This window comes from Carcharhinus amblyrhynchos, unplaced genomic scaffold, assembly GCF_965287045.1.
Source record: "Carcharhinus amblyrhynchos unplaced genomic scaffold, sCarAmb.v2.hapA scaffold_663, whole genome shotgun sequence".
NCBI lineage: Eukaryota > Metazoa > Chordata > Chondrichthyes > Carcharhiniformes > Carcharhinidae > Carcharhinus > Carcharhinus amblyrhynchos.
This window is the reverse complement of record NW_027650403.1, coordinates 1-70,352: the sequence shown is the minus strand read 5'-3', so window position 1 is coordinate 70,352 and position 70,352 is coordinate 1. Positions and strand designations below refer to the sequence as shown.

The following is a 70,352-nucleotide window of genomic DNA, read 5'->3' as shown; positions in this document are numbered from 1 at the left end:
GAAACGTATTTATTTCCATTATTTATTGAATTAGTGGTGATTGAATCCATTTATATTTTAGTAAAATGGTCACAGGAACATATTCTGTCACAGCAAAAGATTCACATTTAGGAGGATCATCAATTTGGCACATAGCATCAGCCGGGAAAATAATCTAATCATTAAAAGGAGCATGTCCATTTTCAGAGATGGTCCAGTAACATGTGTGACCACCAGATGGGGGTGTCGCTGCATCAGAGTAAAGCTCCCTCTACACTGTCCCCCATCAAACACTCCCAGGACAGGTACAGCACAGGGTTAGATACAGAGTAAAGCTCCCTCTACACTGTCCCCCCATCAAACACTCCCAGGACAGGTACAGCACAGGGTTAGATACAGAGTAAAGCTCCCTCTACACTGTCCCCATCAAACACTCCCAGGACAGGGACAGCACAGGGTTAGATACAGAGTAAAGCTCCCTCTACACTGTCCCCCATCAAACACTCCCAGGACAGGTACAGCACAGGGTTAGATACAGAGTAAAGCTCCCTCTACACTGTCCCCATCAAACACTCCCAGGACAGGGACAGCACAGGGTTAGATACAGAGTAAAGCTCCCTCTACACTGTCCCCCCATCAAACACTCCCAGGACAGGGACAGCACGGGGTTAGATACAGAGTAAAGCTCCCTCTACACTGTCCCCCCATCAAACACTCCCAGGACAGGTACAGCACGGGGTTAGATACAGAGTAAAGTGGGGGTTCGATGGGGGAATAGGGAGTTGGGGTCTGAATGGTTAGTGAAGGGTTGAGAATGAAGAGGTTCTCAGTGTGGGTTGCTGTTGAATGGACGGTCAGTCAGACCCTCACTCGCTGGCGTTGCTCTGAGTGACAGATGGAGGGGGGGTCCAGCCTGTCCCCTCACCCTCAGGTGCTGAGTTGTGGCTCTGTGGATTCCGCAGGGTCCCGCTGCCCCTCTCCCAGCACTCTGCGTAACTCCTGGAGCCTGTGCTGCATCTTGGGAACTCCGGCCAGCTGACACTCCAGTCTCTGCTTCTCCTCGGACAGAGTCAGTCTGGTCGCCGTGTCCAACCTCTCAAAACACCAACCCCCCTCACCATCAAACTGCAACAAGTGTGTGTGATACTTCCTACAGAGGGACGGGGGGGGGGGGGAGAGACAGAGGGAGGTGGGGGGGGAGAGACAGAGGGAGGTGGGGGGGGAGAGACAGAGGGAGTGGGGGGGGAGAGACAGAGGGAGGTGGGGGGGGAGAGACAGAGGGAGAGCATGTTTAGTACAATCATTCATACTAGCGTGGGACAGTATGGGGAGGGGGGGGGACGGGGAGGGGGATGGGGAGGTGGGGGGAAGAGGCTGAGGCGGAGGGGCCGAGGGGGACAGCAGGGAGGGTGTGGCGGAGAAAGGTGACAGAGAGTGTGCCCTCCAGATGGAAGCCCCTTCCCTTCCCTCCCGCACTCACCACAGCGACGGGCGGTGGGTTATTGACAGCAGCGAGATACCACGATCCTTGGCCGCTTGGAAAATCTTGCCCTCGATATCAATACTCACAGCGCTGGTACACTCATCCAGCAGGGCGTACTGTGGACTGGACCACAACAACACACATTACACAGCTCCCTCAGCACCGACCCTCCCACAGTGCGGCGCTCCCTCAGCACCGACCCTCCCACAGTGCGGCGCTCCCTCAGCACTGACCCTCCCACAGTGCGGCGCTCCCTCGGCACTGACCCTCCCACAGTGCGGCGCTCCCTCAGCACCGACCCTCCCACAGTGCGGCGCTCCCTCAGCACCGACCCTCCCACAGTGCGGCGCTCCCTCAGCACCGACCCTCCCACAGTGCGGCGCTCCCTCAGCACCGACCCTCCCACAGTGCGGCGCTCCCTCAGCACCGACCCTCCCACAGTGCGGCGCTCCCTCAGCACCGACCCTCCCACAGTGCGGCGCTCCCTCAGCACCGACCCTCCCACAGTGCGGCGCTCCCTCAGCACCGACCCTCCCACAGTGCGGCGCTCCCTCAGCACCGACCCTCCCACAGTGCGGCGCTCCCTCAGCACCGACCCTCCCACAGTGCGGCGCTCCCTCAGCACCGACCCTCCCACAGTGCGGCACTCCCTCGGCACTGACCCTCCCACAGTGCGGCGCTCCCTCAGCACCGACCCTCCCACAGTGCGGCGCTCCCTCGGCACTGACCCTCCCACAGTGCGGCGCTCCCTCAGCACTGACCCTCCCACAGTGCGGCGCTCCCTCGGCACTGACCCTCCCACAGTGCGGCGCTCCCTCAGCACTGACCCTCCCACAGTGCGGCGCTCCCTCAGCCTACCAGTGATAAAACATTCTGGCCATTCCTATACGCTGCTTCTCGCCTCCCGAGAGAACATCCTGCCAATCATTGCGAGCGTCCCAGCCTGAAAAAAAGGTAAAAAATATCATCACCTCATCAGAGCCCCATCAGCTGTGTAGAGGGAGCTTTACTCTGTATCTAACCCCGTGCTGTACCTGTCCTGGGAGTGTTTGATGGGGACAGTGTAGAGGGAGCTTTACTCTGTATCTAACCCTGTGCTGTACCTGTCCTGGGAGTGTTTGATGGGGACAGTGTAGAGGGAGCTTTACTCTGTATCTAACCCCGTGCTGTACCTGTCCTGGGAGTGTTTGATGGGGACAGTGTAGAGGGAGCTTTACTCTGTATCTAACCCCGTGCTGTACCTGTCCTGGGAGTGTTTGATGGGGACAGTGTAGAGGGAGCTTTACTCTGTATCTAACCCTGTGCTGTACCTGTCCTGGGAGTGTTTGATGGGGGACAGTGTAGAGGGAGCTTTACTCTGTATCTAACCCTGTGCTGTACCTGTCCTGGGAGTGTTTGATGGGGACAGTGTAGAGGGAGCTTTACTCTGTATCTAACCCTGTGCTGTACCTGTCCTGGGAGTGTTTGATGTGGGACAGTGTAGAGGGAGCTTTACTCTGTATCTAACCCTGTGCTGTACCTGTCCTGGGAGTGTTTGATGGGGACAGTGTAGAGGGAGCTTTACTCTGTATCTAACCCCGTGCTGTACCTGTCCTGGGAGTGTTTGATGGGGGGACAGTGTAGAGGGAGCTTTACTCTGTATCTAACCCCGTGCTGTACCTGTCCTGGGAGTGTTTGATGGGGGGACAGTGTAGAGGGAGCTTTACTCTGTATCTAACCCCGTGCTGTACCTGTCCTGGGAGTGTTTGATGGGGACAGTGTAGAGGGAGCTTTACTCTGTATCTAACCCTGTGCTGTACCTGTCCTGGGAGTGTTTGATGGGGACAGTGTAGAGGGAGCTTTACTCTGTATCTAACCCCGTGCTGTACCTGTCCTGGGAGTGTTTGATGGGGACAGTGTAGAGGGAGCTTTACTCTGTATCTAACCCTGTGCTGTACCTGTCCTGGGAGTGTTTGATGGGGGACAGTGTAGAGGGAGCTTTACTCTGTATCTAACCCTGTGCTGTACCTGTCCTGGGAGTGTTTGATGGGGACAGTGTAGAGGGAGCTTTACTCTGTATCTAACCCTGTGCTGTACCTGTCCTGGGAGTGTTTGATGTGGGACAGTGTAGAGGGAGCTTTACTCTGTATCTAACCCCGTGCTGTACCTGTCCTGGGAGTGTTTGATGGGGGACAGTGTAGAGGGAGCTTTACTCTGTATCTAACCCTGTGCTGTACCTGTCCTGGGAGTGTTTGATGGGGGACAGTGTAGAGGAAGCTTTACTCTGTATCTAACCCCGTGCTGTACCTGTCCTGGGAGTGTTTGATGGGGGGACAGTGTAGAGGGAGCTTTACTCTGTATCTAACCCCGTGCTGTACCTGTCCTGGGAGTGTTTGATGGGGGGACAGTGTAGAGGGAGCTTTACTCTGTATCTAACCCCGTGCTGTACCTGTCCTGGGAGTGTTTGATGGGGACAGTGTAGAGGGAGCTTTACTCTGTATCTAACCCCGTGCTGTACCTGTCCTGGGAGTGTTTGATGGGGACAGTGTAGAGGGAGCTTTACTCTGTATCTAACCCCGTGCTGTACCTGTCCTGGGAGTGTTTGATGGGGGACAGTGTAGAGGGAGCTTTACTCTGTATCTAACCCCGTGCTGTACCTGTCCTGGGAGTGTTTGATGGGGACAGTGTAGAGGGAGGTCACTCTCACTCACCTCCTTCTCGCTGCACGATGTAATTTAAGTTCACCAGCTCCAGGATTGACTCCAGCTCCTGTTCTGTGATCCCTTTCCTCCGTGTGTCTTCAACTAGGTCCGGGTAGATCACCTGATCCCGCAGCGATCCCTCAGACATGTACGGTCTGGGGAGAAAACCACCCAGACAAAAATAATGTGAACATTCAGAGTGTTACAGTGAGGGGTGTGGGATATATCAGAGTGTTACAGTGAGGGGTGTGGGATGTATCAGAGTGTTACAGTGAGGGGTGTGGGATATATCAGAGTGTTACAGTGAGGGGTGTGGGGTATATCAGAGTGTTACAGTGAGGGGTGTGGGAGATATCAGAGTGTTACAGTGAGGGGTGTGGGATATATCAGAGTGTTACAGTGAGGGGTGTGGGATGTATCAGAGTGTTACAGTGAGGGGTGTGGGATGTATCAGAGTGTTACAGTGAGGGGTGTGGGATATATCAGAGTGTTACAGTGAGGGGTGTGGGGTATATCAGAGTGTTACAGTGAGGGGTGTGGGATATATCAGAGTGTTACAGTGAGGGGGTGTGGGGTATATCAGAGTGTTACAGTGAGGGGGTGTGGGGTATATCAGAGTGTTACAGTGAGGGGTGTGGGGTATATCAGAGTGTTACAGTGAGGGGTGTGGGGGTATATCAGAGTGTTACAGTGAGGGGTGTGGGGTATATCAGAGTGTTACAGTGAGGGGTGTGGGATATATCAGAGTGTTACAGTGAGGGGTGTGGGGGTATATCAGAGTGTTACAGTGAGGGGTGTGGGGTATATCAGAGTGTTACAGTGAGGGGTGTGGGGGTATATCAGAGTGTTACAGTGAGGGGTGTGGGGGTATATCAGAATGTTACAGTGAGGGGTGTGGGGGTATATCAGAGTGTTACAGTGAGGGGTGTGGGGGTATATCAGAATGTTACAGTGAGGGGTGTGGGGTATATCAGAGTGTTACAGTGAGGGGTGTGGGGGTATATCAGAATGTTACAGTGAGGGGTGTGGGGTATATCAGAGTGTTACAGTGAGGGGTGTGGGATATATCAGAGTGTTACAGTGAGGGGTGTGGGATATATCAGAGTGTTACAGTGAGGGGTGTGGGGTATATCAGAGTGTTACAGTGAGGGGTGTGGGGGTATATCAGAATGTTACAGTGAGGGGTGTGGGGTATATCAGAGTGTTACAGTGAGGGGTGTGGGATATATCAGAGTGTTACAGTGAGGGGTGTGGGATATATCAGAGTGTTACAGTGAGGGGTGTGGGGTATATCAGAGTGTTACAGTGAGGGGTGTGGGGTATATCAGAGTGTTACAGTGAGGGGTGTGGGGTATATCAGAGTGTTACAGTGAGGGGTGTGGGATATATCAGAGTGTTACAGTGAGGGGTGTGGGGTATATCAGAGTGTTACAGTGAGGGGTGTGGGGTATATCAGAGTGTTACAGTGAGGGGTGTGGGATATATCAGAGTGTTACAGTGAGGGGTGTGGGATATATCAGAGTGTTACAGTGAGGGGTGTGGGATATATCAGAGTGTTACAGTGAGGGGTGTGGGATGTATCAGAGTGTTACAGTGAGGGGTGTGGGATATATCAGAGTGTTACAGTGAGGGGTGTGGGGTATATCAGAGTGTTACAGTGAGGGGTGTGGGGTATATCAGAGTGTTACAGTGAGGGGTGTGGGATATATCAGAGTGTTACAGTGAGGGGTGTGGGGTATATCAGAGTGTTACAGTGAGGGGTGTGGGGTATATCAGAGTGTTACAGTGAGGGGTGTGGGATATATCAGAGTGTTACAGTGAGGGGTGTGGGGTATATCAGAGTGTTACAGTGAGGGGTGTGGGATATATCAGAGTGTTACAGTGAGGGGTGTGGGATATATCAGAGTGTTACCGTGAGGGGTGTGGGATATATCAGAGTGTTACAGTGAGGGGTGTGGGATGTATCAGAGTGTTACAGTGAGGGGTGTGGGATATATCAGAGTGTTACAGTGAGGGGTGTGGGGTATATCAGAGTGTTACAGTGAGGGGTGTGGGATATATCAGAGTGTTACAGTGAGGGGTGTGGGGTATATCAGAGTGTTACAGTGAGGGGTGTGGGATATATCAGAGTGTTACAGTGAGGGGTGTGGGATATATCAGAGTGTTACAGTGAGGGGTGTGGGATATATCAGAGTGTTACAGTGAGGGGTGTGGGATATATCAGAGTGTTACAGTGAGGGGTGTGGGGTATATCAGAGTGTTACAGTGAGGGGGTGTGGGGTATATCAGAGTGTTACAGCGAGGGACTGCCCCAGTGATGGGCGAGGGGTGCCTCTGTGAGGTGATTCTCAGCGAGGGTACAGTACCTACCTCTGGGGAATATAGAACATGTGTTGTGGTGGAGGTTTATATAGAATTCCACTGTAAACGGGCCAGAGTCCGCTCAGAATCCTGAACAGGGAACTTTTCCCACATCCATTGGGTCCGGTAATCAGAAGATGCATCCCGTTTTCTACCTGGAAAAATTAGTAACCGGGGAGACAGGGTCAGAGTGAAGGGGCTGAGGGGAGGAGTAGAGGGTTCCAGCCTCACGCAGGGGCGCTCCGTCCTGCACACGGCACAGCTCGATCCCACTCCCCATTCCTCAGAAGCCAGGGTCAACCTCAATACCTCATTGGGCACGGGTATCACTGGCTGGGCCATGATTTATTGCCCATCCCTAACTGCCCCTTGGAGGGCAGTTGAGAGTCACCCACATTGCTGTGTCTCTGGAGTCACATGTAGGCCAGACCGGGGTAAGGACGGCAGATTTCCTTCCCTAAAGGAACCAGATGGGTTTTTCCCACAATGGGACATCAGTAGATTCTTAATTCCAGATATTTTTTATTGAATTCAAATTCCACCATCTGCCGTGGTGGGATTCGAACCCGGGTCCCCCAGAGCATTAGCTGAGTTTCTGGGTTAATAGTCTAGCAATAATACACCAGACCATCGCCTCCCCTTCCAGAGACCAAGGGCTGGGAGGTCTGTGGGTGCCTCTCAACTCAATGAACAAGGGATGGTACAGCCCAGGAACAGCCCCTTCGGCCCACAAAGGCTGTGCTCATCCACACTTACTATCCCTCCATTCCCTCCCTATCCATGTCCCCATCCAGATGCCTCTTAAATGTTGCTAATGTTCCTGCTTCCACCCCTCCTCTGGCAGCGCGTTCCAGGCACCCACCACTCTCTGTGTGAAAAACTTCCCCCCGCACATCTCCCTTAAACTTTCCCCCTCTCACCTTGAACCTGTGCCCCTGCCTGTATAACTGACACTTCCACCCTGGGGGAAAAGCCTCTGACTATCCACCCTGTCTGTGCCTCTCATCATTTTATAGACCAGGTCCCCCCTCAGCCTCCGTCTTTCCAGTGGAAACAATCCGAGTTTATCTAACCTCTCCTCATAGCCAACACCCTCGAGATCAGGCAACATCCTGGTGAACCTTCTTTACCTTCTCTCCAAAGCTACCATGTCCTTCTGGGAGACCAGAACTGCACGCAATGCTCCAAATGCAGCCTAACCAAGGTTTTATATAGCTGCAACATGATTTCTCAACTCTTGTACCCAATGCCCCAGCTGATGAAGGCTGGCGTGTCGTATGCCTCAGCTGTGATGCCTTCCAAAGTTGAATATCACATACTGACTGTTGTCCCTTTTCGAATGGGGACTGCCCACATGCAGAAGGCAGCCAGTGCCTGGAGAACCCCTGGCCACCGGCCAACCAATCCCCACAAGCCAGAGACACTGACCGACTGGCCATTAGCGCACAGGAGGATCCCATTGCCAGTCCCAATTCACATCCTTACCCGGATATTCAGGCTGGTAACAACCACATCTCCTGTCGGGGTGATTATGGGGAGATTCTCGCAAATAATCCCATGTTCCACATCTATCACCTTTCCTGGGAGAGAGAGAGAGGCAGAGAGGTTAGATACAGAGTAAAGCTCCGTCTACACTGTCCCCCCATCAAACACTCCCAGGACAGGTACAGCACGGGGTTAGATACAGAGTAAAGCTCCGTCTACACTGTCCCCCATCAAACACTCCCAGGACAGGTACAGCACAGGGTTAGATACAGAGTAAAGCTCCCTCTACACTGTCCCCCCATCAAACACTCCCAGGACAGGTACAGCACGGGGTTAGATACAGAGTAAAGCTCCCTCTACACTGTCCCCCCCATCAAACACTCCCAGGACAGGTACAGCACGGGGTTAGATACAGAGTAAAGCTCCCTCTACACTGTCCCCCCCATCAAACACTCCCAGGACAGGTACAGCACAGGGTTAGATACAGAGTAAAGCTCCCTTTACACTGTCCCCCCATCAAACACTCCCAGGACAGGTACAGCACGGGGTTAGATACAGAGTAAAGCTCCCTCTACACTGTCCCCCCCATCAAACACTCCCAGGACAGGTACAGCACGGGGTTAGATACAGAGTAAAGCTCCCTCTACACTGTCCCCCCCCATCAAACACTCCCAGGACAGGTACAGCACAGGGTTAGATACAGAGTAAAGCTCCCTTTACACTGTCCCCCCATCAAACACTCCCAGGACAGGTACAGCACGGGGTTAGATACAGAGTAAAGCTCCCTCTACACTGTCCCCCCCATCAAACACTCCCAGGACAGGTACAGCACGGAGTTAGATACAGAGTAAAGCTCCCTTTACACTGTCCCCATCAAACACTCCCCCTACCTTTAATCTCCAGAGGTCCCTCTATGCGAACCCCTCGAACTATCTGCAGCTGCTTCCCCTGGTCTGTGGCCTCGGTTTCTGTGGAGCGTTTGTAGATTCCGGATCGTACCTCCTGGAACACCTGGAACATCTCATGGACCCGAGCGGTGTAGCCGGCTAACTCCGTTACCTGTGTGGGAATTAAAACCACAACATCCGGTTTGTCTATCGACAGAGCAATTGCCCTCACCCACATTTCAGGTGTGACGGCACTCAGGAAAACCTCAGGAATTACCCCCCACCCTGCCCTCCCCCCTCCTCACACTCACTCCCTGCTCGGACAATCACCTCAGAATCCGTCGTGGAGCAATTAATCTCTAACTGACCTCGGTAGCCAGCATGCAGGAAGTTCCAGACCGCGTGCTGCTCAGGAAGTGAACATGTGTGTTTAACGGGGTGGGACATCCATCCAGATTAGATCAACAGAGTTAAATAAACCCCTGTTGTCGCTATATTGAGCAAACAGCAATTCCTCACCTCTGAGCAATGCCACGGGTGACTCCATTGTGGAATCAATGGCTGTGCGCTGGGGTGGGTTACGGTTATAGTTGCGGACCGGGCTGGAGGAGTCGGGTGGCAGGAGGAGGGGACGGGTTAAATCCGGGCTCATTTCTGAGCTTGGGTCCATAAAGCAATTACACTCTAACTGACCCGTCACTGACAGCTGTGCTTTAACCCCAGCCAGTCTCACCCAATCAAAACCACCTCATCCAGGGTTCGCTTCCCCGAGAGGTCTCACCTCCCCCCACCCCCCTGCTCCGCACCTCCCCCACCCCGCACACCCTCCTGCTCTGCACCCCTCCCCCCACACACTCCCCCACTCTGCACCCTGCCCCCCCCCACAGACCCCCCCCCGCTCCGCACACCCCTACACAACCCCCTGCCCCCCCCACTCTGCCCCCATCCACGACCCTCCCTCCCTCCCTCCTCCCCGCTCCATCTCCCCCCTCCACACCCCACTCCCCCCGCCACCCCCTCCCTACCTCCTTGTACGAGGACATGATGCGTTCAGTGGCATCGGCGCTGGCAACCAGCAGATTACGCGCGGTGGTGAAAGCCTCCGTCCTCTCGCTCACCAGCTCGTCCTCCTTCCTCTCCATCGCCGCCTGCTTCAGTTCCTCCGAGTCTGTGGGAGGGGCAGAATTCAACTCTTCCTCATCGCACTGGGATCGCACTGTGCCTGTCAGCTTCCGAGTATCTGCACTCCCTCTGCCTCTCCCCCCATCCCTCTGTCACACTCCCCCCATCTCTCTCTCTCTAGCCCCCGTCTCTCTCCACCCCCACCCCCAGTCTCTCTCTCTCTCTCTCTCCCCCCACCCCCATGTCAGTGCTTTGGGTGAAGATATTGGTTGTTAAGGTGTCGGTGTTGGTGTGGACAGGGTTGGGGGGGGTGGTGGTTAAGTTGTGGGAGAGGCACAGAGACACGACCAAGATATAGAGGGAGGTGCAGCAAGACAGCGGGCAGGGTGACGGGGGCGGTTTGAGGAAGTGTGGGGTCATTCGCTTTGACTATAGAATGGAAAAGCAGATTATTTTCCAACGGAGGCGAAACCGGTAAACTGGAGAGAGTCAGAGGAGGAAGGGAGAAGGTTAGCGTGCAGATACAGCAGGAGAATCCAAAAGCAAATTGTCCTTTATCCCAATGGGATCGGAGGGCGAGTGGGGCCCGTACTCATTGGAGGCGATCCAGAGAAGGTTCACTCGATCAATCCTGGGTAGGGAGGGATTTTCTCATGAGGAGAGGTTGAGGTTGAGTAGGTTGGGCCTGTACTTACTGGAGTTTAGAAGAATGAGAGGTGACCTCATTGAGACACATCAGACTCTCGGGGGGGTGGTGGGGGGTGACAGGGTGGGTGCTGAGAGGCTGTTTCCCCTTGTGGGAGACTCTGGGACCAGAGGGAATAATCTCAGAGTGAGGGGGTCGCCCACTGGAGACACAGATAGGGAGGAATTTCTTCTCTCGGGGAGTGTGTGTGTGGAATTCTTTCCACAGAGGCCTGTAGAGGCTGGGTCACTGAGTGAGTTCAAGGCTCAGACAGACAGATCTTTCATCAGGAAGGGAATGGAGGGGTTACGGGGATAAGGCGGGAAAGTGGGAGCTGGTGATTATCACATCAGATCAGTCCAGACCCATCCCATTCACTGCACTGTCCTGAGAGAGACAGAAAGCTGGTTAGCAAATAGGGAGCAAAGAGTTGGCATAAATGGGTCCTTTTCTGATTGGCAGGCAGTGACTTTTTTTAATTCATCCCTGGGACCTGGGTATCACTGTCTGGGTCAGTATTTATTACCCATCCCTAGTTACCCCTTGGAGGGCAGTTGAGAGTCACCCACATTACTGTGGCTCTGGAGTCACATGTAGGCCAGACCGGGGTAAGGACGGCAGATTTCCTTCCCTAAAGGAACCAGATGGGTTTTTCCGACAATGGGCCATCAGTAGATTCTTAATTCCAGATATTTTTTATTGAATTCAAATTCCACCATCTGCCGTGGTGGGATTGGAACCCGGGTCCCCAGAACATTAGCTGAGTTTCTGGGTTAATAGTCTAGTGATAATACAACAGACCATCATTGCCTCGCCCATGGGATGCCGCAGGGATCTGTGCTGGGACCCTAACTGTTCACATTGTATAATGAATGATTTGAAAGAGGGAACTGAATGTTTTATCTCCAAATTTGCAGTTGATACAAAGTTGGGTGGGAGGGTGAGCTGTGAGGGGGATACAGAGATGTTTCAGTGTGATTTGGACAGGTTGAGTGTGTGGGTATCTGCATGGCAGATGCAGTATAATGTGGATAAATGTGAGGTTATCCACTTTGGGAGCAATAATAGGAAGACAGATTATTATTTGGTGTAAATTGAGAGAGGCGGATACTCAGCGAGACCTTGGAGTCCTCGTGTATCAGTCTCTGAGAGTAAGCGTGCAGGTACAGCAGGCAGTAAAGAAGGGAAATGGTATGTTGGCCTTCATAGTGAGAGGATTTGAGTACAGGGATAGGGATGTTTTACTGCAATTGTACAGAGCCTTGGTGAGGCCATACCTGGAGTATTGTGTACAGTTTTGGTCTCCTTATCTGAGGAAGGATGTCCTTGCTATAGAGGGAGCACAGCGAAGGTTTACCAGGCTGATTCCTGGGATGGCAGGTCTGTCATATGAGGAGAGACTGAGTCGGTTAGGATTATATTCACTGGAGTTTAGAAGAGTGAGAGGGGATCTGATAGAAACTTATAAAATTCTAACAGGGTTAGCCAGGGTAGATTCAGAAAGAATGTTCCCGATGGTGGGGGGAGCCCAGAACTAGGGGTCAGAGTTTGAGGATAAGGGGGAAACCTTTTAGAACTGAGGTGAGGAGAAATTTCTTCACCCAGAGGGTGGGGAATGTGTGGAATTCACTCCCACAGAAAGTAGTTGAGGCCAAAACGTTGTGTGATTTCAGGAAGAAATTAGATATCGTTCTTGGGGCTAAAGGGATCGAGGGATATGGGGGGGGATCAGGATATTGAATTTGATGATCAGCCAGGATCAAAACGAATGGGGGAGCAGCTCGAAGGGCTGAATGGCCTCCTCCTGTTTCTAGTTTCTAGGGTGGCACAGTGGGTTAGCACCGCTGCCTCACAGCACCAGGGACCCGGGTTCAATTCCTGGCTTGGGTCACTGTCTGTGTGGAGTCTGCACATTCTCCCCATGTCTGCGTGGGTTTCCTCCAGTTTCCTCCCACAGTCTGAAAGACGTGCGGGTTAGGGAGCATTGGCTGTGCTAAATTCTCCCTCAGTGTAACCCGGAGAGGAGTGTGGCGACTGGGGGGATTTTCACAGTAACTTCATTGCGGTCCAGGCTGAGACAGACAGATCTTTAATCAGTTGGGGAATAGTGGGTTACATCAACTTTTCTATGGAGGGTGGAGCAGATGTGATGGGCCGAATGGCCTACTTTATGTCTTGCCTTGACCTCTCTCTCTGTCCATGTCCCAACGTCAAGATTCTCCCCACTCCCCCGGACTCTGGGCTCACACTGTGCCGTAGACTGTGGGTGGAGGTCCCACACCCCCGCCTCCCCGTCCTTACCAGTCTCTGAGTAACCGGTGGCAGTAATGATGGGCACGGCCACCATGACCAGACCCGAGGCGCTCCACACGTACTTCATCAGGAACTGCTCCAACATCACGTACCAGAGTCGCTTCATCAGCAGCTTGTCAATCTGGGAGGCCAGCGCCTGGTAACACCTCCTCAATATCGACAACTCCACCTAACAGGGCCAAGGAAAGCAACACAACAGGAATCAAACGAGGGAGAGGGGTTACTGAGTGACAGTGAGAGGGAGCTGGATTAACATCAGTACAGATACAGTCAGTAACACAGGGTGCTGGGGGGAGAGGGGTTACTGAGTGACAGTGTGAGGGAGCTGGATTAACATCAGTACAGATACAGTCAGTAACACAGGGTGCTGGGGGGGAAAGAGGGGTTACTGAGTGACAGTGTGAGGGAGCTGGATTAACATCAGTACAGATACAGTCAGTAACACAGGGTGCTGGGGGGAGAGGGGCTACTGAGTGACAGTGTGAGGGAGCTGGATTAACATCAGTACAGATACAGTCAGTAACACAGGGTGCTGGGGGGGAAAGAGGGGTTACTGAGTGACAGTGTGAGGGAGCTGGATTAACATCAGTACAGATACAGTCAGTAACAAAGGGTGCTGGGGGGAGAGAGGGGTTACTGAGTGACAGTGTGAGGGAGCTGGATTAACATCAGTACAGATACAGTCAGTAACACAGGGTGCTGGGGGGAGAGGGGTTACTGAGTGACAGTGTGAGGGAGCTGGATTAACATCAGTACAGATACGGTCGGTAACACAGGGTGCTGGGGGAAAGAGGGGTTACTGAGTGACAGTGTGAGGGAGCTGGATTAACATCAGTACAGATACAGTCAGTAACACAGGGTGCTGGGGGGAGAGGGGTTACTGAGTGACAGTGTGAGGGAGCTGGATTAACATCAGTACAGATACAGTCAGTAACACAGGGTGCTGGGGGGGAAAGAGGGGTTACTGAGTGACAGTGTGAGGGAGCTGGATTAACATCAGTAGAGATACAGTCAGTAACACAGGGTGCTGGGGGAGAGAGGGGTTACTGAGTGACAGTGTGAGGGAGCTGGATTAACATCAGTACAGATACAGTCAGTAACACAGGGTGCTGGGGGGAGAGAGGGGTTACTGAGTGACAGTGTGAGGGAGCTGGATTAACATCAGTACAGATACAGTCAGTAACACAGGGTGCTGGGGAGAGGGGGCCTGTGCTGTGATGCTGATGCAGTTGAATAGCTGTGCCGATACTGGATGTCGGTGGAATTGACGGATTGCGACAGGTGGGGGTGGAGGGAAAGTATTACGCGAGTGTGTGCAGACCTGTACACGCACGCACATGCACGCCTGCGCCCTCATGCGCACACACCCGGCTTTCTACCCACCTTGTGCCCGCCGTAGAAGGCGATCTCCTCCGAGTTGGCGATGACCCGGGAGTGAGCGTGGCGGAGCTGGCCTTTCCTCCGCGCCTCCTCCGCCACCAGGCGCCCGAAGCGGGGCGAGCAGGCTCTCAGGACGGCTGCGGTCAGCAGGACGACCAGGCCGGCGATGGCGGTGGAGCCTGAGGTGGCCGCCCCTTTGGCCTTGGCCGCCTTGAGGAGCGTGTAGCTGTTGACCAGCACGTCCAGGATGGGCTTGGTCAGGTTGGAGTACAGGTGGGCCACCGAGGTGGCGAACATGAGGATATCCTCGGTGAGCGACTGGTCTGCGTTGTGCAATCGACTGTCCATGGTGCTGACCTTGTAGTAGGTCTGGCGGTCAAAGTACAGCTGGTAGGCCCGGCTGACCAGCCGGGAGCGGAACGCCAAGGCCAGCTTGCCCTCCAGGTACCGAATGGCGCTGTTGATGAAGGTGGCGGGAATGGCAACGACAATCCACTTGGCCAGTTCCCAGGCAAATCGTCGCGGCGTTTTCTGGACGATGCACTTGACAATTTTGCCGTCCAGCTGAGCCACGTAAATGGACAGGAAGGTCCGAGACACCAGGGCTGCAGAGTGTAACCCCAGCAAACCCAGTTCCCGGCTCAGTAACCGGGGAAACAGCAGTTTCAGCAACCCCCACAGCTGGGACAGGAACTCCTTGTTCAGGGCCGGGGAGCCCCCCCGAGCCCGTGGCGACCCCCGCCGCTGCGCGGGGACCACCCGGGACCCCCTGACCCCCTGCAGCCTCCTGAGGAGCAGAGGGATCAGCCTCTTGCCCCCGTACGCAGCCAGGGCCAATAGCAGAGCTCCGCGCACACAGCTGCCCCTCCGCACGGGAGTGGGCAGCCGGGGGTCTCGGAGCAGGGACATGGTCACCCCCTCCCCGTCCTCCGCCCCCTCCCCCAGACCCTCCCACTCCCTGTCCAAAAACAGCAACAGGGAGGGAGCTCAATACAAACTGTCCCAAAGAGATTCCACCATTCTTATCACTCTCTCCGTCTGCCTGTCCGTCACTCTCCCTCACTCTCTCTCTGTCACACTCTCTCCTTCTGTGTCCGTCTCCCTCACACTCTCTCTCTGTCACACTCTCTCCTTCTGTGTCCGTCTCCCTCACACTCTCTCTCTCTGTCACACTCTCTCCTTCTGTGTCCGTCTCCCTCACACTCTCTCTGTCACACTCTCTCCTTCTGTGTCCGTCTCCCTCACACTCTCTCTGTCACACTCTCTCCTTCTGTGTCCGTCTCCCTCACACTCTCTCTGTCACACTCTCTCCTCTGTGTCCGTCTCCCTCACACACTCTCTCTCTGTCACACTCTCTCCTTCTGTGTCCGTCTCCCTCACACTCTCTCTGTCACACTCTCTCCTTCTGTGTCCGTCTCCCTCACACTCTCTCTGTCACACTCTCTCCTTCTGTGTCCGTCTCCCTCACACTCTCTCTGTCACACTCTCTCCTTCTGTGTCCGTCTCCCTCACACTCTCTCTCTGTCACACTCTCTCCTCTGTGTCCGTCTCCCTCACACACTCTCTCTCTGTCACACTCTCTCCTTCTGTGTCCGTCTCCCTCACACTCTCTCTCTGTCACACTCTCTCCTCTGTGTCCGTCTCCCTCACACTCTCTCTCTGTCACACTCTCTCCTTCTGTGTCCGTCTCCCTCACACTCTCTCTCTGTCACACTCTCTCCTTCTGTGTCCGTCTCCCTCACACTCTCTCTCTGTCCGTCCCTCTGTTTGGCTCTCTCTCCCCCTCACTTTCTCTCTCTGTTTCTTTCTCACTCTGCCTCACTCACTCTCTTTCTCTCTTCTGTCCATCTGTCTGTCTCACTCCCTATCTCTATTCTCTCACTCTCTGTGTCTATTTTATCTCCTTATCTGTTTGTATCACACTCTCTCTCTCTCTGTCTATCCCTCTCACACTCTCTCTCTCTGTCTATCCCTCTCACACTCTCTCTCTCTATCCCTCTCACACTCTCTCTCTCTGTCTATCCCTCTCACACTCTCTCTCTCTCTGTCTATCCCTCTCACACTCTCTCTCTCTGTCTATCCCTCTCACACTCTCTCTCTCTGTCTATCCCTCTCACACTCTCTCTCTCTGTCTATCCCTCTCACACTCTCTCTCTCTGTCTATCCCTCTCACACTCTCTCTCTCTGTCTATCCCTCTCACACTCTCTCTCTCTGTCTATCCCTCTCACACTCTCTCTCTCTGTCTATCCCTCTCACACTCTCTCTCTCTGTCTATCCCTCTCACACTCTCTCTCTCTGTCTATCCCTCTCACTCTCTCTCTCTCTCTGTCTCTCACTGTCTCTGTGTCTCTCTCTCTCTCTATTCACACACTCTCTCTCTGTCTCTGTCTCTCTCAGTGTCTCTCTATTCACTCACTCTCTCTCTCTCTGTGTCTCTCTCTCTTTCTCTCTATTCACACTCTCTCTCTGTGTGTCTCTGCCTCTCACTCTCTCTCTCTCAGTGTCTCTCTATTCACTCTCTCTCTGTCTCTCTCTGTGTTTCTCTCTCTCTCTCTATTCACTCTCTCTCTGTGTCTCTCTCTCTTTCTCTCTATTCACTCTCACTCTCTCTGAGTCAGTTCCAGCCTCTCGGAAGTTGGGCGCCTTGCGGAAGTCCTCCTCTTTCCCACAATGCAAACTCCAGCAAACACACTGAAACTTCAGCCCAAACTCCCTCTTAAAGGGGCAGCGGCCGGTCGGAGGTCAGAAAACAACTTCCAGAACTTTAATAAAGGAAGAGTGAAGGAGTTTCTCATTGAGGACAGAAACTTTCCCAATCAGACAGAAATGTTCCAGTTAAACCTTTCTGATACTCATTCCTCCAAATTAGTGAAACCTGAGACTGTAGGTAAACTTTCAATATTCCTAAACATCTCTGAGAAACACACCTCCTGTCTGGATCTGATTTATTATTGTCACTGGGATACAGTGAAAAGTATTGTTTTTAATGCGCTATACTGACAAAGCATACCATTCATAGAGAAGGAAGGGAGAAGGTGCAGAATGTAGTGTTACAGTCACAGCGAGGGTGGAGAGAAAGGGTTCTGGAGAAATTATAAAGATGCCCACTTGGATTATAAGTTTTGCATTTTGAATTTGTCTCAGAGAAGCACGAGATATTTTACTCCAGGTTTGATTCAAATGCCCCACAAGGGAGCTTTTATCAAAGAAAGTTTATTTAAGAGTATAGTTAACATGTATAGTAAGGAAATTAGCAATAACTTTTATCAATTGTAAACAAGAAATATAACAACCATTATAATGTTTAACCTTCAACAAAGATATCTAATGTGTTCCAATCAAACCAAAACCTACCATAGACAAAACCCCTCCAACACATTCAATACAGCAAAGACTGCTGCTCACGTGACACTGGAAACTGAGTCCTTTGGTTGAAGTCTGCAGTTCTCTGGATTCACTCAGAATGAGTTGAAGTTCAAAACAGCTTCACAGAACCCCAGGGAGAGACTCTCTGATCACTCTGCCAACTCTTTACTGCAAAAGGTAAGGCCATTCTTTCAGATCACCAGCAAAACAACTGTCGCAAAATTGAGTTTGTAGAGGTGTAAAGGGTGTAAAAATGCTGGAGGGAAAAACATGGTGTGGTCCCTTTAAAAGCTGGTGTTTGTATCAACACAGGAGGTTTAAAATGCAAAGTACTCACAGAGTCCCAGACTGAAACATCTGGATCAAAAGCCAGGCAGCAGGGTTGCCTTGGTAGCAGGCTTCAGGCATTTGAATGTTTTTGAATTTAGCCCAATCAATTCAAAGCAGACACTCAAGCTTCCAAGAACCTATAAGATTTGAATTTGATGGTATTGACAATAGCAGACCAATCCTTTTGTAGGAAAATTGATAGATCATCACAGGTGTAAAAGTGAGTGCTGGGGGCAAAACAGGAGTTAGCAACTGCCACCTCTCGAGAGGGAGAGAGAGCAGCTCTCCACCTTGCCAGCTTTATATATCTCTGAGTAGAATGCTCCATCTAACCAGCGAAAGGTACCAAATCAGAAAGAACTCACAGATGGAGAAATCAACTGAGAAACTCCAGAAGGTTCCAAAAGACACAAAACCTGGTTGTTTTTTTTGAGTGTGATTAAATTTTGCTATTTTTTGGTTTCTGAATGGATATTGTATTTATTTGAACACTATTCCAGTAGAATCTTATTTTATTTAATGTGTTACTTGTTTAGTTAAAGTTCCCAGTTAGTTAAATAAATAACTTGTTAAGTGTTTATTTTGCAGTGAGTGTGGGGTATTTCTGTTAGTTAGCCACTAAATGTTAATGAAGGACAATTCACATCTTCCCACACACTTTGAACAGATAATGAGGCGAGGAATTTGGTGTCCTGTCTCAAAAGGGGGATCACTTCAACATTGTAACACAACAGGGAGAGAGAGAGAGAGAGAAAGCATTTCTTTTTAGCTTGCTGCCCCTTCTAAAATGAAACTGTAGCTCAGAACTGAAAGTGAAAGAACCTCTGTCACCTGACCTGAGAGCTGTGAGAGCTGCAGAGATCATGATTTTAAAAAAATTCTTAAAGATAGACTAATGATCAGTTTAATGTAAGATAAGTTCATTCAAAAGTCTGACAGCAGCAGGGAAGAAGCTGTTCTTGAGTCGGTCGGTACGTGACCTCAGACTTTTGTATCTTTTTCCCGATGGAAGAAGGTGGAAGAGAGAATGTCCGGGGTGTGGGGGGTCCTTAATTATGCTGGCTGCTTTTCCGAGACAGTGGGAAGTGTAGACAGAGTCAATGGATGGGAGGTTGGTTTGTGTGATGGATTGGGGGCTACATTCACCACCCTTTTGTAGTTCCTTGCGGTCTTGGGCAGAGCAGGAGCCCAGACCGAGCTGTGATACAACCAGAAAGAATGCTTTCTATGGGGCATCTGTAAAAGTTGGTGAGAGTCGTAGCTGACATGCCAAATTTCCTTAGTCTTCTGAGAAAATACCCAACACAAACTGAGAATCATTTAACAATTCAGAGAGAAATTGGGAGCTTGGTGATGTAATATTTTCACCAATCCTCAGCATCTATTGATTACAAACTGAACTGGACCCAGCCAGTTAGAGAGACATCCTGGGGGTTACCATCACTGAATCCCCCCCACTATCAACATCCTGGGGGTTACCATCACTGAATCCCCCCCCACTATCAACATCCTGGGGGTTACCATCACTGAATCCCCCCCACTATCAACATCCTGGGGGTTACCATCACTGAATCCCCCCACTATCAACATCCTGGGGGTTACCATTGACCAGAAACTGAACTGGGACCCAGCCAAATAAATACTGTGGCTCCCAGACCAGGTCAGAGGCTGGGAATCCTGTGGAGAGTAACTCACCTCCTGACTCCCCCCAAAGCCTGTCCACCATCTACAAGGACACAAGTCAGGAGTGTGATGGGATACTCCCCACTTGCCTGGATGGGTGCGGCTCCAACAACACTTGAGAAGCTCGACACCATCCAGGACAAAGCAGCCCCGCTCGATCGAGACACTAACCACAAACACTCACTCCCTCCACCCCCGACACACAGTGACAGCCGTGTGTACCATCTACAAGATGCACTGCAGCGACTCACCGAGGCTCCTTAGGCAGCACCTTCCAAACCCACCACCTCTACCATCTAGAAGGACAAGGGCAGCAGATACCTGGGAACACCCCCCACCTGGAGGTTCCCCTCCGAGTCACTCACCATCCCGACTGGGAAATATATCGGCCGTTCCTTCACTGTGCCTGGGGTCAAAATCCTGGAACTCCCTCCCTAACAGCGCCGTGGGTGTACCTACACCACGCGGGGACTGCAGTGGGTTTGAGATGGCAGCAGGTAGGGTAGTTAGAGATGGGGGATGAATGGCAGCCGATGTGAGGAGCAGTGTGTGTGTGTGTGTGTGTGTGTGTTAGCCTGACCAGTTTAACAGGACTTTCCTGTTGAACGGGTTTGAGGAAGGGAGATGCCTGTGAGGATCAGGGCACAGGCAGTCCCTGCCCACACTCGGCTGGTGTCAGTGGTCCAGGAGGGGGAGGCACGGGAGGGTGGAGGTGGAGGAACAATAAACTCCGGACTCAGACCCTCGCTGCAAACCCCTCCCCGAGAGCAGAGAGAGCGGCGGGAATCCCTGGGATCGATGGAACTCATGATGTGGAGATGCCGGGGTTGGACTGGGGTAAACACAGTAAAAAGTCTGACAACACCAGGTTTAAGTCCAACCGATTTATTTGATAGTAAACTCACTAGCTTTCGAGGTTTCCCTCTTCGTCAGGTGAATGGAGAGTCCTGGCCTCAGACAGAGCATATAAAGCACAGACAGTTTACAGATTACTGATTAGAATGTGAATCTTTACACCTAACCTGCTGTTCAAGTCTTAAAGAGGCTGATAATGTGAGTGGAAGGAGCACTGATCACAGGTTAAAGAGATGTGTATTGTCTCCAGACAGTACAGTAAGTGAGGTTTCGCAAACCCAGGCAAGTCACGGGGGTTACAGATAGTGTGACATGAACCCAAGATCCCTGTTGAGACCGTCCTCATGTGTGCGGAACTTGGCTATCAGTCTCTGCTCAGCGACTCTGCGCTGTCGTGTGTCGTGAAGGCCGCCTTGGAGAACGCTTACCCAAAGGTCAGAGGCTGAATGCCCGTGACCACTGAAGTGTTTGTCAACAGGAAGGGAACAGTCTTGCCTGGTGATTGTCGAGCGATGTTCATTCATCCGTTGTCGTAGCGTCTGCATGGTCTCCCCAATGGTCTCAACTGGGACCTTGGGTTCATGTCACACTATCTGTAACCCCCGTGACTTGCCTGGGTTTGCGAAACCTCACTTGCTGTCCTGTCTGGAGACAATACACATCTCTTTAACCTGTGATCAGTGCCCCTTCCACTCACATTGTCAGCCACTTTAAGACTTGAACAGCAGGTTAGGTGTAAAGATTCACATTCTAATCAGTAATCTGTAAACTGTCTGTGCTTTATATGCTCTGTCTGAGGCCAGAACTCTCCATTCACCTGACGAAGAGGGAAACCTCGAAAGCTAGTGAGTTTCCTATCAAATAAATCGGTTGGACTTAAACCTGGTGTTGTCAGACTTCTTACATCGATGGAACTGCCAGACGCCCATCTCCTGTGGGTGGACAGGGAGCCGGGACGAGGGAGTGTGAGTGCTGAGGCTTTGAAATGGACCCCACTGGGGCAGAGAGGGGACCCCGGTGAGTGACCCCAGCCCCTGTCCCGGATTTACACACAGCTAGGAACGTAACTGAGAGCGGGAGGGGGTTTCGAGTCCACTGCACTTTCTCTCAGACATTTCTGTATCGAATTATCAGCTCCAACTATTCAACTGGGGTGGCCGTCACTAGCCAGGAAGAAACCACAACCCTCCCCTCCTTCCCCTGTCTCCGCTCGCCTCAGGTTATAGGGTCCATACCAGCTGCTCCAGCAGGATGGCTAAAACCAGGAAGCTTTTAGAATGGATGCTCCTTCGATCTCATTCCGTACCCACCTGCAAGTCCCATCCTGTACCTGTCCTGGGAGTGTTTGATGGGGACAGTGTAGAGGGAGCTTTACTCTGTATCTAACCCTGTGCTGTACCTGTCCTGGGAGTGTTTGATGGGGGGACAGTGTAGAGGGAGCTTTACTCTGTATCTAACCCCGTGCTGTCCCTATCCTGGGAGTGTTTGATGGGGGGACAGTGTAGAGGGAGCTTTACTCTGTATCTAACCCCGTGCTGTACCTGTCCTGGGAGTGTTTGATGGGGAGACAGTGTAGAGGGAGCTTTACTCTGTATCTAACCCCGTGCTGTACCTGTCCTGGGAGTGTTTGATGGGGGGACAGTGTAGAGGGAGCTTTACTCTGTATCTAACCCCGTGCTGTACCTGTCCTGGGAGTGTTTGATGGGGGGACAGTGTAGAGGGAGCTTTACTCTGTATCTAACCCCGTGCTGTACCTGTCCTGGGAGTGTTTGATGGGGACAGTGTAGAGGGAGCTTTACTCTGTATCTAACCCCGTGCTATACCTGTCCTGGGAGTGTTTGATGGGGGGACAGTGTAGAGGGAGCTTTACTCTGTATCTAACCCCGTGCTGTACCTGTCCTGGGAGTGTTTGATGGGGACAGTGTAGAGGGAGCTTTACTCTGTATCTAATCCCGTGCTGTACCTGTCCTGGGAGTGTTTGATGGGGGGACAGTGTAGAGGGAGCTTTACTCTGTATCTAACCCCGTGCTGTACCTGTCCTGGGAGTGTTTGATGGGGGACAGTGTAGAGGGAGCTTTACTCTGTATCTAACCCCGTGCTGTACCTGTCCTGGGAGTGTTTGATGGGGGACAGTGTAGAGGGAGCTTTACTCTGTATCAAACCCTGTGCTGTACCTGTCCTGGGAGTGTTTGATGGGGACAGTGTAGAGGGAGCTTTACTCTGTATCTAACCCCGTGCTGTACCTGTCCTGGGAGTGTTTGATGGGGGACAGTGTAGAGGGAGCTTTACTCTGTATCTAACCCTGTGCTGTACCTGTCCTGGGAGTGTTTGATGGGGACAGTGTAGAGGGAGCTTTACTCTGTATCTAACCCCGTGCTGTACCTGTCCTGGGAGTGTTTGATGGGGGGACAGTGTAGAGGGAGCTTTACTCTGTATCTAACCCCGTGCTGTACCTGTCCTGGGAGTGTTTGATGGGGGGACAGTGTAGAGAGAGCTTTACTCTGTATCTAACACCGTGCTGTACCTGTCCTGGGAGTGTTTGATGGGGGGACAGTGTAGAGGGAGCTTTACTCTGTATCTAACCCCGTTTGTCTCAATGCTGACTCAGATTTGCTGCCCTGTTTTTCTGGCAGCTTTTGTTTGTGAGACAGATTATCCCTGAGTAATTCTCATGCTAATCCGTCAACTGTTGCCAAGGTTACACAGTGGTGTCGCTATGGAGACCAATCACTGGCAGCAGGCAGGGAATATTTTCCTGGCCTATCCGGGCCTACGGGAAATGGATTGGGAGTTGCAGCAATCCCTCAGGGGGAGCTTGTGGCTGGGGGGTGTGGGGGTGGGGGTGGGGGTGAGGGTGGAAGGAGTGTTGTTACTGTGAGCTCGGGGCATGATTAGGGAGCCCTGGAACCACACGCGGCAGGCTGGGCTGGGCCTAGCGCCAACAAGGCCCAGCCTGGAGCCTGAGGCCTTCCAGAAGATAGAGGGCGGCTGGGGACAGCTGAGACCCCCCCCTCCCCAGTCCCCTCTCGCATTTCCAACACCCCATCCCACCCCTGGGAATTCAGAATAGACAACTTGTTGTCACATGGACCGATAAGACAATGGGACATAGGAGCAGAATGAGGCCACTCGGCCCATCGACTCTGCTCCCCCATTCAATCATGGCTGATATTTTTCTCATCCCCCATTCTCCTGCCTTTTCCCCATAACCCCTGATCCCCTTATTAATCAGGAACCGATCTATCTCTGTCTTAAAGACACTCAGTGACCCGGTCTCCTCTGCGGCAAAGAGTTCCACACATTCCCCACTCTCTGGGTGAAGAAATTCCTCCCCATCTCTGTTTTAAAGGATCGTCCCTTTACCCTGAGGTTGTTCCCTCTCTGGTTCTAGTTTTTCCTACTAGTGGAAACATCCTCTCCACGTCCACTCTATCCAGGGCCTCACAGTATCCTGTAAGTTTCAATAAGATCCCCCCCCTCATCCTTCTAAACTCCCAACGAGTACAGACCCAGAATCCTCAACCCGTTCCTCATACAACAAGCTCTTTATTCCAGGGATCATTCCTGTGAACCTCCTCTGGACCCTGGATCCTGACCGAATTGTGTTTGTGTTTGTGGGAGAGACACATTACACAGAAACTAGAAACAGGAGGAGGCCATTCGGCCCTTCGAGCTGCTCCCCCATTCATTTTGATCAGGGCTGATCATCAAATTTAATATCCTGATCCCCCCCCCTCCATATCCCTCGATCCCTTTAGCCCCAAGAGCGATATCTAATTTCTTCCTGAAATCACACAACATTTTGGCCTCAACTATTTTCTGTGGGAGTGAATTCCACACATTCCCCACCCTCTGGGTGAAGAAATTTCTCCTCACCTCAGTTCTAAAAGGTTTCCCCCTTATCCTCAAACTCTGACCCCTAGTTCTGGACTCCCCCCACCATCGGGAACATTCTTTCTGAATCTACCCTGTCTAACCCTGTTAGAATTTTATAAGTTTCTATCAGATCCCCTCTCACTCTTCTAAACTCCAGTGAATATAATCTTAACCGACTCAGTCTCTCCTCATGTGACAGACCTGCCATCCCAGGAATCAGCCTGGTAAACCTTCGCTGTGCTCCCTCTATAGCAAGGACATCCTTCCTCAGATAAGGAGACCAAAACTGTACACAATACTCCAGGTGTGGCCTCACCAACACCCTGTACAATTGCAGTAAAACATCCCTATCCCTATACTCCAATCCTCTCACTATGAGGCCAACATACCATTTCCCTTCTTTACTGCCTGCTGTACCTGCACGCTTACTTTCCCTCGGCACTGACCCTCCCACAGTGCGGCGCTCCCTCGGCACCGACCCTCCCACAGTGCGGCGCTCCCTCGGCACCGACCCTCCCACAGTGCGGCGCTCCCTCGGCACCGACCCTCCCACAGTGCGGCGCTCCCTCGGCACCGACCCTCCCACAGTGCGGCGCTCCCTCGGCACCGACCCTCCCACAGTGCGGCGCTCCCTCGGCACCGACCCTCCCACAGTGCGGCGCTCCCTCGGCACCGACCCTCCCACAGTGCGGCGCTCCCTCGGCACCGACCCTCCCACAGTGTGGCGCTCCCTCAGCACCGACCCTCCCACAGTGCGGCGCTCCCTCAGCACTGACCCTCCCACAGTGCGGCGCTCCCTCGGCACCGACCCTCCCACAGTGCGGCGCTCCCTCAGCACCGACCCTCCCACAGTGCGGCGCTCCCTCGGCACCGACCCTCCCACAGTGCGGCGCTACCTCAAAGAACAAAGAACAAAATCAGCCCGGGGAAACAGGCCCTTCGGCCCAACGAGCCCGCGCTGCCATCTCAACACCACCAGTCCCCCTCTCCACCCACAGCCCCTGTCCAATGTTTTATGGCCATCCAGATTGAGGGAAACTGATTTAGGGACAATTTATTCCTGTCAATCAGCCTAACAGCACATCCCCGGGGTGTGGGAGGAAACCGGAACACCCGGAGAAAACCCACGCAAGCACGGGGAGAATGCGCAAACTCCCACAGACACCGACCCAAATCCATGTGTCTGCACAGCAAACAGCGATAGTCACTGAGCTGTCGTCTTGCCCAGTATCTGGTCCAGTTTAGGCACACACTAACGACATGAAGCACTAGGATCATTCAGGATCTCTCCATTCCCTCTGCCTCTCAGCACAATTCCCCACGTCTGTCCCTGAGGGGACCAATTTTACCCCTAGCCACCCTTTTGCTCTTAAGATAGGAGTAAAACGCCTTTGGATTCTCCTTAACCCTACCTGCCAAAGCCATCTCATGCCCCCTCTTTGCTCTCCTAACTCCCCGTTTGAGATCCCTCCTACTCTCAACACTGACCCTCCCAAGTGCGGCACCCCCTCAGCACTGACCCACCCCCAGTGCGGCACTCCCTCCATTTACCCGTTTGCCTGCCGTTCTAGATAACAGATCACTGGGCAGAGGGATGAATATCTCTGAGTCAAAGGGCAGCCGATGTTCCATTTCTTTGTGACGTTGAATTAGTCAAAATGTTAAAGAATTCTGAGAACTGTTGTGGGGACAACAGTGCGTGGTCCCTTTAATAGCTGGCTTAGGGTTCAATGCTGAGATGTTTAAAATGTAGCGGCATACAGAATACACAGAGGGCAACATTTATTGCAGAGACCAAAACATCATGGTTGCCTTGGTAACAGGCTCTGTGGGTTTTGCATTCTGACAGCCTCTGAGTTTAAAGAAGACATTCAGCTAACAGGAACCTATCAAATTTGAATTTGCTGTTGTTGTCAACCTCCAGCCAATCCGGGTATAGGGAACGGATAGGTGATCAGGAGTACAAACAGGAACTCAGCTGCCTGATCGCAGTTCAGTTCAGTTAAACTGAGAGCCCGCCACAACAGAAGGCCATCTCTGGAGTGGTTCTCCACCCCGCCAGCTAAAGAACTCTCTTCCGAGGAGAATTCTCCATGTATCTAACAACAGGATATCAAATCAGAATCATAGAATCCATAGACAGAGAAATCACCAGGAAAACAATCTCCAAAGCTTCCGAGGCAGCAGAGCTGGTTGTATACAGCTTTCCTGAGAGTGATTAAGCTTCTGTTTTTACTGTTTCGGTACTCAATGCTCCTAATCTTTATTTGAACTGCATTCCAAAGTAGAACCATCCTTTAATTAAAATGTTACTTGTTTAGTTAAAGCTCCCGGTCGATGAATTAAAATAACTTGTTAATTATTCAATTAAAGTGAGTGTCAGGTATTTTGCTTACTGAACCTCTAAACGTTACTGAAGAACAGTTCACACCTTCCCAAACACTTTTAACAGATTACGCAGTGAGGGAGAGGGGATTAATTCCACGTTGGAACAATTGTGTTCCAGCTCAGTGTTCATATTCACTCTGGCAGCATCTCCGAGTGCCAGGGTGAGTTCTCTCACTGTTGGTATCTCCCTGTTGCAACCAATCCCCTGAATGGCACAGTGGCACAGTGGGTTAGCGCTGCTGCCTCATAGTGCCAGGAACATGGGTTCGATTCCCGGCTCAGGTCACTGTCTGTGTGGAGACTGAATGTTCTCCCCATGTCTGCGTGGGTTTCCTCTGGGTGCTCCGGTTTCCTCTCAGTCTGAAAGACGTGCTGGTTAGGGTGCATTGGGTGTGCTAAATTCTCCCTCAGTGTAACCCGAACAGGCACCAGAGTGTGGCAACTGGGGGATTTTCACAGTAACTTCACTGTAGTGTTAATGTAAACATTACTTGTGACACTAATAAATAAAATTTAACCTTTAAGATTCCAACCTACAGGTAGACAAAACTCAGTGAGATAAACACTTCCTCCCTCTCTCCCTCTGTCTCTCCCTTTCTCCACAGATCATCAGTTCACACTCCCCTTTTCCGAGGTAATCTGGGTCAAGGCAGGAAACCTCCGGAACGTCGGGAAGAACTGCAGCCAGGAAACCGGTCGGGAATTCACAGGTTAAACATGAATTGGCCGGGAGAGAAGGAGCTTTAACCCCGTGCTGTACCTGTCCTGGGAGTGTTTGAAGGGGGGACAGTGTAGAGGGAGCTTTACTCTGTATCTAACCCCGTGCTGTACCTGTCCTGGGAGTGTTTGATGGGGGACAGTGTAGAGGGAGCTTTACTCTGTATCTAACCCCGTGCTGTACCTGTCCTGGGAGTGTTTGATGGGGGGACAGTGTAGAGGGAGCTTTACTCTGTATCTAACTCCGTGCTGTACCTGTCCTGGGAGTGTTTGATGGGGGGGACAGTGTAGAGGGAGCTTTACTCTGTATCTAACTCCGTGCTGTCCCTGTCCTGGGAGTGTTTGATGGGGGGACAGTGTAGAGGGAGCTTTACTCTGTATCTAACCCCGTGCTGTACCTGTCCTGGGAGTGTTTGATGGGGACAGTGTAGAGGGAGCTTTACTCTGTATCTAACCCCATGCTGTACCCGTCCTGGGAGTGTTTGATGGGGGACAGTGTAGAGGGAGCTTTACTCTGTATCTAACCCCGTGCTGTACCTGTCCTGGGAGTGTTTGATGGGGACAGTGTAGAGGGTGCTTTACTCTGTATCTAACCCCGTGCTGTACCTGTCCTGGGAGTGTTTGATGGGGGACAGTGTAGAGGGAGCTTTACTCTGTATCTAACCCCGTGCTGTACCTGTCCTGGGAGTGTTTGATGGGGACAGTGTAGAGGGAGCTTTACTCTGTATCTAACCCCATGCTGTACCCGTCCTGGGAGTGTTTGATGGGGGACAGTGTAGAGGGAGCTTTACTCTGTATCTAACCCCGTGCTGTACCTGTCCTGGGAGTGTTTGATGGGGACAGTGTAGAGGGAGCTTTACTCTGTATCTAACCCCGTGCTGTACCTGTCCTGGGAGTGTTTGATGGGGACAGTGTAGAGGGAGCTTTACTCTGTATCTAACCCTGTGCTGTACCTGTCCTGGGAGTGTTTGATGGGGACAGTGTAGAGGGAGCTTTACTCTGTATCTAACCCCGTGCTGTACCCGTCCTGGGAGTGTTTGATGGGGACAGTGTAGAGGGAGCTTTACTCTGTATCTAACCCCGTGCTGTACCCGTCCTGGGAGTGTTTGATGGGGGACAGTGTAGAGGGAGCTTTACTCTGTATCTAACCCCGTGCTGTACCTGTCCTGGGAGTGTTTGATGGGGGACAGTGTAGAGGGAGCTTTACTCTGTATCTAACCCCGTGCTGTACCTGTCCTGGGAGTGTTTGATGGGGGACAGTGTAGAGGGAGCTTTACTCTGTATCTAACCCCGTGCTGTACCTGTTGTCAGTTGGATATTTTTTATTCAGTTGTTTAATATCTGAGGCATTTTCTGTGTATGAAGTGATTTCACTTTGTGCAGTTTCTGTGTGTCTTTGTGTGTGTGGGAGTGCATGTGGGGTTGAGGGTGGAGTTGTGTGTGGGAGTGTGTTTGGGGTTGCGGGTGGGAGTGTGTGTGGGGTTACGGGTGGGGATGTGTATGGGTGTGTGTGTGGGGTTGCGGGTGTGGGTTTGTGTGGGGTTGCAGATGGGAGTGTGTGGGGTCGTGGGTGGGGGTGTGTGGGGGGGTTGAGGGTGAGGGTGTGTGTGTGGGGTTGTGGGTGGGAGTGTGTGTCAGAGTGTGCGTGGGGTTGTGGGTGGGGATGTGTGTGTGATTGCGGGTGGGGCTGTGTGTGGGTGTGTGTGTGGGGTTTCAGTAGGGATGTAGGTGGGGTTGTGTAAGGGAATGTGTGTGTGGGGTTTACGGGTGGGGTTGTGTGTGGGGTTGCTGGTGGGTTTGCGGGTGGGGTTGTGTGTGTGTGTGGGGGTTACGGGTGGGGTTGTGTGGGATTTGTGGGTGGGGTTTGTGTGGGTGGGGTTTGTGTGGGTGGGGTTTGTGTGGGTGGGGTTTGTGTGGGTGGGGTTTGCGGGTGGGGTTTGCGGGTGGGGTTTGCGGGTGGGGGTGTGTGTGGGGTTTGCGGGTGGGGGTGTGTGTGGGGTTTGCGGGTGGGGGTGTGTGTGGGGTTTGCGGGTGGGGGTGTGTGTGGGGTTTGCGGGTGGGGGTGTGTGTGGGGTTTGCGGGTGGGGGTGTGTGTGGGGTTTGCGGGTGGGGGTGTGTGTGGGGTTTGCGGGTGGGGGTGTGTGTGGGGTTTGTGGGTGGGGGTGTGTGTGGGGTTTGCGGGTGGGGGTGTGTGTGGGGGTGTGTGTGGGGTTTGTGGGTGGGGGTGTGTGTGGGGGTGTGTGTGGGGTTTGCGGGTGGGGGTGTGTGTGGGGTTTGCGGGTGGGGGTGTGTGTGGGGTTTGCGGGTGGGGGTGTGTGTGGGGTTTGCGGGTGGGGGTGTGTGTGGGGTTTGCGGGTGGGGGTGTGTGTGGGGGTGTGTGTGGGGTTGCGGGTGGGGGTGTGTGTGGGGGTGTGTGTGGGGTTTGTGGGTGGGGGTGTGTGTGGGGTTTGTGGGTGGGGGTTAATTTGTTCCCGGTTTAAACAGTCTGTTTCTCCCCTCGCTGTTCTCCATGTTGTCCGGGGGCCGGGCTGCCTCTGGGCTGATCCCTGTTCACCGCCCCCAGCCTCTGGCTCTGGGATTACTGGATCCACATCCTGGGGAAACAGCTCCAACCGTACGGTCAGTGTGACCCCCAACAACCTGACCCCTGACCTCCGAACCCCACCGGCCAACCTTCCCAAACTCTACATGGACCAGAGAGGTTTGTCTGACCGCAGACACTGACCGAACTCCAGACACTGTCCCAGACACAGACCCAGACAGTGACCCCAAACACCGGACACCCTGCTGGGACAGTGACCCAGACGCCAGACACCCTGCTGGGACAGTGACCCAGACAGTGGACACCCTGCCCAGACAGTGACCCAGACACCGGACACCCTGCCAGACAGTTGGCTAGGTGCTGGTTATGATTGGCACTGACGTGGGGTTATTGTGTCTCTCAGAGAGGGGAAGCGAGCGGCCCAGCTGGAGATTATTATAAACCCCTGCAGGGGGCAGCACCGAGGCCGGGGGAGGGGTTCACCAGGACTCAGTGGCACCTCTCTTCCGGGAAGCTGGCATCACTACCCAGGTATTCGGTGAGCGAGTTACCCCCCTCCCACCCCTTACCCAAGACCCCGCATCCACTGTCGCCCCATCACTGTGCAAAGCCCACCCCGCGGCAGGGCAGATATTCAGCTACATGCAGCATCACAGTTGAACAAAAACCAGCTCCACAAGCTGGGCTCCCAGGTAGACCCAAAAATGTGAACGTTCAGCCCCTCTCTCTACAGCCTGTTACACAGGAACAGGAGGAGGCCATTCAGCCCCTCTCTCTCCAGCCTGTTACACAGGAACAGGAGGAGGCCATTCAGCCCCTCTCTCTCCAGCCTGTTACACAGGAACAGGAGGAGGCCATTCAGCCCCTCTCTCTCCAGCCTGTTACACAGGAACAGGAGGAGGCCATTCAGCCCCTCTCTCTCCAGCCTGTTACACAGGAACAGGAGGAGGCCATTCAGCCCCTCTCTCTCCAGCCTGTTACACAGGAACAGGAGGAGGCCATTCAGCCCCTCTCTCTCCAGCCTGTTACACAGGAACAGGAGGAGGCCATTCAGCCCCTCTCGAGCCTGTTGTACAGGAACAATAGGCCATAGCTGATTTGCGAATAACTCACTTTTTTATCCCTCAATAAATTGAAAGATCTTAAAATTAACGCTGTGATAGAGAGAATTACCAATTACAAACTAATACCCTCTTTCCCTCCCTCTGTCCCTCCTTCTCACCCTCCCTCCCTCTCTACCTCAAAATAACCCTCTCCTTCTCTGTCTCTCTCTCTCTCCCCCTCCCTCTCTCCCTCCTTTTCACCCTCCCTCTCCTCTCCCTCTCCCCCCTTCCCTCCCTCTCTCTCTCCCCTTCCCTCTCTCTCCCTCCCTCCCTCTTTCCCTCCAAATAACCCTCTCCTCTCTCTCTCTGTCTCTCTCTCCCCCCTCCTTCCCTCTCTCCCTCCCTCCCGCACCCTCCCTCCCTCCCTCCCTCCCTCCCTCTCTCCCTCCCTCCCTCCCTCTCTCCCTGATGTCTCCTTGCTGTTCTCAGTCTCCCAGCGAGTGGGACAGCTGAGGGACTGGATGCTGACGGCAGATCTCAGTCACTGTGATGGGTGAGACCTCAAAACACATCATCAAATCCAATAGAGACCGGGCAGGGAGAGAGAGAGGAATCAGCCAGGGTTCCTGCTCCTGATCACTGTCCCAGAGATCCCTGGGTTAGAGAGAGAGAGAGAGGGGGAAATCAGCCAGGGTTCCTGCTCCTGATCACTGTCCAGTGATCCTGGGTTAGAGTGAGAGAGGGGGGAAATCAGCCAGGGTTCCTGCTCCTGATCACTGTCCAGTGATCCCTGGGTTAGAGAGAGAGAGAGGGGGAAATCAGCCAGGGTTCCTGCTCCTGATCACTGTCCAGTGATCCCTGGGTTAGAGAGAGGGGAATCAGCCAGGGTTCCTGTTCCTGATCACTGTCCAGTGATCCTGGGTTAGAGAGAGAGAGAGGGGACTGAGAGACAGCAGTCAGTGTGTGGTAATGTTTTGCAGGTTCTGGTTTGTGTTTGACACATTCCTGCTTTCCTCATTCCCTCACCAGTTCGCTCTGCCGTCCGTCCGGGTCCACTGCATCACAGCGATGAGATTCACACCGGAAGGTGCAGAGGAAGATCCCATCAGTGAGAGCGAGAAGCTGATGGATGCCCAGCGTCACGGAGTCTGGAACTGATGGAGAAGTGATGGCGAACACTCCAGTGGGCGGCTGAGGGGACCAGACAGCACAGTGGGTTAACACTGCTGTCTCACAGCGCCAGGGACGCGGGTTCGATTCCCCGGGGGGGGGGGGGCACGGTGACACAGTGGGGTTTAACACTGCTGTCTCACAGCGCCAGGGACCCGGGTTGATCCCGGGGGGGCACGGTGACACAGTGGGTTAACACTGCTGTCTCACAGCGCCAGGGACCCGGGTTCGATTCCCGGGGTCACGGTGACACAGTGGGTTAAGCACTGCTGTCTCACAGCGCCAGGGACCCGGGTTCGATTCCCGGGGGGCACGGTGACACAGTGGTTAGCACTGCTGCCTCACAGAGCCAGGGACCCGGGTTCGATTCCCTGGGGGGCACGGTGACACAGTGGGTTAGCACCGCTGTCTCACAGCGCCAGGGACCCGGGTTCTATTCCCGGGGGGGCACGGTGACACAGTGGTTAGCACTGCTGCCTACAGAGCCAGGGACCCGGGTTCGATTCCCTGGGGGGCACGGTGACACAGTGGGTTAGCACTGCTGCCTCACAGCGCCAGGGACCCGGGTTCTATTCCCGGGGGGCACGGTGACACAGTGGGTTAGCACTGCCCCCTCACAGCGCCAGGGACCCGGGTTCTATTCCCGGGGGCACGGTGACACAGTGGGTTAGCACTGCTGCCTCACAGAGCCAGGGACCCGGGTTCGATTCCCTGGGGGGCACGGTGACACAGTGGGTTAGCACTGCCCCCTCACAGCGCCAGGGACCCGGGTTCTATTCCCGGGGACACGGTGACACAGTGGGTTAGCACTGCTGCCTCACAGAGCCAGGGACCCGGGTTCGATTCCCTGGGGGGCACGGTGACACAGTGGGTTAGCACTGCTGCCTCACAGCGCCAGGGACCCGGGTTCTATTCCGGGGGGCACGGTGACACAGTGGGTTAGCACTGCCCCCTCACAGCGCCAGGGGACCCGGGTTCGATTCCCGGGGGCACGGTGACACAGTGGGTTAGCACTGCTGTCTCACAGCGCCAGGGACCCGGGTTTGATTCCCGGGGGGGCACGGTGACACAGTGGGTTAACACTGCTGTCTCACAGCGCCAGGGACCCGGGTTCGATCCCGGGGTCACGGTGACACAGTGGGTTAAGCACTGCTGTCTCACAGCGCCAGGGACCCAGGTTCGATTCCTGGGGGGCACGGTGACACAGTGGGTTAACACTGCCGCCTCACAGCGCCAGGGACCCGGGTTCGATTCCCGGGGAGACACAGTGACACAGTGGGTTAGCACTGCTGTCTCACAGCGCCAGGGACCCGGGTTCGATTCCCGGGGAGACACAGTGACACAGTGGGGTTAACACTGCTGTCTCACAGTGCCAGGGACCCGGTTCCATTCCTGGGGGGGACACGGTGACACAGTGGGTTAACACTGCTGCCTCACAGCGCCAGGGACCCGGGTTCGATTCCCTGGGGGGGCACGGTGACACAGTGGGTTAGCACTGCTGTCTCACAGCGCCAGGGACCCGGGGTTCGATTCCTGGGGGCACGGTGACACAGTGGGTTTAAGCACTGCTGTCTCACAGCGCCAGGGACCCGGGTTCGATTCCCGGGGGCACGGTGACACAGTGGGTTAGCACTGCTGTCTCACAGCGCCAGGGACCCGGGTTCGATTCCCGGGGTCACAGTGACACAGTGGGTTAACACTGCTGTCTCACAGCGCCAGGGACTCCGGTTCGATTCCCTGGGGGGGCACGGTGACACAGTGGGTTAGCACTGCTGTCTCACAGCGCCAGGGACCCGGGTTCGATTCCCTGGGGGGGGCACGGTGACACAGTGGGTTAGCACTGCTGTCTCACAGCGCCAGGGACCCGGGTTCCATTCCTGGGGGGGACACGGTGACACAGTGGGTTAACACTGTTGTCTCACAGCGCCACTGACCCGGGTTCGATTCCCGGGGGCACACGGTGACACAGTGGGTTAGCACTGCTGTCTCACAGCGCCAGGGACCCGGGTTCGATTCCTGGGGGGCACGGTGACAGAGTGGGTTAGCACTGCTGTCTCACAGCGCCAGGGACCCGGGTTCGATTCCCGGCTCGGGTCAGTGTCTGTGTGGAGACTGCACATTCGCCCCGTGTCTGCATGGGTTTCCTCCGGTTTCCTCCCACAGGTGGAAAGACGTGCTGGTTACGGTGGATTGGCTGTGTTAAAATTGTCCCTTATTGTCCAAAGGTGTGCTGGTTTGTAGAATTATCCGATGAGTGGGCTTTTGGGGATTGATCCTGGGTGAAATACTCTGTTCCAGAGTCAGTACGGAATTGATGGGCAGAATGGCTGCTTTCTGCACTGTCGGGATTTTCTGTTACAAAGCTCTGATCGCACGTGATTGATTTGAATCCTGGAACAGACTGGAGGGGCTGAATGGCCTCCTCCTGTTCCTGTATCTATCAGCTCACACATACCCTCTCCTACCCCACCCTGTATCGGGGCTTTGGGAATGGTTGAGAACTTCCACAGTCTGCTGCCCCTTTCCGGATCCTTCCCCAGCTCCCCGATGTTGAACGCGGGGGGAGAGGGGAGGGGGGCATTACAGGGGGAATCTGATCCTGCGGGAATCCTGCTTCCCGCTTTGACACACACACACTGACCCAGAATTTTTTCCTTCTCCCGCAGGGTTCACTACCAGTTCATCCGGCTGTTTGCCCGCGGAATTGAACACACTCGGATCAAGAACGCTGGCTTCTCTCTGTGCTGCTGTTGATCTTCGGTTAGACCCACACCGGGAACGCCGTGCACGGTTCCAGTCTCTGTGTCCCTCGGTTAGACCCACACTGGGAGCGCCGTGCACGGTTCCAGTCTCCGTATCCCTCGGATAGACCCACACCGGGAGCACCGTGCACAGTTCCAGTCTCCGTATCCCTCGGATAGACCCACACCGGGAGCACCGTGCACAGTTCCAGTCTCCGTATCCCTCGGATAGACCCACACCGGGAGCACCGTGCACAGTTCCAGTCTCCGTATCCCTCAGATAGACCCACTCTGAGAGCAGTGTGAATTCCTTGAAGGATATCGAGACATGGAAGAAGATGCAAAGACAATCCCAGAACCGAGAGGTTCTAACGCTCAGGGAATCTTGAACAGGTTGGGACGGAAGGGGAGGGGTCTTTTCTCTTGAAAAAGAGAAAGCTTAGGGGATGACCTGATTGAGGTCTATAAAATGATGGACAGGATGTCAGCTGGACAGAGAAGATGAAGGCACTGTGGCTAAGTTTGGAGCTGATGCAAAGATAGGAGGGACAGGTAGTATTGAGGAAGCAGGGGGGCTGCAGAAGGACTTGGACAGGTTAGGAGAGTGGGCAAAGAAGGGGCAGATGGAATACAATGTGGAAAAGTGTGAGGTTCTGCACTTTGGAAAGAGGAATGGAGATATAGACTATTTTCTAAATGGGAAAATGCTCAGGAAATCAGAAACACAAAGGGACTCAGGAATCATTGTTCAAGATTCTTTTAAGGTTAACGTGCAGGTTCAGTCGGCAGTTAGGAAGACAAATGCAATGTTAGCGTTCATGTCGAGAGGGTTAGAATACAGGAACAGGGATGGACTCCTGAGGCTGTATAAGGCTCTGGGTCAGACCCCATTTGGAGAATTGAGAGCAGTTTTAGGCCCCGTATCTAAGGAAGGATCTGCCGGCCTTGGAAAGGGCAGTAAGAAGTCTCACAACACCAGGTTAAAGTCCAAGATGTTTAAACTTGCTGGACTTTAACCTGGTGTTGTGAGACTTCTTACTGTGTTTACCCCAGTCCAACACCAGCATCTCCACATCTTGGAAAGAGTCCAGAGGAGGTTCACAAGAATGATCCCTGGAGTGAAGACCTTGATGTATGAGGAGCGCCTGAAGACTCTGGGTTTGTACTCGTTGGAGTTTAGAAGGATGAGGGGGGGATTTTATCGATACTTACAGGATACTGCAAGGCCTGGATAGAGTGAACATGGGGAAGATATTTCCATTAGTAGGAGAGACTAGAACTCGAGGACCCGGCCTCAGAGTAAAGGGATGAACTTTTAGAATCAAGATGAGGAGAGAATTCTTCAGTCAGAGGGAGGTGAATCTGTGGAATTCATTGTCGCAGAGGCCGGGTCACTGAGTGTGTTTAAGACAGAGATAGGTAGGTTCTTGATAGATAGACAAGGGGATCTAAGGTTACGGGAAAAAGGTGAGAGAATGGAGTTGAGAGACATGTCAACCGTGATAGAATGGAGTAGGCTAGATGGGCTGAATGGCCTAATTCTGACCCAAAATCTTTTGCTTCCACTTGTATGGAGGGGCCAGAACTTGGGATTGGGTGGGTGGGGGCATCAGTATAAGACAGTCACTCATCAACCCAATCGGGGGCAGGGGGGGGGGGTGGAATTCAGGAGAAACATGTTTACTCAAGAGAATGGGGGAGAGAATGGGGGACTTGCTCCCGAGTGTCCACAGCCCAGACGTGAGGTTTCACAGTTAGATATCTGTCTGTTATTATTACTGCAAATAAACATACACAACCTGTCTGAATTTAGAGACTGGACTCATTACAGTCCACGGGACGGGGTCTGTGATCCCCCACACGGGGACAGGACGGGGTCTGTGATCCCCCCACACGGGGACAGGACGGGGGGGTCTGTGATTCCCCCCACACGGGGACGGGACGGGGGGGTCTGTGATCCCCCACACGGTGATGGGACGGGGGGGGGTCTGTGATCCCCCCACACGGTGACGGGACGGCGGGGGGGGGGTCTGTGATCCCCCCACACGGGGACGGGACGGGGGGGGGGGGGGGGTCTGTGATCCCCCCACACGGTGACGGGACGGGGGGGGGGTCTGTGATTCCCCCACACGGTGATGGGACGGGGGGGGGGTCTGTGATTCCCCCACACGGTGACGGGACGGGGGGGGGGTCTGTGATCCCCCCACACGGGGACGGGACGGGTTATTATTTCGATGGATCACACACAAGTCTACGATTGTGATAGATTTTATTGCATTACATTCGTACGAAACTAGTACAAAAAAAAACTACGACTTTCGGCTGAGAGGCTAGTGCGACCCCCCCCCCCCCCAAACCCGCCCCCTCTCCCCCCCCCCAAGCTGATCCGACTGGAGACAGACAGCTGAGAAAGAGAGAGGGTGGCAGAGGGGGAGGTGACAGTAGGGGTGTCTAATTTATTCAGGAGGGTTGTTGGAGTGTGAGTGAGTTCCAGGAGGATGTAGAGGCGCGCACCCCCCACCCCCCACCACCCCCCGACATCCCCCTTGCTCCCCTGGGGCTGAGGGAAAACAGTGTAAAAAAAAAAGTGACCATCAGACATCTGTTTCCCGACAATCCGATGTTGAATCATCTTCCAGGGTATCGGAACAGCCCTGGGGAAGGGGAGGTGACGGGGCTGCGGCGAGGGGGTGGGGGGGGGCCAACGCTCAGGAACCGAGGCTCAGTCCCACACAGAGCAGACACCGAGACGGGGGACAACGTGAGGAACACACAGGGGGAAGGATGTGGGCGGCGCACCTCCAGTATCAGCCGAAAGATAGGTCCCTTTAACCAGAACACACACACACACACAGAGTGCAAAGCAGCGACTACAATTCACAGCGAGACACATCCCACGGTTCCACAGGCAAAAAGCTCCCCATTACTGAAATCAATCTCTCACTCCCAGGACAGGTACAGCACGGGGTTAGATACAGAGTAAAGCTCCCTCTACACTGTCCCCCCATCAAACACTCCCAGGACAGGTACAGCACGGGGTTAGATACAGAGTAAAGCTCCCTCTACACTGTCCCCATCAAACACTCCCAGGACAGGTACAGCACGGGGTTAGATACAGAGTAAAGCTCCCTCTACACTGTCCCCATCAAACACTCCCAGGACAGGTACAGCACGGGGTTAGATACAGAGTAAAGCTCCCTCTACACTGTCCCCCATCAAACACTCCCAGGACAGGTACAGCACGGGGTTAGATACAGAGTAAAGCTCCCTCTACACTGTCCCCCCATCAAACACTCCCAGGACAGGTACAGCACGGGGTTAGATACAGAGTAAAGCTCCCTCTACACTGTCCCCCCATCAAACACTCCCAGGACAGGTACAGCACGGGGTTAGATACAGAGTAAAGCTCCCTCTACACTGTCCCCATCAAACACTCCCAGGACAGGTACAGCACGGGGTTAGATACAGAGTAAAGCTCCCTCTACACTGTCCCCCCATCAAACACTCCCAGGACAGGTACAGCACGGGGTTAGATACAGAGTAAAGCTCCCTCTACACTGTCCCCATCAAACACTCCCAGGACAGGGACAGATCCGGATCCGCTCTGTGGGGTGTGAGAGGGAGTGAAATGATTTTATTTTGTCCGGGTTTTGCGACATGCCAGAGGTGAGAGGTCGGTGCCTGACCCCTGACCCCACCCCTCCGGGAGGAATGTGCTGTAATAAAGTCAATAAAACTTTGCCAATGGTTGATCGGGAACTTTTTCTCATTCCTTGTTGAGCAATCCTAACGAAAGAACAGTCATCCCGGGCGGAGGAGTCTGGCTGGGGGATCACGATGGCCAACGTTGGGAACACAGCGAGCCCTGGGGGAGAGGTCCGTGCCAAGGGCCTCCCCCCTCCTCAACTCCTCCTCCTTCTCCTCTTGCCAGTCAGTCCCAGTTAGCTGAGCGAGCGAAGCAGACAGAGTGGGTGTAACAGAAGGTTCCAGTGCACTGGAGGCATCCCCGGGGAGGGGGGGTGGAAAAATCAGCCACCTTTCATTCCGGAGTGTTGGTGGGGCAGAGGTGGGGGGAGATAGGGAGGGTGGGGGGGCATTGTGCCAGGCTCCAGCAGCACTGCCCCCTCCACCCCTCCATGTCTCGCCCCTCTCCTCCCCCTGCATCCTGGCTGTCCCCCGTCAGAGCTTGTGGGGATTAACCCACTTGTAGGTTCCCTCGTAACGGAATCCCACCTTCTTCAGCAGGTCATCTGCCTGGGAGGGGCCACGGCTGTGGGCGAGTGAGGGAGGGACACAGAGATACTGACCGTTAGTAACCTCAGAGCAGAGTTATACCACCCTCATGCCATCCGCACTGTAGACATCACCCCAATGGCATGCACCCCCATCCCCCCTTCCCCCGGCCAAGCCAGCAGAACACGGGGTCCACAGGCATCCAGCCACCCCCCCTCCCCAATTAACCCACCCCATGGAATTCAACCTGGATGTGCATCACAGCACTGACCCATCAGGAACCCTGGCTGATTTCCCCTCTCTCTCTCTAACCCAGGGATCACTGGACAGTGATCAGGAGCAGGAACCCTGGCTGATTTCCCCCCTCTCTCTCTCTAACCCAGGGATCACTGGACAGTGATCAGGAGCAGGAACCCTGGCTGATTTCCCCTCTCTCTAACCCAGGGATCACTGGACAGTGATCAGGAGCAGGAACCCTGGCTGATTTCCCCCCTCTCTAACCCAGGGATCACTGGACAGTGATCAGAAGCAGGAACCCTGGCTGATTCCCCCTCTCTCTAACCCAGGGATCACTGGACAGTGATCAGAAGCAGGAACCCTGGCTGATTTGCCACAGGTCTCACTGCCGCAGGGAGCCAGCTTGGCTCAGGTTTTGTCAGTGGAGGATCGCGAGGGACTGAGGGTGATCAATAATCAAACTCACCTCCCATAAACATACTGAACTGGGCGAACCTTGGAACATTCCAGTTTGTGCAGGAGAGGAGTGAAAATCCTCCAAGCTTCTCGCAACTCATCACTGACAACACAGCATACGGGGAGGGGGCCGGTGGCGAGACAGAGAGGGACAAACAGAAAGGAGATAGAAACATAGAGTTAATCACTAATCCTAAATTCAATACTATCAAAAAACCCGTACCCCAGTGAGAGTCAGCGTGTGTGTGTGTGTGTGTGTGGGACCCGTACCCCAGTGTGAGTCAGTGTGTGTGGGACCCGTACCCCAGTGAGAGTCAGTGTGTGTGGGACCCCGTACCCCAGTGAGAGTCAGTGTGTGTGAGACCCCGTACCCCAGTGAGAGTCAGTGTGTGTGAGACCCCGTACCCCAGTGAGAGTCAGTGTGTGTGGGACCCGTACCCCAGTGAGAGTCAGTGTGTGTGGGACCCGTACCCCAGTGAGAGTCAGTGTGTGTGGGACCCGTACCCCAGTGAGAGTCAGTGTGTGTGGGACCCCGTACCCCAGTGAGAGTCAGTGTGTGTGAGACCCCGTACCCCAGTGAGAGTCAGTGTGTGTGGGACCCCGTACCCCAGTGAGAGTCAGTGTGTGTGGGACCCGTACCCCAGTGAGAGTCAGTGTGTGTGGGACCCGTACCCCAGTGAGAGTCAGTGTGTGTGGGACCCGTACCCCAGTGAGAGTCAGTGTGTGTGGGACCCGTACCCCAGTGAGAGTCAGTGTGTGTGGGACCCGTACCCCAGTGAGAGTCAGTGTGTGTGGGACCCGTACCCCAGTGAGAGTCAGTGTGTGTGTGTGTGTGTGGGAGCCGTACCCCAGTGAGAGTCAGTGTGTGTGGGAGCCGTACCCCAGTGAGAGTCAGTGTGTGTGTGGGACCCGTACCCCAGTGAGAGTCAGTGTGTGTGTGGGACCCCGTACCCCAGTGAGAGTCAGTGTGTGTGTGGGACCCCGTACCCCAGTGAGAGTCAGTGTGTAAAATTCAAGAAAGTAAATTCTAACCTTCGCACAAAATGCATCTGACTCCCGCAGAAAACATCCAGAATCAAACGTTCGTAGGCATCAGGTAACTTCACATCCTGGGAGAGAGTAACCAGAGGAGAAGGAAGAGCAACAGAGTGATGATGTGTAAGGGGGGGGAGGTGGAGCGGGGAGAGGGTGGGGGGGGTGAGGTGGGTGGAGTGAGGGGATGGTGGGGGGGTGAGGTGGGTGGAGCGAGGGGAGGGTGGAGTGAGGGGAGGGTGGGGGGGTGAGGTGGGTGGAGCGGGGGGAGGGCGAAGGGGGTGAGGTGGGCGGAGCGGGGGGTGGGCGAAGGGGGTGAGGTGGGCGGAGCAGGGGGTGGGCGAAGGGGGTGAGGTGGGCGGAGCGGGCGAGGGCGGAGCGAGGGGAGTGGAGCGAGGTGGGGGGGGGGGGAGGTGGCACGGGTGGAGAGGATACTTGTTACAACAGATAATCACATCAGTCAGACAACAAATCAACATTGAAAAAAAAAATCACACAGCGAATCAGATTCCCCCAGGGTAACACTGCACAAATATTATTCACTCTGTGTCAATCCCCCCCAGCACCCTGTGTTACTGACTGTATCTGTACTGATGTTAATCCAGCTCCCTCACACTGTCACTCAGTAACCCCTCTCTCTCCCCCCCAGCACCCTGTGTTACTGACTGTATCTGTACTGATGTTAATCCAGCTCCCTCACACTGTCACTCAGTAACCCCTCTCCCCCCCAGCACCCTGTGTTACTGACTGTATCTGTACTGATGTTAATCCAGCTCCCTCACACTGTCACTCAGTAACCCCTCTCTCCCCCCAGCACCCTGTGTTACTGACTGTATCTGTACTGATGTTAATCCAGCTCCCTCACACTGTCACTCAGTAACCCCTCTCCCCCCAGCACCCTGTGTTACTGACTGTATCTGTACTGATGTTAATCCAGCTCCCTCACACTGTCACTCAGTAACCCCTCTCCCCCCAGCACCCTGTGTTACTGACTGTATCTGTACTGATGTTAATCCAGCTCCCTCACACTGTCACTCAGTAACCCCTCTCTCCCCCCCAGCACCCTGTGTTACTGACTGTATCTGTACTGATGTTAATCCAGCTCCCTCACACTGTCACTCAGTAACCCCTCTCCCCCCCAGCACCCTGTGTTACTGACTGTATCTGTACTGATGTTAATCCAGCTCCCTCACACTGTCACTCAGTAACCCCTCTCTCCCCCAGCACCCTGTGTTACTGTCTGTATCTGTACTGATGTTAATCCAGCTCCCTCACACTGTCACTCAGTAACCCCTCTCTCCCCCAGCACCCTGTGTTACTGACTGTATCTGTACTGATGTTAATCCAGCTCCCTCACACTGTCACTCAGTAACCCCTCTCTCCCCCCCCCAGCACCCTGTGTTACTGACTGTATCTGTACTGATGTTAATCCAGCTCCCTCACACTGTCACTCAGTAACCCCTCTCCCCCCCAGCACCCTGTGTTACTGACTGTATCTGTACTGATGTTAATCCAGCTCCCTCACACTGTCACTCAGTAACCCCTCGCCCCCCCAGCACCCTGTGTTACTGACTGTATCTCTACTGATGTTAATCCAGCTCCCTCACACTGTCACTCAGTCACCTCCCTCTCCCCCCTGCTGACCCCGGGGCCCCGGGCAGTCACTGACCTTGTAGCGGCTGCCGTAGGTGAGATCGAGCTCAGACTCCTCCGGGTTAAAGGACATTCCGGGTTTCTTGGTCATCATCTTGGTGTAGATTGCCTCGTTGGGTTGAACGCGAATCACCAGCTCATTCCGCTTACACTGACTATTGAAAATGTCGCCTGGAACATCCCGGAACTGCAGCCTCACCTCTGCCTTGCGTTCGTTCAAAGCCTTCCCACAACGCATCACAAATGGGACTCCTGGAGGCAACACAGGCCAAGGGTTACTCAACCTCATCCACAGTGCGGCGCTCCCTCAGCACTGACCCTCCCACAGTGCGGCGCTCCCTCAGCACCCACCCTCCCACAGTGCGGCGCTCCCTCAGCACCCACCCTCCCACAGTGCGGCGCTCCCTCAGCACTGACCCTCCCACAGTGTGGCGCTCCCTCAGCACCGACCCTCCCACAGTGCGGCGCTCCCTCAGCACTGACCCTCCCACAGTGCGGCACTCTGTGGAATCTGGCACACAGTATGATACTCACCGTCCCAACGTTCATTGTTAACATACAGCACAGCGGCAGCATACGTGGGGGTGACGGAACCTTTGGGAACAGTGGGGTCATCGAGATAACCTTTCTTCGCCTCTCCCTGTCCCTTTGGGTCCCCCACATACTGACCAACGACAACATTCTCCAGCTCAATCTCCGGAACGGATTTCAGAACTTTCACCTACAGGAGACAATGACCTGTTCACACTCTTCACACAGAAAAACTCCCTCAACCCTGTGCCCAAACACTCCCAGGACAGGTACAGCACGGGGTTAGATACAGAGTAAAGCTCCCTCGACACTGTCCCCATCAAACACTCCCAGGACAGGTACAGCACGGGGTTAGATACAGAGTAAAGCTCCCTCTCCACTGTCCCCCATCAAACACTCCCAGGACAGGGACAGCACAGGGTTAGACACAGAGTAAAGCTCCCTCTGCACTGTCTCCCATCAAACATAAGAACATAAGAAATAGGAGCAGGAGTCGGCCATCTAGCCCTTCAAGCCTGCCCCGCCATTCAATAAGATCATGGCTGATCTGAAGTGGATCAGTTCCACTTTCCCGCTTTCTCCCCATAACCTTTAATTCCCTTGCCTACCAAAAACCTATCTACCAGTGTCTTAAATATATCTAGCGAGGTAGCCTCCACCACTTCAACGGGCAGAGAATTCCAGAGATTCACCACCCTTTGAGTGAAGAAGTTCCTCCTCTGCTTTTATATTCTATGCCCCTCGCTATTAAGGCCAGCATCCCATTCACCTTCTTGATCACCTGCTGCACCTGCAGACTGGGTTTTTGCGACTCATGCACAAGGACCCCCAGGTCCCTCTGCACCGTAGCATGCTGCAGCTTTTCGCCCTTTAAATAGTAATCCCTCCTACTATTATTCCTGCCAAAGTGGATAACCTCACACTTGCTAACATTATACTCCATCTGCCAGGTCCTTGCCCACTCGCTCAGCCTATCCAGATCCCTCTGCAGACTTTCCACACCCTCCGCACAATTTGCTTTTCCACTCATCTTCGTGTCATCAGCAAATTTCGACAACCTACACTCAGCCCCCTCCTCCAGATCATCTATATAAATGGTAAATAGTTGAGGCCCCAGCACCGATCCCTGCGGCACTCCACTAGGCACCAACACTCCCAGGACAGGTACAGCATGGGGTTAGATACAGAGTAAAGCTCCCTCTACACTGTCCCCATCAAACACTCCCAGGACAGGTACAGCACGGGGTTAGATACAGAGTAAAGCTCCCTCTACACTGTCCCCATCAAACACTCCCAGGACAGGTACAGCACGGGGTTAGATACAGAGTAAAGCTCCCTCTACACTGTCCCCCCATCAAACACTCCCAGGACAGGTACAGCACGGGGTTAGATACAGAGTAAAGCGCCCTCTACACTGTCCCCATCAAACACTCCCAGGACAGGTACAGCACGGGGTTAGATACAGAGTAAAGCTCCCTCTACACTGTCCTCCCATCAAACACTCCCAGGACAGGTACAGCATGGGGTTAGATACAGAGTAAAGCTCCCTCTACACTGTTCCCCCATCAAACACTCCAGGACAGGTACAGCACAGGGTTAGATACAGAGTAAAGCTCCCTCTACACTGTCCCCCCATCAAACACTCCCAGGACAGGTACAGCACGGGGTTAGATACAGAGTAAAGCTCCCTCTACACTGTCCCCCATCAAACACTCCCAGGACAGGTACAGCACGGGGATAGATACAGAGTAAAGCTCCCTCTACACTGTCCCCCATCAAATACTCCCAGGACAGGTACAGCACGGGGTTAGATACAGAGTAAAGCTCCCTCTACACTGTCCCCCATCAAACACTCCCAGGACAGGTACAGCACGGGGATAGATACAGAGTAAAGCTCCCTCTACACTGTCCCCCATCAAATACTCCCAGGACAGGTACAGCACAGGGTTAGATACAGAGTAAGGCTCCCTCTACACTGTAAGGAGAGATAAGAGCTCACGTTGCGTCCAGTTGACCCTTTGTCACAGCTAAAAAGCACAGAAAGTGGGAGATATGGATTGGGGGGTGGGGGCGCGGGGGACAAGGAGAGGGGAAATGGGTTGGGGGAGTCAAAAGAAAGGAGAAAAAAAGTAGAAGCCCAGGGAGAGAGAAAGGTAAGGAAATGCAGAGATAAAACGGGGAAACGCCATAAGATATCGGAGCAGAATGAGGCCACTCGGCCCATCGAGTCTGCTCCCCCATTCAATCATGGCTGATATTTTTCTCATCCCCATTCTCCTGCCTTTTCCCCATAACCCCTGATCCCCTTATTAATCAGGAACCGATCTATCTCTGTCTTAAAGACACTCAGTGACCCGGCCTCCTCTGCGGCAAAGAGTTCCACACATTCCCCACTCTCTGGCTGAAGAAATTCCTCCTCATCTCTGTTTTAAAGGATCGTCCCTTTAGCCTGAGGTTGTTCCCTCTGGTTCTAGTTTTTCCTACTAGTGGAAACATCCTCTCCACGTCCACTCTATCCAGGGCCTCGCAGTATCCTGTAAGTTTCAATAAGATCCCCCCCTCATCCTTCTAAACTCCAATCAGTACAGACCCAGAATCCTCAACCCGTTCCTCACACGACAAGCTCTTCATTCCAGGGATCATTCTCGTGAACCTCCTCTGGACCCTTTCCAAAGCCGGCAGATCCTTCCTTAGATACGGGGCCTAAAACTGCTCTCAATTCTCCAAATGGGGTCTGACCCAGAGCCTTATACAGCCTCAGGAGTCCATCCCTGTTCCTGTATTCTAGCCCTCTCTACATGAATGCTAACATTGTATGTAACTTCCTAACTGCCGATTGCACCTGTACGTTAACCTTAAGAGAATCTTCAACAATGATTCCTGAGTCCCTTTGTGATTCTGATTCCCTGAGCATTTTCCCATTTGGAAAATAGTCTATATCTCCATTCCCCCTTCCAAAGTGCAGAACCTCACACTTTTCCATCTGCCACCCCTCTGCCCAGGGGGAGAAAGAGAAATGAAGAAAGACCACAGAAGAAAGAAATAAAAGGTGGAGAACAGTAAAAAAATAAAACCAAATGAAAACAAAGGGGGTGGGGGTGGGGTAGAGCAAACCATCTGAAGGTGTTGAACTCGATGTTGTGACGGGAAGGCTGTAAAGTGCCGAGCTGGAAGATGGGATGCTGTTCCTCCAGCCTGCGTTGAGCTTCACTGGAAGACTGCAGCAGGGACAAGGACAGACATGTGGGCACGGGAGCGGGATCGCGTGTTAAAATGGTGAACAACCGGAGGGTCAGGGTCCTGATTGCCCACAGATCGAAGGTGCTTAACAAAGCGATCACCCAGCCTGCTCTCGGTCTCTGAGAGGCCAGCTCAGACACAGGGGTCCATCGGGGGGCCCGCCGGTGTGGAGTGGGGGGGGGGGGGGTTGGTTACTGACCTTCTCATCCCTGACATCATCGGAGTTGGTGGAGGCGGGTTTCTCCATGGCAACCAGACACAACATCTGCATCATGTGATTCTGCATGACATCCCTGCAGAGAGAGAACGAGAGTGGAGAGTCTGGGTAGAGGGATCTGGGTGTCTTTGTTCATCAATCACAGAAAGTTGCTATTATTTATTCGTCACAAGTAGGCTTACATTAACACTGCAGTGAAGTTACTGTGAAAATCCCCTGGTTGCCACTTTCCTGTTCGGGTTACACTGAGGGAGAATTTAGCACGGCCCGATGCACCCTAACCAGCACGTCTCTCAGACTGTGGGAGGAAACCGGAGCCCCCTGAGGAAACCCACGCAGACACGGGGAGAACATGCAGGCTCCACACAGACAGTGACCCAAGCCGGGAATTGAACCCGGATGCCTGGCGCTGAGGCAGCAGTGCCAACCCACTGTGCTGTCCGAAATGTGATCGATTTACGGTTGCTGTACTGGCTGGGTGTCCCAGACCTTTCTGAAAGGATCGGGCAGTTTGAGGATAAAGGTAAACTTTCACCCTTTTATTCCCGGTGATAACTCAGAGAGCCACCGCCACAAGTGCCGTGAAACACAGCTTCACAAGAAAGAACAGGAAGACAGTATTTACACTGGGAACGGGCCTGGCCATTTGGTTCTCAACGGGTAGCATTTGTTTTCTGTTAAAGAGTTAATGTCCTGTTGAGTACTGTAACTGTTGTTTGAGTTTGGTGTCTAACCTGTTAAATCCATTTATTCGAGTCACCATGTGTGTTTGCTGAGTCACATTAAACTGGAACGCTTCGGAAGAGTTTAAATTAATCACCAAGTAATCCCTGGAACCTCCAAGCTGTCTCACGGAGGGGCTGTCGATCCTGTGCCAAGTCCAGACAGCAGGCTGCTCGACTGTGAGGGCCTCACAACACCAGCAAACCCCAACTCCACGACACCAAGTACGGTTGCCAAGTGCCACAGCAGAGGGGTGACTTCATTCGCCCCCTCAGTTGTCCGAGGGGCTGAGGCACCCGGTCTGGGGGACAGCGTGCGCAACGTGGGGGTGGCGATGACGATAGCCCAGTGGGATTATTGCTAGACTATTAACCCAGAAACTCAGCGAATGTTCTGGGGACCCGGGTTTGAATCCCACCGCGGCAGATGGTGGAATTTGAATTCAATAAAAAATATCTGGAATTAAGAATCTACTGATGGCCCATTGTCGGAAAAACCCATCTGGTTCCTTTAGGGAAGGAAATCTGCCGTCCTTACCCCGGTCTGGCCTACATGTGACTCCAGAGCCACAGCAATGTGGGTGACTCTCAACTGCCCTCCAAGGGACAACTAGGGATGGGTAATAAATACTGACCCAGCCAGTGACACCCAGGTCCCAGGGATGAAATAAAAAAATCATGGGGTGGGACTGCGGAATGTGGGACAGTGAGAGCAACATGGGTTAGGAGGTCAGGAGTCCAATAGGATGGAAAGTGGTGGGTGTGGGGTGACTGAGGGAAGAACCCCTTACCAAACTTACCGAATAATCCCAAACTCATCGAAATAGCCCCCCCGACCCTCCGTCCCAAACGGCTCCTTGAAGGTCAGGATCACAGAGGCGATATTATCCCGGTTCCACACCGGGCCAAATATCCGGTTAGCAAATCTGCAGAGAGTGAAGGAGAAGAAAATATGGTGGAAGGGATTTTAATTTACGGATCAACACCACCCACATCACTAATACCCCATCCGTTACTGAGGAGCCCCCTCCACACCAACAATACAATACATTCTATCATGTCTTACTTTACTCTGTATCTAACCCCGTGCTGTACCTGTCCTGGGAGTGTTTGATGGGGACAGTGTAGAGGGAGCTTTACTCTGTATCTAACCCCGTGCTGTACCTGTCCTGGGAGTGTTTGATGGGGGGACAGTGTAGAGGGAGCTTTACCCTGTATCTAACCCCGTGCTGTACCTGTCCTGGGAGTGTTTGATGGGGACAGTGTAGAGGGAGCTTTACTCTGTATCTAACCCCGTGCTGTACCTGTCCTGGGAGTGTTTGATGGGGACAGTGTAGAGGGAGCTTTACTCTGTATCTAACCCTGTGCTGTACCTGTCCTGGGAGTGTTTGATGGGGGACAGTGTAGAGGGAGCTTTACTTTGTATCTAACCCCGTGCTGTCCCTGTCCTGGGAGTGTTTGATGGGGACAGTGTAGAGGGAGCTTTACTCTGTATCTAACCCCGTGCTGTACCTGTCCTGGGAGTGTTTGATGGGGACAGTGTAGAGGGAGCTTTACTCTGTATCTAACCCCGTGCTGTACCTGTCCTGGGAGTGTTTGATGGGGACAGTGTAGAGGGAGCTTTACTCTGTATCTAACCCTGTGCTGTACCTGTCCTGGGAGTGTTTGATGGGGACAGTGTAGAGGGAGCTTTACTCTGTATCTAACCCCGTGCTGTCCCTGTCCTGGGAGTGTTTGATGGGGACAGTGTAGAGGGAGCTTTACTCTGTATCTAACCCCGTGCTGTACCTGTCCTGGGAGTGTTGGTGCCTAGTGGAGTGCCGCAGGGATCGGTGCTGGGGCCTCAACTATTTACCATTTATATAGATGATCTGGAGGAGGGGGCTGAGTGTAGGTTGTCGAAATTTGCTGATGACACGAAGATGAGTGGAAAAGCAAATTGTGCGGAGGGTGTGGAAAGTCTGCAGAGGGATCTGGATAGGCTGAGCAAGTGGGCGAGGACCTGGCAGATGGAGTATAATGTTAGCAAGTGTGAGGTTATCCACTTTGGCAGGAATAATAGTAGGAGGGATTACTATTTAAAGGGCGAAAAGCTGCAGCATGCTACGGTGCAGAGGGACCTGGGGGTCCTTGTGCATGAGTCGCAAAAACCCAGTCTGCAGGTGCAGCAGGTGATCAAGAAGGCGAATGGGATGCTGGCCTTTATAGCGAGGGGGATTGAATATAAAAGCAGAGAGATCTTGCTGCAACTGTACAGGGTACTGGTGAGGCCGCAGCTGGAGTACTGTGTGCAGTTTTGGTCGCCGCACTTGCGCAAGGATATTTTGGCCTTGGAGGGAGTACAGAGGAGGTTCACTAGGCTGATACCGGAGATGAGGGGGTTGGACTATGAAGAGAGGCTGAATAGACTGGGTCTGTACTTGGAGTTTAGAAGGATGAGGGGGGATCTTATAGAGACGTATAAGATAATGAAGGGGATGGATAGGGTAGAGGTAGAGAGATTCTTCCTGCTTAGAAAGGACAGTAGGACTAGAGGGCACAGCCTCAAGATAAGGGGGTGGGGGGGGGGAAGCAGTTTAGATCAGAGTTGAGGAGGAACTTCTTCACTCAAAGGGTGGTGAATCTCTGGAATTCTCTGCCTGTTGAAGTGGTGGAGGCTGCCTCGCTGAATATATTTAAGTCACGGGGTAGATAGGTTTTTGACAGACAAGGGAGTTAAGGGTTATTGGGAGAAAGCAGGAAAGTGGAACTGATCCACTTCAGATCAGCCATGATCTTATTGAATGGCGGGGCAGGCTCGAAGGGCTAGATGGCCTACTCCTGCTCCTATTTCTTATGTTCTTATGTTTGATGGGGGACAGTGCAGAGGGAGCTTTACTCTGTATCTAACCCCGTGCTGTACCTGTCCTGGGAGTGTCTGATGGGGACAGTGTGGGAGCGCCGCACTGTGGGAGGGTCGGTGCCGAGGGAGCGCCGCACCGTGGGAGGGTCGGTGCCGAGGGAGCACCGCACCGTGGGAGGGTCGGTGCGATAAGATTGAATGGATGGCGATGGAGTTTGGAGCTGTCCTCCGAAGGGGAATGGAATGTATCCCGAATCTGTTCGTATTTACCGGAGAACCATGAGGTTCTGCACCATCTCTTTGCCGAGGTAATGGTCAATACGGTATATCTGGTCCTCGTTGAACAGTGACGAGAGGTGGTCCGATAGCTTGTTGGAACTTTCCAGATCTTTCCCGAACGGCTTCTCCACAATCACACGGTTCCAACCACTGGAACCAGGGGAGCAGAGGGGAAACAGAGACCTGGTTAGACACTGCAGAGGACGTACGCACCCCCCACCCATCGACCCCCACCCCCCCAAATCGATCCCCTCCCCACCCACCCACCGATCCCCTCCCGCCCCCCCCACCAATCCCCTCCACCCACCCACCCACTGACCGATCCCCTCCCGCCCCCCCACCAATCCCCTCCCCCTCCACCCACCCACCCACCGATCCCCTCCCCCTCCACCCACCCACCCACCGATCCCCTCCCCCTCCACCCACCCACCCACCGATCCCCTCCCCCTCCACCCACCCACCCACCGATCCCCTCCCCCTCCACCCACCCACCCACCAATCCCCTCCCCCTCCACCCACCCACCCACCGATCCCCTCCCCCTCCACCCACCCACCAATCCCCTCCCCCTCCACCCACCCACCCACCAATCCCCTCCCCCTCCACCCACCCACCCACCAATCCCCTCCCCCTCCACCCACCCACCCACCAATCCCCTCCCCCTCCACCCACCCACCCACCCACCAACCCACCAATCCCCTCCCCCTCCACCCACCCACCAATCCCCTCCCCCTCCACCCACCCACCAATCCCCTCCCCCCCCACCCACCCACCAATCCCCTCCCCCTCCACCCACCCACCCACCAATCCCCTCCCCCTCCACCCACCCACCCACCAATCCCCTCCCCCTCCACCCACCCACCCCAATCCCCTCCCCCTCCACCCACCCACCCACCAACCCACCAATCCCCTCCCCCTCCACCCACCCACCAATCCCTCCCCCTCCACCCACCCACCAATCCCCTCCCCCTCCACCCACCCACCAATCCCCTCCCCCTCCACCCACCCACCCACCAATCCCCTCCCCCTCCACCCACCCACCCACCAATCCCCTCCCCCTCCACCCACCCACCCACCAATCCCCTCCCCCTCCACCCACCCACCCACCAATCCCCTCCCCCTCCACCCACCCACCCACCAATCCCCTCCCCCTCCACCCACCCACCCACCAATCCCCTCCCCCTCCACCCACCCACCCACCAATCCCCTCCCCCTCCACCCACCCACCAATCCCCTCCCCCTCCACCCACCCACCCACCAATCCCCTCCCCCTCCACCCACCCACCCACCAATCCCCTCCCCCTCCACCCACCCACCCACCAATCCCCTCCCCCTCCACCCACCCACCCACCAATCCCCTCCCCCTCCACCCACCCACCCACCAATCCCCTCCCCCTCCACCCACCCACCCACCAATCCCCTCCCCCTCCACCCACCCACCCACCAATCCCCTCCCCCTCCACCCACCAATCCCCTCCCCCTCCACCCACCAATCCCCTCCCCCTCCACCCACCCACCCACCAATCCCCTCCCCCTCCACCCACCCACCAATCCCCTCCCCCTCCACCCACCAATCCCCTCCCCCACCACCCACCCACCCACCCACCAACACTCCCCCACCACCCTGTTATCGCAAAGACATTGATAAACCGGACAGAGTGCGGAGAAGATTTCCGAGGATGTTGCCGGGACTGGTGGGGCACGAGTTACAGGGAGAGGTTGGTCGGGCTGGGGTTTTATTCCTCGGAGAATGAGGGGTGACCTTACTGAGGTGGATAAAATCCCGAGGGGCAGAGATAGGATGGACGCACAGAGTCTCCCTCGCAGGGAGGGGGAATGGAAAACTGGAGGGCAGAGGTTAAAGGTGAGAGGGGAAAGATCACAAAGGGACCCGAGGGGCAACTTCTTCACACAGAGGATGGTGGGATCTGGAATGAGCTGCAGAGAAAGTGATTGAGGCGGATACGACGGCAAGATTTAGATAGCAGTGGGATAAGTACGTGGATTGGAAAGGATTAGGGGGATATGGGCCAAAGCGGGCAATTGGGATGGGCTAGGAAGACTCCATGGCCGAAATGGACCGGTTGGGCTGAAGGGCCTGTTTCTGCGCCGTACTGCTCTATGACCTTATATCAAAAGACACAAAGGCTATACAGAAACTAACTGCCATCTCCTGTGGAGACAATGGGAACCAACAGTTATCTCAGCAAGATTCATACCCTGTAAAAGTTATGTGCTTGGCCAGTTTGCGGACTTGCGCCTTACTGGAGCCTATCAGAAGCTGGGATAGAAAGCCAGAACTTGGCCAGTGTGGACGGCTATTGGGTGTGTCAGAGCTTGTGACACAGAAACAAAGAAAGACAGTACAGTCTTCAGCCCTGCCCACAGTTCTGGCAGGCGACAACGCAAGTTTTGCTCTCTCGCTGACTACGGAATCAAGCCAGGTCAGCGGACAAGGAGGCAGGCCAGCTCCACGGCAGAATCTCGACACCAACTATTCGACTACAGAGGTCAGCGCTGGTGGAGTCACAACTCTCAAGCGGCCTGCGCTAGTTCACCATCTACTCCACACAGACCAGTCAAAGACTGGGTTGTTGTATATTTGGTCTTAAAACTAACTTTCAGACTCCAATCTTATTTTGAATCTTTGCGAACGCAACCTGAGGAGAGGGGAGGGGGGGGGGGTTTCAATCAAGGGAGTGAGTTCATCCCTCCTAACCCAGGGGCTTGAGCACAAGATATAGAACAGGAATAAGGCCATTCGGCCCCTCGAGCCTGTTCCTATTCAAAGGGGAAGAGTATGATTTAAGCGGTGACGGAGTGCGAAAGGTTTGTGTAGAGAGAGAACTGGATGTCCTTGTACACCCCTCACTGAAAAATAACACCCAGCTACGACAGGCAGTTAAAAAGGCAAATGGTACGTTGGCCTACATTGTAAATGGGCACCGGCACAGTGGGTTAGCACTGCTGCCTCTCAGCACCAAAAACCCGGGTTCAATTCCCGGCTCGGGTCACTGTCTGTGTGGACTTTGCACATTCTCCCCACATCTGCGTGGGTTTCCTCCCACTGTCCAAAGATGGGCGGGTTAGGTGGACTGGCCGTGCTAAATTGCCTCTTAGTGTCAGGGGGATTAGGTAGGGTAGAGCATGGGGTTGCGGGGATAGGGCCTGGGTGGGATTGCAGCTGGTGCAGACTCAATAGGCCGAATGGCCTCTTTCTGCACTGAGGATTCTGTGATTCTAAATAGCCCCTTAGTGACCAAAGATGTGCGGATCGGGGGGATTAGGAGGGTGAATATGTGGCTTCAGACGGGGGGGCGGGGGGGGAGGGTGTGGATGGGATACTCTCTTCAAGAATCAAGGGGGTCACAGTCTCAGGGTATTGGGTAGGAGAAACTTCTTCACTCAGAGGGTGGTGAATGTGTGGAATTCTCTCCCACAGGAGGTGGACAGGACACTGAATATATTCAGCAAGGAGATGGACAGATCTGTAGACTAGAAAAGCAAACAAGGAGATAGGGAGAGTGTGGGCATTGGGACACTGGGTGGGTCAGTGTCCGTATGGGGAGTCCCAGGAGGTGGTGGTAACAGTCGACGGTCCAGCTCCCACCCCCAACCGCCCCTCCCTCACACTCACATCTTGCCCATACACGACTGCTTGATGTTGTGGGTGACATCCTGGTACACACTGGGGGGCAGTGCCAGGTAAAAGAGGCGGTTAGCCTGGGGGCCATTGTGAAGAGCGTTGATGTGAGAGTCCAGCTTCTGGAAGCTCGCTGCATCGCTGTACGTACCCTGGACGTAACTGTTACACTCAAAGAAATCATCGACTTTACGCTGCTCCTCCTCTGTCGCCTGAGGGAGAGAGACCGGGGGAAGGAAGGGAGGGAGGGAGACACAGACAAAAGGGGGAGAGGGGGTTACCATGTGGCACCTCACATTTGTCTTTGGGACCCTGGGCCCCCCACACAATCAGCTAAACAAAACACTCCAGGGGTCGCGAACCGCCCGCAGCCCCTCACCGCCACCTGGTGCCCCAGAGGGGAATGTGTTTCTGTGAAGCCTCACATGGCCAAATAGCCATCCCATTCCTCCTCCACCAAGATGGAACGGAATGGTACACTGCCCACCACCCCCCACCACTCTCTGAGGAATGGTCACCCACAAGACAACCTCGCGGGCAAGGATACAAACAGCCCAGGCACTCACCTTGAGGAAGGGCTGAGCCTGCTTCCGAATGGCTTCCATCGTCAGGTTCGATCGAGCAAATCCCACAATGTGAGTGTCTGCTGGGAGCAGCCCATCTCGATAGAGCCACCTGTACATGAGAGAGAGAGAGAGAGAGAGACACAGACAGAGAGACACAGAGAGTGAGTGACAGAGAGAGAGACATCAAACACTCCCAGGACAGGTACAGCACGGGGTTAGATACAGAGTAAAGCTCCCTCTACACTGTCCCCCCATCAAACACTCCCAGGACAGGTACAGCACGGGGTTAGATATAGAGTAAAGCTCCCTCTACACTGTCCCCATCAAACACTCCCAGGACAGGTACAGCACGGGGATAGATACAGAGTAAATCTCCCTCTACACTGTCCCCCATCAAACAACCCCCAGACAGAATCACAGAATACGGTGCAGAAGAAGCCCTTCGGCCCATCGAGTCTGTGTGAATACATGAAAAGCCCTGATCTCCCACCTAACCCCATCTGCCAGCACTTGGCCCATAGCCCTGAATGTGATGATGTGCCAAGTGCTCATCCAGATCCTTTTTAAAGGATGTGAGGCATCCCACCTCCACCACCCTCCCAGGCAGCGCATTCCAGACCCTCACCACCCTCTGGGTAAAAAGCTTTTCCTCACATTCCCGCACCCCCGTGAAACATCCTGCCCCTCCCCTTGAACCCTGTGTCCCCCTCGAGACTGACCCGTCAACTAAGGGGAACAGCTGCTCCTTATCCACTCTGTCCATGTCCCTCATAATCTTGTACACATCGATTAGATCACCCCTCAGTCTTCTCTGTTCCAACCAAAACAATCTAAGCCTTTCCAACCTCTCTCCATCGCTGAAACGCTCCATCCCAGTCAGCATCCTGCTGAATCTCCTCTGCACCCTCTCCAGTGGAATCATGTCCTTCCTATGATGTAGTGACCCAGACCTGCACACAGTGCTCCAGCTGTGGCCTCAAAGTTCAATACAACTCCAACATGACCTCTCTGCTTCTGTAATCTGTGCCTCGATTGATAAAGGCGAGTGTCTCATCTGCCTTTTTCACCACCCGATTAACACACCTTTCTGTCTTCACAGATCTGGGGACAAACACGCCAAGGTCCTTTTCTTCCCTACAGAATTTTCCAGTGTCCTTCCATTTGTTGAATCCTTGTCAAATTGGGGGTCAATGGGTGCTATTCAGATTGGCGGTTGGTGACTAGTGGAGTGCCCCAGGGGTCGGTGCTGGGGCCTCAGCTATTTACCATTTATATAGATGATCTGGAGGAGGGAACCAAGTGTGTGGTGTCAAAATTTGCTGATGACACCAACATTGGGGGAACGGCAAATTGTGCGGAGGGTGTGGAGAGTCTGCAGAAGGATCTAGATAGGCTGGGCGAATGGGCCAGGATCTGGCAAATGGAATTTAATGTTGGCAAATGTGAGGTTGTCCACTTTGGTAGGAATAATGGTAGGAAGGACTATTACTTACGTGGCGAAAAACTGCAGCAGGCAACAGTACAGAGGGACCTCGGGGTCCTTGTGCATGAGTCGCAAAAACCCAGGCTGCAGGTGCAGCAGGTGGTCAGGAAGGCGAATGGGATGCTGGCCTTCATAGCGAGGGGGATTGAATATAAAAGTAGGGAAGTCTTGCTACAGCTGTATAGGGCATTGGTGAGGCCGCAGCTGGAGTACTGTGTGCAGTTTTGGTCGCCGCACTTACGCAAGGATATTTTCGCCTTGGAGGGAGTGCAGAGGAGGTTTACTAGGCTGATACCAGAGTTGAGGGGGTTGAACTATGAGGAAAGGCTGAATAAACTAGGCTTGTACTCGTTAGAGTTTAGAAGAATGAGGGGAGATCTCATTGAGACGTATAAGATGATGAATGGGATGGATAGGATAGAGGTGGAGAGACTCTTCCCGCTCAGAAAGGACAGTAGGACTAGGGGGCCAGCCTCAAGATAAAGGGGGGGCGGTTTAGAACGGAATTGAGGAGGAACTTCTTCACTCAAAGGGTGGTGAATCTCTGGAATTCTCTGCCCGTTGAAGTGGTGGAGGCTGCCTCGCTAAATATTTTTAAGACGCGGGTTGATGGGTTTTTGATAAGAGAGGGGATTAAGGGTTATGGGGAGAGGGCGGGAAAGTGGAACTGAGCAGCGACAGATCAGCCATGATCTTATTGAATGGCGGGGCAGGCTCGAAGGGCTGGATGGCCTACTCCTGCTCCTATTTCTTATGTTCTTATTCCTTCCAAAGTGCATCACTTCACACTTTTCAGGGTTAAATTCCATTTGCCACTTATCTGCCCATTGGACCATTCCGTCTGTATCTTCTAGTAGCCCGAGACTCCCCGTCTCACTGATAACCGCACGGCCAATCTTTGAGTCATCCATAAACTTACTAACCCTCCCACTCACACAGTCATCCATGTCATTGATATAAAAGATCAGTAGGAGGCCCAGCACGGATCCCTGTGGTTCGCCACTGGCTTCCAGTCACGAAAGCAGCTTCTGTCATCACCCTCTGTCTCCTACAACCGAGCCAATTTTGAACCCACCTTGCCAGATCACCTGTATCCCATGTGGGACTTTGACAAAGGTTTTGCTGAAGTCCATATAAACTACATCAACCGCACTACCCTCATCTACGCACCTGGTTACATGCTCAAAAAATTCAATCTAATTTGTTAGACATGACCCTCCCTCTCTGAAGCCATGCTGACTGTCCCTGATCAAGACTTGCCTTTCCAGTGAGGCAGACTCACTGGTCTGTCGTTCCCTGGTTTGTCTCTACAAACTTTCTTAAATAACGGAATAGCTAACCTCCAGTCATCTGGCACCTCGCCCGTGAGAAGTCCAACCGATTTAATTTGATAAATTGGTTCATTTGATTTGTTTACCCCAGTCCAACGCCGGCATCTCCACATCATGACCTCCCCCGTGGCCAGAGCCCCTGCAATCTCCTCCCTTTGCTCCCACAGCAGCCTGGGGCACAATTCATCTGGACCTGGAGGTTTATCCAATACATTGTCAGCCCTCTCTTGAGCCTCTCAGTCTCTCCCCGAGTTCCACAACTACCTCCTCATTCTCACGGGTGAAGACAGATGTGAAATATTTGGGTGGGGTGTGTGGGGGGGTTACACCCACACACGCTCTTTCCCAAGGGCTCCTTGCGACTCGTTCCCTTCCCCCCAGTTCCTCAGCCAAGAGGCCGTTACTCACAGCGATGTGTGACATGGTCAGCATCACAGCCGGCCAGATCTCAGTGTCCCTCCCCACAATCAGGATGGTCTAACCCGAGTGCCCCCCCCAACAGTGAGGATAGTTTCACCGAGCACCCTCCCCCCCCTCAACAGTGAGGGTGGTTTCAGCGAGCCCCCCACCCCCCATGGTGAGGATGGTTTCACTGAGCCCCCCCCACCCCCCACGGTGAGGAGGGTTTCACCGGGCCGGGTTGATCACACACCCCTTTTGCAACCTGCGGGATGAGGGTGGGGCTGACATCGTGTCGGGGGAAAAACAGCCCCCCAGGGGGTAAATGAGAGCAACTCACCACAGAGTGGGGTAAATCTTCTTCTTCGCCAAGTCACCCTGTAGACAGAGAGAGAGAGACAGACAGAGAGACAGAGACAGAGAGACAGAGACAGAGAGACAGAGACAGAGAGACAGAGACAGAGAGACAGAGACAGAGAGACAGAGACAGAGAGACAGAGAGACAGAGAGATGTTATGACTTTAAGATCCAAACAAGAGATTTTAACAGCAGCTTCACCCTGACCCAGCATCAGCCCCACTCCCCCATTACACTCTCACCCTCCCTCCCTCCGCATCACCATCTCTCCTTCCAAAACCTTCCCTATTTCTCCATTCACCGTCCCTCCCTCCCTCAGACCCCCCGCTCCCTCCCTCAGCCCCCCCGCTGCCTCACTACCCCCTCCCCCTCACTCCCCCCCCTCAGCCCCTCACTCCCCCCTCAGCCCCTCACTCCCCCCTCAGCCCCTCCCTCAGCCCCTCACTCCCCCCCTCCTCCCTCAGCCCCTCACTCCCCCTCTCCTCCCTCAGCCCCTCACTCCCCCCCTCCTCCCTCAGCCCCTCACTCCCCCCCTCCTCCCTCAGCCCCTCACTCCCCCCCTCCTCCCTCAGCCCCTCACTCCCCCCCTCCTCCCTCAGCCCCTCACTCCCCCCCTCCTCCCTCAGCCCCTCACTCCCCCCCTCCTCCCTCAGCCCCTCACAGAGGCTCCAATCACGGTCACGATGTGAAGCTGATGTTCATTCGGCATCTTCCGCTTGCGCCGATCCGGGCCCGGACCAGACCCCGCCCCCCGCCTCAGGCTCCGCCCCCGCCCAGGCCCCGCCTCCCGTCCCTGCCCAGGTGCCCGCCCCACGCCCCGCCCCGCCCCCCGGCCAGAACCCGTCATTTCTCACCGGCCTCGTCCACTCAAGACCCCGCCCCTTACCCTGACCTGTCACCGAGACCACGCCCCCTCCCCAGTCCCCGCCCACTTTGCGTGCGATAGCGACCGCCCCCCCCTCTCTGTTTTTCTCCCCCCCGCTCCGGGTTGGTATCTCCCGAGCTCCCACTTTCGCGGGCGGAGGGGGGGAGGACGGAACCACGAGAGAGGGGGGGGGGGGTTGAGAGGAAAGGGGGTTGAGAGGAAAGGGGGTTTATCTCGGAGTAAAATATCATTCCAAAAATTATAGAAAATGGGAATCCGATTCCTTACTCCAACCCCACCCGGGAGAGAGGCAGGAACCTCCACAGAACCTTCTAGAACCTCCCCCTTCTAGATCCTCTCCATCCAGAACCTTCCCTATTCTAGATCGAGACCTTCTAGAACCACCACCCCCTTCTAGAACATTCCCCTTCTAGATTATCCCCTCACTAGAACCTTATCCCTTCTAGATCATCTGGGCCCTTCCTTTCTAGAACCTCTCCTGGACCCTTCTCCCTTCTAGATTATCTAGACCTTTCCCCTCCTAGAACCTCTCCCTCCAGAACTTCCCCCTTCTAGGCCCTCTCCATCCAGAACTTCCCCCTTTTAGATCCTTTCCCTCTAGAATCTTTCCCACTAGAACCTCCTCCCTTCTAGATCTTCCCTTCACTAGAGCCTTCCCCCCTTCTGGATCCTCTCTCTCTAGAACCTCCCACCCCTCCTAGAATCTTCCCTCCGAATGATCTGGAGAAAACGTAGGGGGGATCTGACCAGTAAGTTTGGAAGTGACATGAAGGCGAGTGGAGTTGCTGATAGTGCCGAGGATAGTCAGAGAATACAACAGGATACAGATAGATTGGAGGCATTTCACAATATACGTTAACGGTTTAGAGGAAGGAACTGAAGGCACTGTTGCTAAATTTGAAGATGATACAAAGATATGTAGAGGGACAGGTAGTATTGAGGAAGCAGGGGGGCTGCAGAAGGACTTGGACAGGTTAGGAGAGTGGGCAAAGAAGGGGCAGATGGAATACAATGTGGAAAAGTGTGAGGTTCTGCACTTTGGAAAGAAGAATGGAGATATAGACTATTTTCTAAATGGGAAAATGCTCAGGAAATCAGAAACACAAAGGGACTCGGGAATCATTGTTCAAGATTCTCTTAAGGTTAACGTGCAGGTTCAGTCGGCAGTTAGGAAGACAAATGCAATGTTAGCATTCATGTCGAGAGGGTTAGAATACAGGAACAGGGATGGACTCCTGAGGCTGTATAAGGCTCTGGGTCAGACCCCATTTGGAGAATTGAGAGCAGTTTTAGGCCCCGTATCTAAGGAAGGATCTGCCGGCCTTGGAAAGGATCCAGAGGAGGTTCACAAGAATGATCCCTGGAATGAAGAGCTTGTCGTATGAGGAACGGTTGAAGATTCTGGGTCTGTACTCGTTGGGAGTTTAGAAGGATGAGGGGGGGATCTTATTGAAACTTACAGGATACGGCGAGGCCCTGGATAGAGTGGACGTGGAGAGGATGTTTCCACTAGTAGGAAAAACTAGAACCAGAGAGGGACAACCTCAGGGAAAAGGGACGATCCTTTAAAACAGAGATGAGGAGGAATTTCTTCAGCCAGAGAGTGGGGAATCTGTGGAACTCTTTGCCGCAGAGGAGGCCGGGTCACTGAGTGTCTTTAAGACAGAGATAGATCGGTTCCTGATTAATAAGGGGATCAGGGGTTATGGGGAAAAGGCAGGAGAATGGGGATGAGAAAAATATCAGCCATGATTGAATGGGGGAGCAGACTCGATGGGCCGAGTGGCCTCATTCTGCTCCTGTGTCTTAAGGAGACTTGGGCAGAGAAATGGCAGATGGAGTTTAATCCAGATAAATGTGAAATGATGCATTTTGGAGGATCAGATTTAAGCGTGAATTATACTGTAAATGGCAGAACCCTGAGGAACATTAACATACAGAGGGATCTGGGCGTACAGGTCCACAGTTCCCGAAAAGTGGCAACACAGGTGGCCAAGGTGATTAAGAAGGCATACGGCATGCTTCATCAGCCGGGGCATTGGGTACAAGATATGGGAAATCATGTTGCAGCTATGTAAAACCTTGGTTAGGTCGCATTTGGAGCATTGCACACAGTTCTGGTCTCCCAGAAGGACATGGAAGCTTTGGAGAGAAGGTAAAGAAGGTTCACCAGGATGTTGCCTGATCTTAAGGGTATTGGCTATGAGGAGAGGTTAGATAAACTCGGATTGTTTTCACTGGAAAGACGGAGGCTGAGGGGGGACCTGGTCTATAAAATGATGAGAGGCACAGACAGGGTGGATAGTCAGAGGCTTTTCCCCCAGGGTGGAAGTGTCAGTTATACAGGCAGGGGCACAGGTTCAAGGTGAGAGGGGGAGAGTTTAAGGGAGATGTGCGGGGGGAAGTTTTTCACACAGAGAGTGGTGGGTGCCTGGAACGCGCTGCCAGAGGAGGGGTGGAAGCAGGAACATTAGCAACATTTAAGAGGCATCTGGATGGGGACATGGATAGGGAGGGAATAGAGGGATAGTAACTGGGTATGGGTGCAGGTTTGATGGGCTGAAGGGCCTGTTCTTGTGCTGTATTGTTCTGTGACCTCTATGTGTGTGTTTAATTGGATAGGTTCTGGGGCACACCTACAATCCCAGCACCCACGGAGAACAGGGAGTGGCAGGGCACTTGCAAGCACCCGTTAATCCTTTCGCCACCCTTGTAGCTTGCTTTTTGGTGGGGGGTGGGGGGTGTTTCCATTGGACGACTGAGTCAACAACAACCCCTTCCCATTCCCACCCCCCCCCGCTCCACGTACAATCCTATCAAACCATTGCAGTGCACATTGGAACCAGAGACCACCAAAATATGAGAGGCGATATTAGGGGTGGGGGGTCACCAGATTGGAGGCTCCTTAAAACCAGAGGAGGAGCAGGTGGCGGGACAGGCAGAGAGGTTTGGGTAGGGGTTTCCAGACCTTAGTCCCCCCCCCAGTTTACCCGGGCAGCTAAAGGCACAGAGAGGTGGAGATGCGTGAGAGGCCAAAATTGGAGGAGTGCTGGCATCTTGAACGGTTGTAGGGGCTGGAGGAGGTTACAGAGATAGGGAGGGGGTGTAGGGGGCTGGAGGAGGTTACAGAGATAGGGAGGGGGTGTAGGGGGCTGGAGGAGGTTACAGAGATAGGGAGGGGGTGTAGGGGGCTGGAGGAGGTTACAGAGATAGGGAGGGGGTGTAGGGGGCTGGAGGAGGTTACAGAGATAGGGAGGGGGTGTAGGGGGCTGGAGGAGGTTACAGAGATAGGGAGGGGGTGTAGGGGGCTGGAGGAGGTTACAGAGATAGGGAGGGGGTGTAGGGGGCTGGAGGAGGTTACAGAGATAGGGAGGGGGTGTAGGGGGCTGGAGGAGGTTACAGAGATAGGGAGGGGGTGTAGGGGGCTGGAGGAGGTTACAGAGATAGGGAGGGGGTGTAGGGGGCTGGAGGAGGTTACAGAGATAGGGAGGGGGTGTAGGGGGCTGGAGGAGGTTACAGAGATAGGGAGGGGGTGTAGGGGGCTGGAGGAGGTTACAGAGATAGGGAGGGGGTGTAGGGGGCTGGAGGAGGTTACAGAGATAGGGAGGGGGTGTAGGGGGCTGGAGGAGGTTACAGAGATAGGGAGGGGGTGTAGGGGGCTGGAGGAGGTTACAGAGATAGGGAGGGGGTGTAGGGGGCTGGAGGAGGTTACAGAGATAGGGAGGGGGTGTAGGGGGCTGGAGGAGGTTACAGAGATAGGGAGGGGGTGTAGGGGGCTGGAGGAGGTTACAGAGATAGGGAGGGGGTGTAGGGGGCTGGAGGAGGTTACAGAGATAGGGAGGGGGTGTAGGGGGCTGGAGGAGGTTACAGAGATAGGGAGGGGGTGTAGGGGGCTGGAGGAGGTTACAGAGATAGGGAGGGGGTGTAGGGGGCTGGAGGAGGTTACAGAGATAGGGAGGGGGTGTAGGGGGCTGGAGGAGGTTACAGAGATAGGGAGGGGGTGTAGGGGGCTGGAGGAGGTTACAGAGATAGGGAGGGGGTGTAGGGGGCTGGAGGAGGTTACAGAGATAGGGAGGGGGTGTAGGGGCTGGAGGAGGTTACAGAGATGGGGGGGGTGGAACACTGTAGAGGCATTTGCAAAATATTATAAATTTGGAGTGTTTGATGGGGGACAGTGTATAGAGAGTCTTACTCTGTATCTAACCCCGTGCCCACACACTGGATTTGAATGAACAAGGACACCCAGATCCACCATACCGTCCCTGGGCACTTGCCCTTTATGAAATCGCTTGCTTTGCTGTTTTTCCCACCAAAGTGAATAACCTCGGGCCAATTCACAAAGCAGTTTGTCTGCTACGCTCTAACCCACTCCATCAGACTTGTCCAGATCCCCATGGGGCCTGCAGATTGTGGACAGAGCTGAATTCCTTCAGTTGTGCACTGATCTCGCTGGGAGACCAAGTGTACCGACTCGAACAATCAGGTCTTTCATCATTGTTCACAGACCCTGGGTGCAGGGCGGCCAGCACTGTGTGTGTTATATTTTATTAAAGTCCAATCCTCCTGCTCACCGTCTCTCTGGATGATTTGCCCTGTGGATGTTGTAACCCAGCTTTGACTAATGGTTAGCATAGAGCAACCGATCACAGGAGGAATAAGACGGAACCACTCCCAGAGTCTACTCCACAATCACCAGAGTAAAGCTCCCTCTACACTGTCCCCCCATCAAACACTCCCAGGACAGGTACAGCACGGGGTTAGATACAGAGTAAAGCTCCCTCTACACTGTCCCCATCAAACACTCCCAGGACAGGTACAGCACGGGGTTAGATACAGAGTAAAGCTCCCTCTACACTGTCCCCCCATCAAACACTCCCAGGACAGGTACAACATGGGGTTAGATACAGAGTAAAGCTCCCTCTACACTGTCCCCATCAAACACTCCCAGGACAGGTACAGCATGGGGTTAGATACAGAGTAAAGCTCCCTCGACACTGTCCCCCATCAAACACTCCCAGGACAGGTACAGCACGGGATTAGATACAGAGTAAAGCTCCCGCGACACTGTCCCCCATCAAACATTCCCAGGACAGGTACAGCACGGGGTTAGATACAGAGTAAAGCTCCCTCTACACTGTCCCCCCATCAAACACTCCCAGGACAGGTACAACATGGGGTTAGATACAGAGTAAAGCTCCCTCTACACTGTCCCCATCAAACACTCCCAGGACAGGTACAGCATGGGGTTAGATACAGAGTAAAGCTCCCTCGACACTGTCCCCCATCAAACACTCCCAGGACAGGTACAGCACGGGATTAGATACAGAGTAAAGCTCCCTCGACACTGTCCCCCATCAAACATTCCCAGGACAGGTACAACACGGGGTTAGATACAGAGTAAAGCTCCCTGTACACTGTCATCACCGGTCTTCAGCACGAGGGGGATTTGATTACAGCAGCAAGTGATGTCTTGCTACATTTGTATAGTGCCTTGGCAAGACAGCATGAATCACTAAAAGCTAGCAGGCAGGTGCAATAAGTAATTAAGAATGCAAACTGCATTTTGGCTTTATTGCAGTAGGGGCTGGAGTTTAAAAATAGGGAGGTTTCATTGCAATTGTGCAGGGTGTTGGTGAGGCCTCAGCTGGAATACTGCGCAGAATGTTGGACCCCTTACCTAACAAAAAGGATATAGTAACACTGGAGTCAGGCCAAAGGAGATTCTCCAGGTTAATTCCTGGGATGAGAGAGTTGTCCTGTCAAGAGAGACTAAATAGTCTGGGTCTGTATTCCTGGGAGTTTAGAGTGAGGGATGAATTTATTCAAACATACACAATCCTGAGGGGGACTGACAGGGTAGATGGTGAGATGTTTTCACTAATGGGAGAGTCTGGAACAAGGGGACATCGCTACAAGATACAGGGCCACTCATTTAAAACTGAAGTGTAGAAATGTCTTCTCGCAGAGGGTGGTGCGTCTCTGGAATTCTCTGTCCCAAAAGGGTGCTGGAGGCTGGATCATTGGAAACATTTAAAGTGGAGGTGGGTAAATATTTGACAGATCGAGGAATAGGGAGCTCGGGGGAAATGGCACAGAAAAGGAGGCCAGCACTCATCACCCATGATCATATTGAATGGCAGGGCAGGCCTGAGGGGCTGAGTAGCCGACTCCTGCTTCTGGTTCTTGTGTCGAATCTCAGAATAAAGCGGCAGGTCGTTTAGGAGTCAGATGAGGGGGAATTTCTTCACTCGGAAGGTGGAATCCTTTACCCTCAGGGTGGGGGTGGGGTGCCACACAGACCCAGTCATTAAGACCAAGAGATTTCTAAGAATATCAAGGGATCGAGATCTCTGATTGCGGAAGGGTGTGTTAGTCGGGTGGTGATAAAGGCACACAGGACGTACACCTTTATCAATCGAGGCACAGATTACAGAAGCAGGGAGGTCATGTTGGAGTTCTGTAGCGCGTTGGTGAGGCCACAGCTGGAGCACTGTGTGCAGGTCTGGGTCGCCACATTATAGGAAGGATGTAAGAACATAAGAACATAAGAAATAGGAGCAGGCGTGGGCCATCTAGCCCTTCGAGCCTGCCCCGCCATTCAATAAGATCATGGCTGATCTGTCGTGTCTCAGTTCCACTTTCCCGCCCTCTCCCCATAACCCTTAATCCCCTCTCCTATCAAAAACCCATCAACCCGCGTCTTAAAAATATTTAGCGAGGCAGCCTCCACCACTTCAACGGGCAGAGAATTCCAGAGATTCACCACCCTTTGAGTGAAGAAGTTCCTCCTCAACTCCGTTCTAAACCGCCTCCCCTTTATCTTGAGGCTGTGCCCCCTAGTCCTACTGTCCTTTGAGCGGGAAGAGTCTCTCCACCTCTATCCTATCCATCCCATTCATCATCTTATACGTCTCAATGAGATCTCCCCTCATTCTTCTAAACTCTAACGAGTACAAGCCTAGTTTATTCAGCCTCTCCTCATAGCTCAACCCCCTCAACTCCGGGATGTGATTGCACTGGAGGGGGTGCGGAGGAGATTCACCAGGATGCTGCCTGGGGTGGAGAGGGGTTAGGTAGGCTTGGGGCGATCTGATCGAGGTGTTCAGGGTTAGCAGGGGACATGGTCAGGAGCAGCCGTTCCCCTTAGTTAAACTGATCTTTCTCTACACCCTTGCTGTGACTGTAACACTACATTCTGCGCCCTCTCCTTTCCTTCCCCCCATGTACTCTATGAACGGTATGCTTTGTCTGTGTAGTACGCAAGAAACAATACTTTTCACCATATCCCAACACATGTGACAATAATAAATCAAATCATTGAAGGGTCCGTCACGAGGGGGGTCACAGGTGAGGGGGAGGAGGTTTTGGGGGTGGATGTGAAGGAAAGCTTTTTACCCAGAGGGTGGTGAGGGTCTGGAATGCACTGCTGGGGGTGGGGGGCGCGAGATGCCTCACATCCTTTAAAAAGTATCTGGATGAGCACTTGGCACATCACCACATTCAGGGCTATGGGACAAGTGCTGGTAAACGGGATTAGGTGGGAGATCAGGTGTTTCTAACTCAATGGGCCAAAGGGCCTGTTATGCACCATGTGATGTAGGAGGTACATGATCAGCAGTGATCATATTGAACAGCGAGAGGCAGGCTCCAAGTGCTGAATGGCCTGCTCTCTACCCTCCCAGTAAAAAGTCTGACAACACCAGGTTTAAGTCCAACCGATTTATTTGATAGTAAACTCACTAGCTTTCGAGGTTTCCCTCTTCGTCAGGTGAATGGAGAGTTCTGGCCTCAGACAGAGCATATAAAGCACAGACAGTTTACAGATTACTGATTAGAATGTGAATTTTTACACCTAACCTGCTGTTCAAGTCTTAAAGTGGCTGACAATGTGAGTGGAAGGAGCACTGATCACAGGTTAAAGAGATGTGTATTGTCTCCAGACAGGACAGTAAGTGAGGTTTTGCAAACCCAGGCAAGTCACGGGGGTTACTAACCCCCGTGACTTGCCTGGGTTTGCAAAACCTCACTTACTGTCCTGTCTGGAGACAATACACATCTCTTTAACCTGCGATCAGTGCTCCTTCCACTCACATTGTCAGCCACTTTAAGACTTGGACAGCAGGTTAGGTGTAAAGATTCACATTCTAATCAGTAATCTGTAAACTGTCTGTGCTTTATATGCTCTGTCTGAGGCCAGAACTCTCCATTCACCTGACGAAGAGGGAAACCTCGAAAGCTAGTGAGTTTACTATCAAATAAATCGGTTGGACTTAAACCTGGTGTTGTCAGACTTTTTACTGTGTTTACCCCAGTCCAACCCCGGCATCTCCACATCATGACTCTATCTTCCCACCAGAAGATTGGGGGTTAGGGGGACTGAGGGGTTAAACCCCCTCCTCCTGATGTTGCCCGCCATCAGTGGGTGGGAGGGGGGACAGATTCCGACAAAGGGCAATCCCTCCCACCAACCTCCATTTATACTAAAAAAAAAGCACGAGATATTCGACCACAGGATGCATCACAGCAGGGTCAGAATTCTTCCTGGAGCCTGGGCAGGGGTGAGGGGCATGGATTCCCCTGCGGGTTACCCCAAACCACACTTACAGCCCTCTGATTCTCCTCCCCTCCCCTACCCTCCCTCCTGGGACAGGACAGGGATCTTGCTGTGTCTCAGTGCCATGCTGGAGAATGTGGCAGAGACGGGTTACCAGTAGCAGAGCCTCTGGGAGAGGGTGGCAGCAGGAGCACTCAGCCTCGTCCAGCCGATCAAACGGGATAAAAGACTTAAGCCTCTGGCTCACTTCACTTCCATCGCCAAGCCACTCAGGAAAGCTGCAGGCTTTACCTTGACCTAGGCCTGACCTGCTGTGTGTGTGTGAGGGAGGGGAGGGGAGGGGAGGGGGGTGGGGGTGCGGGGAGAGGACTCTGAATTAACCTCAGTGCGTTTCGATCCCTAAAGTTCAGGCTGGTGCGTGTAAGAGAACAGTTATCAACAATGGGGCGGGAACCACAAAACAAACCTTGACAATCTCCTCTAAAGATCTTTCTTCACCCCACCCACCCTCTGAAAACCGAACCTTTGTAGAGAGAGAGGATTGAATCCAATAGGGAACTCTGTGTGAGTGGGGAGAGAACAACTCCTCGGGCTGTCAATATAAGACAGTCGTTAATCAATCCAGTCGGAGGGAATTCAGAAGAAACATGTTTAGAACATAGAGCAGACCCTTCGGCCCCTCAATGTTGTCCCGAGCTGTGTCTGAACCCAAGATCAGTCTATCCCACTCCCTATCATTCTGGTGTGCTCCATGTGCCTATCCAATAACCGCTTGAAAGTTCCTAAAGTGTCCGACTCCACTATCACAGCAGGCAGTGTATTCCACACCCCAACCACTCTCTGAGTGAAGAATCTACCTCGGACATCCCTCCTATATCTCCCACCATGAACCTTATAGTTATGCCCCCTAGTAACAGCTACATCCACCCGAGGAAATAGTCTCTGCACGTCCACTTTATCAATCCCCCTCATTATCTTATAAACCTCTATTAAGTCGCCTCTCATCCTCCTCCGCTCCAAAGAGAAAAGCTCCAGCTCCCTCAACCTTTCCTCATAAGACCTACCCTCCAAACCAGGCAGCATCCTGGTAAATCTCCTCTGCACTCTCTCCAATGCTTCCACATCCTTCTTATAGTGAGGTGACCAGAACTGAACACAATATTCCAAATGTGGTCTCACCAAGGTCCTGTATAGTTGCAGCATAACCCCACGGCTCTTAAACTCAAACCCCCTGTTAGTAAACGCTAACACGCTATAAGCCTTCTTCACGGCTCTATCCATTTGAGTGGCAACCTTCAGAGACCTGTGGATATGAACCCCAAGATCTCTTTGTTCCTCCACATTCCTTAGAACCCTGCCGTTGACCCTGTAATCTACATTCAAGTTTGTCCTACCAAAATGAATCACCTCACACTTATCAGGGTTAAACTCTATCTGCTACTTTTTGGCCCGGCTCTGCATCCTATCAATGCCTATTTGCAGCCTGCAAGAGCCCCACCGCCTGATCCACTACTCCACCAATCTTGGTGTCATCAGCAAATTTACTAACCCACCCTTCAGCCCCCTCTTCCAAGTCATTGATAAAAATCACAAATAGCAGAGGACCCAGCACTGATCCCTGTGGTTTACTCAGGAAGTGGGGGAGAATGTGGGACTCGCTCCCACGGGGGGAGTGGGGGAGAATGTGGGACTCGGTCCCACGGGGGGGAGTGGGGGAGAATGTGGGACTCACTCCCACGGGGGGGAGTGGGGGGGGAGTGGGGGGAGAGTGTGGGACTCGCTCCCATGGGGGGGAATGGGGGGAGAAGTGGGGGGAGAATGTGAGAATGGAAGTTGTTTCTTAACAATAAAGGGATTAAACTAGTTGGGGGGGGTATTACAGACCGAGGAAAAGGGGGCCTCCTGCTGGGATTCAAAAAAGTTTAAAAATGTACAGGGTGGGGGGGATGCAATTTATCCAGGACGCGTGGCTGTTGTAAGGAGAGCCCCCAAATCCAGATTAAAAGCAGACAGACAGAGGCAAAACACCAGAGAGAGGAGAACTAAATAACTGGAAGACTTCCTCAAAGCGACACACACACCACAAACTTTCCTGCACTTCCTGATGCAAACAGAGGGAGTCGTGCAGACAAGACTGAGAATTCTCGGTTAGACAGAGAGTGGGGAGGGGGGAGAGGGAGACTTACCGAGGCTCCCAGGGATGATGAAGATGTGAGTGTCGGAGACCTTAAACTGCTGGTCATGCATGAGATCCTGTCTGAATATATCCACAATGTCTGAGCGGCTGAGAGGCCCGTGGGGCTGGCGGTGCTCCATCCTGTCTGTACACAGAGAGAGAGAGAGAGTTACCGGCACTGGCAGCTAATACAGCAGGAGGAGGAGGGTACCTCCTCTCCTCTTCCTCTCTCCTGCCCTCCTCCTGGTCCCTCCCTCTGTCCCTCCTCCAAAACCCACACCCTCCCCCCCTCAATCATTGCTGGGCCAGTCTATCCCCCCCGAGGCTCAGATTTTGGGATCCCAGACTGACCAGTGCTAACCAGGATACCCATTCCTTCTCCTCTGTACCTCTGCCTCCACCTCCTGACGTCTGGTCGCCACTGAAACT

At 53.5% G+C, this 70,352-nt stretch overlaps 2 protein-coding genes and 1 long non-coding RNA gene across 4 annotated transcripts in view; 1 reads left to right on the top strand and 2 right to left on the bottom strand.

Moving 5' to 3' along the window:
• LOC145339768 (ATP-binding cassette sub-family D member 1-like) overlaps positions 1 to 15,550 on the bottom strand; it is a 15,555-nt gene extending 5 nt beyond the window's left edge. Inside the window, exons 1-10 of the mRNA XM_080184298.1 lie at positions 14,380 to 15,550; positions 12,985 to 13,165; positions 9,902 to 10,044; positions 8,880 to 9,048; positions 7,990 to 8,084; positions 6,514 to 6,659; positions 4,153 to 4,298; positions 2,321 to 2,405; positions 1,460 to 1,585; positions 1 to 1,129 (exon numbers count right to left, since the gene is read on the bottom strand). The exon at positions 1 to 1,129 is cut by the window's left edge and continues 5 nt beyond it. Of these exons, the coding sequence (XP_080040424.1) occupies positions 907 to 1,129; positions 1,460 to 1,585; positions 2,321 to 2,405; positions 4,153 to 4,298; positions 6,514 to 6,659; positions 7,990 to 8,084; positions 8,880 to 9,048; positions 9,902 to 10,044; positions 12,985 to 13,165; positions 14,380 to 15,285 (2,220 nt within the window). The 5' untranslated portion in view covers positions 15,286 to 15,550 and the 3' untranslated portion in view covers positions 1 to 906. The remainder of the gene's footprint in view (positions 1,130 to 1,459; positions 1,586 to 2,320; positions 2,406 to 4,152; positions 4,299 to 6,513; positions 6,660 to 7,989; positions 8,085 to 8,879; positions 9,049 to 9,901; positions 10,045 to 12,984; positions 13,166 to 14,379) is intronic.
• A 21,915-nt stretch (positions 15,551 to 37,465) lies between these two features.
• Positions 37,466 to 38,781, top strand: LOC145339767 (uncharacterized). Its single transcript, XR_013886065.1, has 2 exons — positions 37,466 to 38,604; positions 38,674 to 38,781. It is a non-coding gene; the product is annotated as an uncharacterized LOC145339767 (long non-coding RNA).
• Positions 38,630 to 70,082, bottom strand: g6pd (glucose-6-phosphate dehydrogenase). Of its 2 annotated transcripts, none has more exons than XM_080184296.1 (12): positions 69,934 to 70,082; positions 58,291 to 58,328; positions 54,738 to 54,846; positions 54,166 to 54,383; positions 50,522 to 50,680; positions 48,210 to 48,335; positions 46,670 to 46,763; positions 43,234 to 43,420; positions 42,716 to 42,951; positions 41,047 to 41,123; positions 40,025 to 40,117; positions 38,630 to 39,358 (listed from the first exon to the last, which is right to left on the bottom strand). In XM_080184296.1, the coding sequence occupies exons 1-12, from the start codon at positions 69,988 to 69,990 to the stop codon at positions 39,268 to 39,270; spliced, it is 1,485 nt and encodes a 494-aa protein (XP_080040422.1). In that variant the 5' UTR covers positions 69,991 to 70,082; the 3' UTR covers positions 38,630 to 39,267. The 2 variants fall into 2 exon arrangements, with proteins under 2 accessions (XP_080040422.1, XP_080040423.1); XM_080184297.1 differs by lacking the exon at positions 69,934 to 70,082 and adding an exon at positions 58,969 to 59,048.
• Positions 70,083 to 70,352: the final 270 nt, after the last annotated feature.

Bases quoted from the DNA above. Each gene is read 5' to 3' on its own strand.
- g6pd (XM_080184296.1), bottom strand. From the start codon at position 69,990: ATGACCAGCAGTTTAAGGTCTCCGACACTCACATCTTCATCATCCCTG. The intron at 41,124-42,715 runs GTCAGTGACTGC...ACTCTCTCCCAG, and splicing joins CCTACGGCAGCCGCTACAAG to GATGTGAAGTTACCTGATGC. The intron at 39,359-40,024 runs GTGAGTTTGATT...ACTCGCCCACAG, and splicing joins GTTCAGTATGTTTATGGGAG to CCGTGGCCCCTCCCAGGCAG.